Raw genomic sequence first — 72,089 nt, 5'->3', positions numbered from 1 at the left:
TAGAATGGAAATAGGCACAAACTTTAATAAAGACTTTTCATATCTATCTGCGTAAGTATAGTTTGATAATTATGTTTCAGTTTGAAGAAATATGATATAATAAAATTATGGGGTGTTCATTCACGCCTGACCTCCATAGAATGGAAATATGTCACAAAGTTTAACAAGATTTTTTAATATAGATCCACAGAATATTGTGATAATTGTTTCAATGTGAACAAGTATGGTATAATAAATTATGAGGTTTATCTATTTTATTTTTACTTTCATCATATTTTGCTTAGGTTTTGATACGCCCAAATTTAACCCAAATTTACAACCCTTTCCTTTTAATAACCTATCATGCTTTCATGAATCAGAGTCCATTTTCTGTAGGCTGGTTTTGAACCCAGTCAACGACTGGTACTTTTGCTAGTGTATATATTAACCTGAAAACTGTATTTACTGATACAGGGCGTAACAATGAAATAGCTGCCATAGGAAACACGACATGATTTCATTTCTGTGATGAAAACTGGTTTTCTTTTTGGTTGCAGACCATCTCCTAGTTGGCCAGTTATGTACAATAAGAGACTTCTATCATATCTGAAAGTGATACAATGTTGATCAAGTGAGATCGGAGATGCGCCGGTGTACAACTCATGCTCTATACCGATCCACGTTTTTACAATAGGACCATTGCCAGCACCTTCAAAATGCAAATTCGTGCGGTTCAACGCTTGAGAGCACAGCTCAACGAAGTTTGCGGCCACGGTTATGGTCGTTGGGGCGGTTTCTAGTTAGGGCAACATCATGTCACAACTTTCGCAACTGTATTTTTCGGTTGCCAAAACTGAGGACTGGCCCTTCAACCTTAAGGAGAATATCACTTTTTACAATTGATTTTTCTAAGTACTCTAACCACTGCGCCACGTGTCCTTGCGAACAATTCTAGTATGATTTTTGGACAATAAATAATAAACAATAGAAAATATATAAAAGTAATAGGTAAAAACATTAAAATATATATAGATATAAAGCTGAATGTTTGATCTGGCAGAACGGTGGTTCATTAAAATTGTGGGGTCTGCGTTCGCGCAAGTTTACAAGTTTTTTTTTTTATTTAGATGTACATAATAATACTTTGATAAGTATATTTTAACTTAAATAGGGATGGTATAGTAAAATTGTGGGTCTGCGTTCGCGCCTGGCCTCCATAGAATGGAAATAGGCACAAACATTAATAAAGACTTTTCGTATCTATCTGCGTAAGTATACTTTGATAATTATGTTTCAGTTTGAAGAAATATGGTTTAATAACATTATGGCGTGTTCGTTCGCACCTGACCTCCATACAATGGAAATATGTCACAAAGTTTAACAAGGTTTTTTAATATAGATCCACAGAATATTGTGATAAGTGTTTCAGTGTGAACAGGTATGGTATAATAAATTATGGGGTTTATCTATTTTAGTTTTACTTTCATCATATTTTGTATTGGTTTTGATAACCTCAAATTCAACCCAAATTTACAATCCTTCCTTTTCATAACATATCATACTTTCATAAATCAGAGTCCATTTTCTGTAGGCTGTTTTCGAACCCAGTCAACGATTGGTACTTTTGCTAATATATAGATATACGGTAATATATAGTAACAATAAATAATAAATCGTGATATTTACAACTAGAAATAAAAATAGGTTTAAGGTTCGGAAAATTCGTACTAGAATTGTCCGCAAGGAGCCGTGGCGCAGTTAGAGTACTTGGAAAAATCAAGTGTAAAAAGTGATATTCTCCTGAAAGTTGAAAGTTCAATCCTCAGTGTGGGTGACCGAAAAGTACAATCGCGAATTACTTAGGACCTCTATCCAGTCATGGCTGACAGAACAAGAGCATGCTACCCCCGTGAAGTAAATAAAGGGTTCCGCTCGAAATTCCGTCCAAATTCTCGAGTTTAATAGAATCCAAATAATACGAATAACCAATCCTCATCTCAAAAAAACAGAAAGGCCCCACGTATAAAATAAACAATAGGTTTTTTTGATAAGTCAGAGCAGCGTTCGAAATGAATGTTTCTGAATAGGGAACAATTAAAACATGATACTTGACCTTGGCATTTGGAATTATAATTCAAGCCATTATATAAAATTAATTTTATTAAATAAACAGGTAATCTACAGTGCAATGTAGACGAAAATGTAGTATGGATTGAGTTACTGCGAGAAAATACATAAAGATTTCTCTTGGTGCGCGGAATAGGCAGTCAATTGATTTGATTGAAAAAAATGGCGATTTCACCGATTTCAGTGACGACAAAGTACCGTACTCCGGGGTATTTGCGCCAACAAAAAAAAAAACTGCTCTTTTTATGCATGGTTCTACCGCTTTTTATGCGTGGTTCTACCGCTCCAGAAGATATCTCACTACTGATGCAATTCCCTATCTATATAGAAGCCAAGTACGTCCAAGGATGGAGTACTGCTGCCATATCTGGGCAGGAGCTGCTAAAAACAACCTATCCTGCCTTGACAGAATACAAAATAAACTTCATGGCTTAGTGGGGGATGCCCTTTTCTCTTCCCTGCAACCTCTCTCCCACAGAAGAGACGTTGCAAGCCTATCTTTGTTTTATCGTTATTTCCATGGCAGGTGCTCGTTTGAACTCCAATCTCTGCCCCCCCCCTCGCCAATCTTTTACAAAAAACACCCGTCTAGCTGAACCCACTGTCAAAAACTTTCCCCACTCTTTATCTATGCCTAAATCAAAACGTAGATTCCATGAACAAAGCTTCTTTCTTAGAACTGCACGCTTGTGGAACTCTGTTCCGTCTGCCTGCTTCCCTCCTGACTACAACTTGGATGTCTTCAAGTCCAACGTAAACAAATTCCTGATGAACCGCCCCCTTAAGTAGACACTTTAAATATCCATACTAACGTACTGTACTTACAATAACCCTTATCCCTGAGTGGCTTCCGGGACTTGATAAGTGGTGACCACCTTGTAAGAAAAAAAAATGGTTGCCAAAAGAGCAATTTTAGCTAGTTGGCGCAATTATCCCGGACTTACCTCAAAGTAAGGTATTGGAAGTGTGGAACACTCGTTGATCCTAATTCAATTCCGAACAACTCCGGGTCTCCGATAGTTTTTAATAAAGCAAGCCTAGTAGCAAAAGCTTTATACTGTTCAAAATTTAAAAAAATAAATAAATTTAATAAAAAGATAAGGGAAAAAATTTACATGGAATTTTACATATATTCATTAGATCCATAAGGAAGAAACTGAGAAGTAAGAACCATTTTAGACCACGGCATTTCGAAACAAATGCTTCTCATCGGAAATGTTTCAATTTTTTTTAAAAATGATAAAAAAAAACAATCGTTTTTGGCATCGAAAAATAGACACAAAGTTTTCCGATTCCGATACCCCCAAAAGTTCCGATTTTTTCGATTCCTGATTCCGATTCTGATTAATCATTCTATTTACTTCCGGTACAATTTATCTGGGAGAATTGTCGTTTTATTCGCCATACCACTTAAAAATCATCAATTGGACAGTCTATAAAGCTTGAACTTTATCTCTCTATTGCCTTTATTTAATACTAGCAGGTCAGTCTGGCTTTGCTCGGGTCTATGTACTGTTTATAACTTTATGTATATATATATATATATATATATATATATATATATATATATATATATATTCCCTCTGCTTAACTTTGTTTTCAAGTAAGATCTTTGACTTATTTGTTGTTTCATCAAATACTTCTGCATGCAAAATCCGATCCTGCATTTTGCTAATTCCTACCCTCTGATGAGAAGGAGAGTATTTCTTCGAAACTCCGCGGATTAAGGACGATCCATTTATCTAGTGTTTCCTTTTCAGATTAAATATGTTTTTAACTCATTTCAAAGTGTTTTATAACATATTTCATTAACTGTTTGCTCATATTATAAGCTCTATTTCCTATTTGGTATTATCGAGCTTTTATATCTGGCTGAGATAATTTTATAAATATTAATTCTTTAATATTTATAATTTACTTTAATTTTACCATCTTGGATCATTTTGGTAAATTCAATTGTAATTTTCATATATATATATATATATATATATATATATATATATATATATATATATATATATATGCGTTTTATTTTTTATTACCGTATCATGTGTCGATGTATGTGTTCACGAGTATTGGTATCTGTATGTGCACGCGCTTGCATGTATGCGTGGGGTGCAAGTATGCCTGAATCAATATGTGCATATGGGCCCGGATAATCGCCTCCTTGGGGGCAGGGGCGTCGATGCATGTATGTATCTGTGTATGAGCGCATCCATGACTACGCACGCGTACCCAATTTTAGCACCTTAAAGAAAATTTGACGTAAGCGAGAGCAACGCGGGTGTCTGCGCATGCAGGCGCACGTATGTGCATATATTTGCACGCCAGGGCGGGGATGTATGTGTACATGTGACTGAATTAGGATTAAGTTGGGACTTTAGTGAGGCACTAGCAGTAATTCAAGACAAACTAGGTGCAGACCTCTCCATAGAAGAGCGCACATGTGTACCATTGCCAAACTTAATGGAAATGCTGACATTCTGCATAGAAACAACCTACTTAAGAATGGGTACTGACCTATATCGACAAGAGGAGGGGCTTGCTATGGGCTCGCCATTATCACCAGTGATGGCGAACATATACATGGAATACTTCGAAGACATGGCCTTAGATTCAGCTCCCTTAAAGCCAACCATGTGGCTAAGATACGTTGATGACACCTTCATACTCTGGCCCCATCAGGAAGATATCCAGGCTCTCCTAGACCATGTGAACTCAATAAGACCATCGATGCAGTTCACAATGGAGAAAGAAAAAGATAACCAACTGGCTTTCCTTGATATACTCATATCACGCACAGAGCATGGGTTTAAGACATCCGTATATCGCAAGCCTACCTTCACCGAACAATACCTTAACTTCAACTCCCATCACCCATACAGTATCAAACATGGAATCGCACGCTGCTTACAACATCGAGCAGAGACAATAAGTAGCAATACCATTGCATACCACCAAGAAATGGTCAGGTTGAAGAATACCCTCCGTCGTAACAACTACCCCGATAGCATACTATCCACCAGACGTGTTAATAGTATAAGAGAGGAGAATGAAACCCAAAAACCTCCAACGGTCTGTCTACCATACATACGAGGCATCTCCGAAAAGATTCAGAGAATATGTGCCCCCTACAACATCAGGACGGTATTCAAAAGCGAGTCAACACTCAGACGACACCTGGTAAGAGTGAAGTCCCGCATGGAGGAGAACATGACCAAAAACTGCATATACTCCATCCCATGCAGTTGCAGAAAGGTTTACAAGGGTGAAACATGCCGCCTTAAAGTAAGGGTGGAAGAAAACCGAAAAGCGGTAAAGGGGAGACGAAAAAATCGGGTATAGCTAACCATGTCTGGATAGAGAGGGGGGACCATCGCCCCTATGGGATGAAGTAAAAATAATAAACAGAGAGACCCACTGGAAAGTGAGAAAACTTAAAGAAACAGCTCACATGCTCGGACATAACAACCTACTGAGCAAACCAAGCATAGAGCTGAATGCAATTTTGACACCTCTGATAGAAAGAGAAAACCTTGAATAACAACATAGGTTTAACATTAACAAAAACCAACTAAGAATTGTCCTAGTGACATACGGCCGAGTGGTCCTAGACGTTGTAGCAAAGTTTACAGTTACCCAAAGGTGCTGAGTTCAATCCTGAACGAAGGCAGTAAAAAAAGTAACATTCAAAACAGAGAATCAGCAACTATGCCCCAGAGCCTAGCTGGAGTCAGAACATGGTACCCGCGTAATAATAATACAGGATTGGGTTCGAGACTCCTAACAAACGGTTCCCCAGTTCGATACAAAACACCTGATGAAGGCCGGAGGGCAAAACGGCCGAAACGTTGTGACTATAACAACCAAGATGAGGCTGTGGCTAAATTTGGTGTAATGGAAAATTCTAATAAAAAGAGAAAATGTTTCTTATATTCTTAGTACAGCAATCCACTCTAAAAAAAAAAAAAAGAAAAAAATGAAAAAAATGGTACTCTTGCAGAATTGGATCATGATCCTCAGGATTAACGTCAATCATTGCTTGGGCTCGACCAACAATCAGTGGATAAAGCTAACGTTGAAACGCTAAATGTTTTTTTTTTTTCTGTATACAAAAATGTGAGATAGTAATTAATATTTGAGTGATGGGGGGGTTACTATACACAGATTTGAAAAAGTTGTCCAAAACAAATGAAAGCAAAGGTAAGGTAAGTTACATTTCTACCTAACTGGATAATTGTTTAGTGTTTTTATGTAAGGTAAAATGTTTAATCGGCTGGAAAAACAGAAATGGTTGCAGACTGTTGAATACGTTAAGTTTGGGAAATGAAGTTGAAAACTAAAAACTATACAATACAGTGTCAAAAACCCACTGAATATGTTACCATGACATAGGCTGTCATAATCGGTGGGTTTGTGACAGTATTTTGTATAGTTTTTTTAGTTTTAACTCACTTTCTCAAACTTAACATAATCAACAGTGTCCGCCCCATTTGTATCTTTCAAATACACCGATAAACACTGTTTTTCGAGCTGACTAAACGTTACATTAAATGAAAAGGGTTTGTATTAACAGATACAAAGAAGTTGTCAAAAAATGAATATATAACAAATAAATGTTATCAAAAGGCAAGAAATGTAAATGTTCTACCTAACTGGATAAGATTGTAGTGTTTTTATGTAATGTATAATGTTTAATCAGTTCAAAAACATGCAGTGTTTATCGGTATATTTGAAAAATACAAATGGCGGCAGACTGTATCGAACACGTTAAGTTTGGGGAAATTTTGGGAAAATGAGTTTAAACTAAAAAACTATACAAAATACTGTTAGGAACTCACTCAATATATGTTACTGTGATGTAGGCTGACATATAATCAGTGGTTTTAAATTTTGATCGATACAGGTAACGACTTTTAAGAGTCCCTTTTAGTGATTACCTGGTTTGAGGATATTATACAACTAAATGGCAAATCTGCCCCAAAAATCCGGTATTATTTTACTTTAAGGCCCATATCATGTTCATATACAACGAAATATTTTATTGTAGATTTCAGTGTACTAAAAACGAATCTGCAAACCGTTTCCGTCGCAAAAAGAAAGTTTTCATGATATGAAGAAATTACTTTTTCGAAAAGTGGGTGATCACTTTTCAATTTAAATTTTTCTTAGAATGAGCACCCACTTTCTGGCCACCTGAGAGAGGGGCATTTTTCTGTGTGAGTGTGGGGGGGGGTGGCGGCCGACCCCCCCCCACCTCTCCAACCAATTTAAGTAGGTAATTTTAAAGGATTTTCCAAGGGTAGAAAGAAAGCCCCCACCCCCAAAAATCATTTTACGTTAAATTATTATGGAAAAGTGATCCTTCACTTTTTTAAACTAACATTTCTTCATATCTTGGAAACTACTCGTTTGCCTTAATTATAAAGGTTATTTTCGTTTTCAGCGACCCCGAAAACCTACAGGAATGTTAATTTTAAAGGAATTTTCGAGGGTGGAGTAATTCCTCATATTTACCTTTTTTTTTTTTTTTTTTTTTTTAATAACATAAGAAATTAAGAATTAGACAAATTTATGGTGCTAATGCACTTACCGATCCGTACTATTTATTTAATCGTATTTCCAAGTTTAATTAAAGTTTTTTTATTATTATTCAATTGTATTCTAAATAATGTTAATGCTTCTGTACTGTTCCTTGTCTGCTTAAGTTTAATTTTTGTTTATTAAATTGTTAGGTGAAAGTCCAGAATAGTTACAAAACACCCTCTTCTCCCCATGTTAAGAATAGCTTTTTAAATAATAACGTTATTATTTCAGCACGGATCAATAAGTGCACGAGTACCCAATTTCTTTAATAAAGAAAAAGCATTCATATTTTAGAATAGATGCAAAACTCCCTCCCCACGTTAAGAATAGCTTTCTAGATAACGGTATTATTTCAGCACGGTACCTTCTCTGCATAAGTACTATCTTTTGTTTATTAAATTGTTAGGTGAAAATATAAAATAGTTACAGAACACTCTCCCTTTCCCATGTTAAGAATGGCTTTCTTAATAGCGTTATTTCAGCACGGTATCTTCTCTGCATAAGTACCATGTTTTGTTTATTAAATTGTTAGGTGAAAGTACAGTACTCATGCAGAGAGTGATCCGTGTTGTAATAATAACGTTAATATTTAAAAAGCCATTCTTAACATGGGGAGGGGAGGGTGTATTTTAACCTTACAAGTGAATAAAAAAAAAAACATTATAAAACTGTAATTAAACTTGGAAAAACGATTTAAAAAATAGCGCGGACAAAAATAAACTGTACTTTACCAACCAATCTTATATCGAAAAACAAAAAAAAAACTCAAAAAGCAAGCGACAAACTTTTTTTGGCCTTATATAATAAAGAGAAAAATGTGTAAATTAAAAAATTTGGAAGATAAACAAATGAATTATGTTTTTTTGTTGTTGTTTTTTTTTTTTACTTATCGAGTTAACAGAAAATGAAATCTTTCGTCAATTTGTGGCTGTGAAATGAATCGAACCGGAAGTTCAGTTTTATCAACAGAACAGATTCACAGTAACGGCTTACGAAAATATATTTATTTTATTTAATATTTTAATAATTCGCGAGGTAAATTTATTTTAATAACATAAAAACATCCCTCGACTCTAAAGATGGGTTGTCTGAAAATTTCAAATAAATTGGTAACGTAGAAATATGGTTTTATTCACTTTTAACGAACCAAATTTACATTTATATATATATATATATATATATATATATATATATATATATATATATATACGCTCGCAATTTTCCTTTTTTTTCTTTTTATTTTTTGCTCAGCCAACACCCTTACACTCACCTTCACTTTCTTTTCCGCCTTCGCGTGACGGGTTCGAGTTGCCTGCCTTCTACAACTTTTTTTTCTCAACACACACCTCCAAACATCCGGGCAACGCCGGGAACCCAGGCTAGTTTCTAATATAATGAACAACACTGTACATTCCTAAAATCTAAATAGCAATATGTATTCTTTGGAACTTTTGATCGCTGAGTTCGATTCTAGCATTCTTCTTTTCATAAATATTATTTTCTATCCTATTCACTTCGTTTCTCTAATTACTGGAACCTCTCCCCTTTCCATGGACAACACTAGCTCTATTCACATATTGGGCACTGTGGACGTAAATACTAAAAATCGATAGATTCGATAGTTAGTTTCTGAGGGCCCGTTAAAACTCCCGAGAGAGATGCACCGGAAGTCTTCGTTAAGACGTACATCTAAGAGAAGAAACCCCGAATGAAAAAACCTGAGGCCTTTTTTTTTTTCCAATTTTCTTTTTTTAAGCTGGGAATGGGACATTCTACCGGATGCCATGCATTCACACGCTATCGTGTATATTCCAACCGATAGATCTTTTTTCCGATTCTAACCGATTTTTAAGCGCAATTGTTTGAATCTCTTTTGCGCTTGGTTCACTGAGTAGAATTTGCTAGGTAGTTTTTGAAATTCTTGTTCATGAATCCAGTTGCCCCTATAATTGTTAGAATCATGAAATCTTTCTAAGATTTCATTTTCTTTTTATGCCGTAATTTTTGTATTCTGTTATATCACATGCGATTGAAAAGATATCTTTCTTTCTTTCATGCTTTTTCTTTCGTGTTCTCTCTTTCTTTCTTTCTTTCTTTCTTTCCACGTTCACTGTAAGGAATATCTAAGATGGAACATAACGCCGATTTTCTGGCACGGATTACTTTATCTCATCTACGAGTGAACTGGGGAAGCCATCGTATTGCTGACTAAGGCTTTTGCGTTTCTTTCTCAGACGCATTCTTTGCGACAATCTCAACCGAGTCTCCTCCGTCCAAAATCAGAACCCAGACTGAACTTATGCGAGAGAAAAGATATCTCTCTCTTTCTTTCATCCTTTCTTTCTTTCAATTTTTTCGTTCACGCGAACCGAATGACCTATTTCAGGTGCTATCGCTGACCCCGACTACAGAGTTTGACATACGTCAGCAATTTAACCTGTGAACTCTTCTAGCACTAGTCAACCTTCACAACAAAATCCTAATTTTCAACATGTCGGTGTAACCCGGGATAGATCACACATTATTTTGAACTAGTTTCAGTGTTGTTTTAGAACAATTACCAATAAAAATGAAAACAAGTGTATATCTTTTCTCAAATTACAGATTCATTAAAAAAATACACTAATGGTAAATGGAAGCGAATTAATATCACACTATTTTCTTTACTAAAACCTAATTGAATCAGAATATACAGTAGCGTCCAAAACTAAGGGACAAAATTGTTATAATTCTTTTATTATCCTTTGCAAATGATTCAAATTTAAGTATGTTAATATGGATGATAACGACTACCAGTTGCCAAAATTTCAGTTTTTCACAGTTTTTATTTCTAACAGATATTAGTTTTTTTTAATTTTGTCCCTTACTTTTGGACGCTACTGTGTGTTTCGAAAGGGTACCTTCTAGTGATAGGACAATTCTAATATTTTTCCTCGATTCCAATATACAATTCGTTATTCTTTACTAAATTCCCGATTCCGATAAAATTCGTTATTCTTTACTAAATTCCCGATTCCGATAAAATTACCGATTCCGACGCTTTAAAAACCCCTGCATATATAACTAGATTTGTTTGTTTTCTTTTTTTTCCCCCTGTAACTGTAAAAACACGTGTATTATGTGCGGATATTTTCGCAAACATAAAAATACACTTGTGGGGGATGATCTATCGATCTGAGTTTTATTGGTGATTTAAAATCAATAAATATTTATTTTTATCATTATAATCGATAGTGGACGTTTTTGTTTTAAACAAAATCAAATTTTAAAAAAAATGACAAAAAATAACTATAGTTTTTGGCATCGGAAAATAGACACAAAGTTTTCCGATTCCGATACCCAAAAAAATTCCGATATTTTTTTTTTATTATTATTCCCAATTCTGATTCTGATTAATCGTTCCAACACTAGTACCTTCGGTAGTTTCTGAGTTTTAACCAAACACACACAAATTGAAATGACAGCTTTCTTTTATGAAATAGATAAAATCCTGTCACTTGCATTCGTAAAAATTTTACGAATACAAGAAGTAACGGAAGAATGCTTTCTTACTCGTATGTTGGTGTTGGTTTCGGGTTTCGGCAATAAAGTTTCGCCTTATCTGGCCGAGCGGTGACAGTTTCATTTTGCTCAAAAGTCAAATGTCGTCGAGTTGATAGATTGTACATTTCATTGCATACGAAATGAATCCTCCTCGTGTTTTCAGTGTTGACATCAATTCGACCTTACAAAACATCGATTAATGAAGATTAATGACTGAAAAAAAAAATACATGAAAAGCTACAGGGACCATTTTTTTTTAATATCCTTTTGTGCATTTATTCTTTTTGCGGACTATAATCCTCATCTCCACAGTTGTTGATTTACCACGTTTCGGCAAACTCATCGTCTGGCCTTCTTCAGGTGATTAACCACGACGGGATAGGATGCTGGGTCCCGTAACTGTATCCCAAATAATTACTACCTTCCATAGTTGTTGTCTCGCCACGTTTTTAGCTAACTAATACTCTAGCCTGCTTTGGATAGGATTGAAACTGTAAAGACTCAACGCCTTTATCCACTGCGCCACGAGCCCCGAAGGGCCATCAAGGTTGGGTTTTATGGTCTTATAAATCCAATTTTTTGGTCTTATCTAGTTTTCCATTGTCGGGTCTGTACTGAATGATATTATTATTATTATTATTATTATTATTATTATTATTATTATTATTATTATTATTTTTGTTTTTTTTATTATTATTATTATTATTATTATTATTATTGTTGTTGTTTTTATTATTATTATTATTAATACTATTATTATTATTATTATTATTTTTATTATTACTATTATTATTAATATTATTATTATTTTGATTATTATTACTATTATTATTATCATTATTATTTTGATTATTATTATTATTATTATTATTAGTACCTATATTATTATTATTATTAGTAGTACCTATATTATTATTATTAGTATTAGTATTATTATTAGTAGTAGTAGTAGTAGTAGTAGTAGTACCTATATTATTATTATTAGTAGTAGTAGTAGTAGTAGTACCTATATTATTATTATTATTAGTAGTAGTACCTATATTATTATTATTATTATTATTATTATTATTTTATTATTATTAGTACCTATTATTATTATTAGTAGTAGTAGTACCTATATAATTATTATTATTAGTAGTAGTAGTACCTATTATTATTATTATTGTTATTATTATTATTATTGTTATTATTGTTATTATTATTATTATTATTATTATTATTATTATTATTATTATTATTATTATTATTATTATTATTGGTTCGCAGGGAGCTTTTACACAGGTCTTCAAAGATCTTTCTTTAAAAACAACCTGTGATGTTGTCTGGGAGTTGAGTGACAACAAGTCTCCTCAGATTTCCAGTAGTCGCCACCTCTTTTGATAAAATTTGCAAATGAATTTGCGTTATCGCAACAGCCACTTGCTATTGATTTCTCGCTGGCAGCGGTCATTGGTCTTCACTGGAATTTGAGTGGCAATAAGGCTACTCAAGATTCCAGTTCTCTTCGCACTCGTCCAGCGGAAGTCTGGTCAGCCCTCCCTCCTCGGTCTTTCCATCCTCCTTGACATTTCTCGACTATTTGGTCTCAATCTTTGGGGGGGGCGTGATGGGCAATGGAAGGAGAAGGGGAAGGTAATGAGAGGGGATGGGGGGCAACGGTAGAAGATGGGGACAATTATTATTATTATTATTATTATTATTATTATTATTATTATTATTATTATTATTATTATTTTAATCTTTTTGAGATGAGGCCTCATAAATTGTGCGTTCATTCTTTTTGCGAACGGTTATCCTCATCTCCATAGTCGTTGTTGTTTCCACACGTTTCGGCCAACTCATCCTCTGGCCTACAGGAACTTGTCAGCAATAAGTTTTCTTGTTTTCAAATGAAACGCTCACTGTATTTCGAGGATGAGAAGTGGTCCGGATGCAGTAGATCTTTTCGAAAATATAAAAGTAAACAGAATAATAAACTGACGAGGATATGGAAGATGGAGAAAGTCAAGATAACAATCATAACTGTAGGAGCACTAAGAATAATTCCGAAGAACCTCGAAGAAAAGAACGGGAGAAATTGAAATCAGGACGATCGCTGAGAAGATGCAATAGATAAGAATAATGAAAATAGATCAAGCACTAAGAAAAACGCTTGCATGCGAGGACTAATACACATGAGCTACAAACACCAACTGATCATATAGAAATTGCTTCAGAAGGAGAAGATGAAGATAGAAGAACAGCACAGCAAATCAAGAAAACTGAAACTGTATAATTGTAATTAACTCTCCCCAGCCCACCCAGCCCAAAATTATAGTCATTGCACCACCCAAACAAGGGTCGAGGAAGATGGAAAGATTGAGGAGAGAAAACACAATCTAGACCTCCACTCGACAAATACGAAGAGAACTGGCACGTTAAAGAGGCAAATTTCAATGATGACCAATAGTCATTGTCAGCAATGGTAGGTGGCTGTTGCGATAATGAATATTCATTTGTCAAGATTATCGAAAGAAGTAGAAAGTACTAGAAATCTTTAGAGATTTGTTGTCACCCAGACTCCAGTGAACGCCATCGGATTTTGTCAGTGAGCAATCTCTGGTGATAATTTTTGTGAGAACTCCTAATGAATACAAACAATAAAAAGAAGAAGAAGAAGAAGAAGAAGAAGAAGAAGAATCTCTGCAGACAGCTACGCAGAACAATGCGATTAGAACTAACCATATTAAAGCTAAAAAATAGGAAAAAAGTAAATATTGACACTGGACAAAGAGACGAAACGTAAAACCGCCTAAAAAATGAATGTAGCAAACAAGTCCAAAAAGAACATAAGAATAAGTGTTTTATTCCGGTGGGGATTTGTCTTTTGCTTGTTATCATTATTATTATTATTATTATTATTATTATTATTATTATTATTATTAATAATAATAATAATAATAATATACGTGCCTCTATTCTGTATGTATGTGCACGGCCCTTATCGTCTGTCTATGTATGCATGTCTATAGATGTGGTGTACGTTACCTCTAGTGTACATATATATATATATATATATATATATATATATATATATATATATATATATATATATATATTGCAATAAAGTCACCATACCTTTTTCTGTTTCTTATCTTAGTCTTCTCTTTGGAGATGCGGTTCTTCCCGTCAGTGGTCGCTACTACAAAGGAACATCTGACGAACACATATTTTGATTTTCTAGCATGGAGTCTTTATTCGCCTAACGAGTGAATAGGGGAAGAATCGGACTGTAAACCTAAAATTTCTTTTTGTGTTTTCTTCGACGCATTTTTCGTGTCTTCCTCAACACGTCTGCTTCGCCCAAAATCTGAGGGCAGCCTCTCACTTCTGTCTCGTCCAAAATCGGAAGGCAAACTGCACTTGCATGTATGTGAACGAAAAGATATCTTTCTCTCTTTCTTTTTCATGCATCGTTTCCTTTCACACAAGAACTGAAACAAGAACTGAAAATCAGGGTCGGTTCAGCAACGTGCAGCCGGGCATTGTTGGTGAGGAGAATTTGGCCTTTTCTGTTGACTAATGCTGGGTGCTGTTGTCGAAGTTTCTGATGTATTTCATCCATTTGTTGACAGTAATTCTCCGCCGAAATAGTTTTGCCTGCATTAAAAAAAAAAACTGTAGTAGATGAAACAGATTGTAGACCACCAAAAAGTCAGCATTATTTGGTGCGACTCTGGCCTCGGATAGTGTCGTGGAGCTTTGTTGGCATTTAACCAGTTAGCTGAGCATCGCCAGTTGTTGCAAAGACCATATTTTTCATCGCAAGTCACAACCTGGTCGAGAAATAGGTCGTCCTTGTTGCTTAAACGAAGAAAAAAAAATGACACTTCATAACGGCATTTCTTTGGTTGTCGTCTAATTCGTGAGGCGTCAATTTATTAAGTTTTTTTTTTATCTTTCCAATTTCTCTCAAGTTGTTGGAAATCGTCGTATACGTTACGTCTAATTCAGAAGCAAGTTCCCAGTTGTGCATGGATTGGCTTCAACTAAGGCTCTTAATTGATTGTTTTCGACATCCGATGGCCAAACACTATGCTCATCATCTTCAAAACTCTCGTCGCTGCCACGAATTTCTCAAACCACCATTGCGCTGTATGTTCAGTAGTGTTTCATGGGCCAAAGGATTCATTGATATCACGAGCTGTTTCAGCAGCTTTTTGGCCTAGCTTGAATTGAAATAAGAAAATTGCGCGCATTTGCTTTCTTTTCATCTTGTATCCAACGTTCTGAAAAGAAGACATTATTGCTTTAAAACGATTGTAATTTAAACGATTAGATAGAACGAAAAACGCTTTTTTTAAATGATATATAAAGTAATGGTGTTATAACGAAAAGTTATTTGAGAATACATCATCGTACCTATTTACTATGCCTCCCCACGGGACAGAGTTAGACACCAGGGTCGTTTTTTAATGTGGAGAAAAGGGTACAAAAATAAAAAAATTGTCTCAGTCGTGAAGGACTGCTCCTCCACCGAAAGAGAACAGGAAATGGAAGCGCAGCATCTGAAGAACAGATGGTATTTATTTGCTCCCCCACTGAGCAAATTAGGCACAAGGCCCTTTTTAATGTGAGGTAAAAACCAGCTCCCCTAAAAGTAGGCAAAAAGGGGGCACTCTGGTTACCAAAAATAATAATTGTCCCAGTATAGAGGGTTTCCCCTCCATTGACTGGTACAAATTATCTTAAGTGCAGTATCTGTCGGAACAGATGGTATTTATTTGCTCCCCCACCGAGCAAATTAGGCACAAGGCCAATTTTTAATGTGAGGAGTGAAGGGAGGGGGAAGGGAAAAAGGGGACCAGCTCCCGAGAGGTGGGAAATGGGAGCTGGTTAAAGGTCAGGCATGTGGGGTTGCCCCCACATCTGGTCTTTGCTAGTCATAGCTTGCAGTATCTGTCGGAACAGATGGTATTTATTTGCTCCCCCACAGAGCAAATTAGGCACAAGGCCGTTTTTAATGTGAGGTAAAAACCAGCTCCCCTAAAAGTAGGCAAAAAGGGGGCACTCTGGTTACCAAAAATAATAATTGTCCCAGTATAGAGGGTTTCCCCTCCATTGACTGGTACAAATTATCTTAAGTGCAGTATCCGTCGGAACAGATACTACACTTTGATCTTGACTAAAGGCCAGCATGATTAAAATCCTGCAAGAACTTTCTTGTCAACCTAATAGCTTACAAGAAGGGAAAATTTTGCCGGATCGAAGATTTCGTCGTCCCAGCAGGCCCTAGGGTGAAGATTAACGAGACAGAAAAGCAAAGCAAATACGAGGAATTGACTAAAGAACCGACAGGTATATAAAATATAGAGGATGTCAAGGTAGCATCGATAAGTGTAGGAGCACTAGGAACAAGCTAAAAAGGAAAACTAAAAAAATGAATGGCAGAAATTTTCAGCAATTAGTTTTGTTTGCTTTCAAGTGAAATGCTCACTGTATTTCGGTGATGAGATGTGGTTCGGATGTAACAGATCCTATTGAAAATATAAAGCAAACCCAATAATAATAATCTGAAAATGATATGGAAGATAAAAAATGACAAGATAATAATAATAATCGTAGAACAATCCTGAAGAACCTTGAAAAAAAAAAAGAATGGGAGAAATTGGAATCAGGAAGATGGCTGAGAAGATACAACGGGCGGCAATAATTAAAACAGCTGCAATCTTTAAGAAAAATCCTCGAATGCGGAAACCATCTTGCATAAATTGCGAAAACCAGTCAATCACATGAAAACTGTAACAGAAATCAAATAAAATAAAACAGAACACCGCCACATGAAATGAAGAGAACGAAAACCACGAAAATGTTAACTGCGAATCCCCTCCTCCGCAAAAAATAGTGATGTCTGCATCGTCTGGTGCCACTATAAATATTCGTGAAGGTTTTTGTTACCCTAACCTCAAATGGAAAACTAATTGCTGTTGAGAAACCAATAGTAAGCGGCTGAAGTGATAATGCAAAGTTATCTGCAATGGTTAACGATTTTAGAGAAAAGCACTGGAAATCTGGAAAGATTTGTCGTCCCTCGGACTTCAGGGAATAACTATACCGAGGCAAAAACCAATCGTAAACGGCTGTTGTTATAACGCAAACTAATTTGCTTAGGTTATTGAAATAGATGGTGAGTATTGGAAATTTGGGGAGACTTGTTGTCACTTAGACTCTAGTGAACGCCACAGATTGTTCTCAAAGAGAATTCCTTGACGATAGCCTGTGTGAAAACTCCTAGTGAGTAAAAATAATAGTGGTGAGATGGAAAAGCGACACAAATACTCAGAACTGGCCAGAGAGCTGGAAGAACACGACAAAATACACCAATAATTGAAAAGGCTCGATAACAAAAAAAACGAAAAAAAAATACCGAGAAATTAGAATCAGAGAGAAGACTGAGAATATACAATGGCCGTTGTCAGCGAGAAGTCAATGGCAAGCGGCTGTTGCGATAATGCAAATTGTTTGCAAAGGCTACTGAAAGAGGTGTCGAATACTGAAAATCTGGGAAGACTTGTTGTCATCCAGACTCCAGGGAACGGCGCCGGTCGTTCTCAGTGAGTGTTGTATGATGATAACTTGCGCGAGTAATAATCATAAGACTGTTAAGTTCTTATATAGAAAGGAATTATCTATTTAACTCTTGTTGTTGTTGTTGTTGATGATGATGGCAATGATGATGATGATGATGATGACGACAGCGCCAATGTCGCCGCCACCGCCGATGATGATGATGATGCTGATGATGGCGACGACAATCATAATGCTGATGATGATGATGATGGCGACGACGACGACGACGTTGATGATGATGCTCGTGATGATGATGATGATGATGATGATGATGATGATGATGATGGCGACGACGACGTTGATGATGATGATGATGATGATGATGAAGATGATGATGATGATGATGATGATGACGGCGACGACGGAGACGATGATGATGATTGTGATGATGATGATGATAATGATGATGATGACGGCGACGACGATGATGGCGGCGACGACGATAATGATGATGATGATGATGATGATGATTATGGCGACGACGACGACGACGACGTTGATGATGATGATGATGATGATGATGATGACGGCAACGACGGCGACGATGATGATGATTGTGATGATGATGATGATGATGATGATGATGATGATTATGGCGACGACGACGACGACGACGATGATGATGATGATGATGATGATGATGATGATGGCGACGACAGCGACGATGATGATGATGATGACGGCGACGACGTCGACGATGATGATGATTGTGATGATGATGATGACGATGATGATGATGATGATGATGATGATGATGATGATGATGATGATGATGATGATTATGGCGACGACGATGATGACGATGATGATGATCACGACGACGACGATGACGACGATGATGATGATGATGATTGCGACGACGACGACGACGACGATGATGATGATGATGATGATGATGATGATGATGATGATGATGATGATGGCGACGACGAGGACGATGATAATGATTATGATGGCGGCGGTGGTGTTGGTGGTGATGGTAGTGGAGGTGGTCATGATGGTGTTGGTGGTTGTGGTGGTGGTCGTCGTGGTGTAACCTATCTCGCTTGAAATGCAAATTCAGCTTGAAAAGCAAATTTCTTCAGTTGCCGCGGATTAAAAAAAAAATCAACGTAACTCTGTTTGACTTAATTCTAGTCATCGCCACAGCAGGATAGAAAGAAAAACACAAAAGCTTGGATGTTGGTGATTTGAAATGCTGTTAAAGACAGAATTTTCCACGTAAATTAGATTAAGTGAGAAAATGAAAATTTCCCTTCGAAGTTAAATTAGCGATTAAGTCGACGTCAACAAATTCAGTTTATTTTTACTCGTTTTAAGCCGGCGTTGCCAGTTGATTTTCCGCCAATGAAAGCTTAACTTTGTCGATGACGTCATTCCTTACGTGATCCATACTTCTGTCCTCTCTGTTCCACTAGCAGTATCAGAATTTGGGGGGAATTTTTGACACACCTAACACAAAACTGCTCATAAAATATAGAAAACTCGTAATTTCTCTTTCTAAAGTGGGTTATTTATTTTCTTTATAGAATATGCTTCCAAAATAAACTATTTAAGTTGTTTAGAAAATAATAGAAATATTATTTTTCATTGTTTAAAAAACAGTGTTTACAAAGTGCGTGCGTGCGCTCTTGGAGCCATTTTGTTACGTAGTGAAATCAATTGATTTTTATGAGATGAATATTTTTCAATTTTTAAACTTTAAAAATCTATCAAAATTTTCCTATTCGTTCAATTGTTACGTTTTTTTTTTCAGGGTGAATGTAAAATTTTATGCTCTTTCCGATAAACTAAATATAATATTTTAGACAAACGTTGTTTTATAAATTCACCCCCCCCATTTTGGAATGTCTATGAGAATTTTTATAATTAATTTTGGTCGGCACGTTTTATATATCACAAATTGAAGATAAAACATGAATAAATAAAATACTCAAATTTAAAACAACAAAAAATATCACTTATCTGTAAATTAACCGGTAAAGTCCAACATGTAAATCCTTCTTTTTTCGATAACCAAGTGTTTTTTTTTGTTTTGTTTTGTTTTTACGTGGAAGCTTAATTTTTGTTTAGAATTTTCCAGTTATTAATGGTCGATCAGTTTATATTTTTATATTTAATTCCTGGTTTCCTTTTTTTCGATATAAAAAAAAGACGAAACCCGATAATGCAGATTTATAGTATAATAAATAAAAAAATTCAGGTATTTCTTTAAGATATTAAAAAAAAAAAAATAACATTGCATATCTTCGTCATTTCGTAATCCGTGTAAATGCAAAAATGAAAAATCTCAGTTTTTATGTACGATAGCGTAAAGGCGCAAAAATAAAAAAAAGACAAGTTATCTCCCTTTATTCATATAGGGTCAATATGAAGCCACCCTCGAAAATTCCTTTAAAATTACGGCCAAATCTGTTCATTGCAATGTGGCCATAAAGTGGGTGCCCATTTGACGTCACATCATTATAGAAAAGTGACCCCCCACTTTGTGACCATTTGTAAATTTTTTTATCTTGGAAACTACTAGTTTCGTTTGCCGTATATATAAATGGTTATTTCCGTTTGCAGCGCCTCCGAAAACCTTTAAAAGTGGAAAATTTGAAGGAATATAATCCAATATCGAGATTATTAAGGTTTCTGAATTAGTGTTTTTTTTACACTTATAGGCTTCCGTACATAAGTAAGTTATAATTTGCACTTCCGGTGTCTTCACAACTTTCTTGAAAGACACGCGTTGTCGCGATGTGTGTTTGAAAAATCCTTCCATTTAAAAAATACATGGATTATAATACATAAATATGAATAAATTCTCATACAGGAAGATTAAAAGAAAGCATATCTTACTCATTAACCAGGTAAGTTCTTTATTTTGCCGTTAAAATATATATCGTAAGATTCAACTGTGTTATTTGTTCGACATTCCGTGAAATGTTAAGTGAAGAAATCGAAGGAAAAATAAATAAATATTGTTTATTTCTCTATTAAAGCTTTTATGATATTAAAATTTGGTCTTTGCTCGTTTTATTGAAATAAAATTTACGGGTTTAAATTACGTTTTCATATTATTAAAATCTGATAGAAATATAGGTGTCTATTCAAAATGGCGACTCGGCTGAAAATTCCCCCAAAATTCTGATACTGCTACTGTTCCACTGATCCACAGACAGCTAATTGCTACTGTTGTCTTTGAACTATTCAAAGGCTATCCACACTTAATATACAATATATATTAAGTGTTGCTTTTTTTTGTTGTTGTTGTTGTTTTTTTTTGTTTGTTGTTTTTTCAACAAACATCCTAGTGATACTAAATCAGTCTTCCTAAGAAATACTTTTTAAAGGAAAATAATTCTTATCCCCCTTTACAAAGTACTGGTGTTACCAGATCAGGCGGTCTGAAGATACCAGCTTTATGACCTAAAATGCACCAAACATTAATATTGTTGCTTTATTTCCATTTGCAAAACTCAATCTCTCTCTCCCTCTCTCTCTCTCTCTCTCTCTCTCTCTCTCTCTCATTTTCTTTTCCTCTCATCTTACCATTATTTCCTCCAGGGGGGGGGATTAACAGTTTGCAGTGGTTAGCAATTTGTAATGCCAAGGACAGGATCCTAGTGGCCGAGTAGTAGTCCCTAACCTGGAAAAGTTAATATCACCAATATAACACTTGGACCTTACCTGGGCTATGCAGGCGAGTGGAGAGACTCAATTCAATAAATTGGCTGGTCACGTCAAGTCCTATAGGCGGGCAGCTACATAAAAGACAAGACCACTCCTGATCTGAAATGGAACACCATACATCAAGTCTGTTGCCAAGGTCGCTGGAAAGATGGTGGGATCCTTCTACCGCTCCAGAAGATATCTCACTACTGATGCAATTCTCTATCTATATAAAAGCCAAGTACGTCCACGGATGGAATACTGCTGCCTTATCTGGGCAGGAGCTGCTAAAAACAACCTATCCTGCCTTGACAGAGTACAAAATAGACTTCGTGGCTTAGTGGGGAGACCCTTTTCTCTTCCCTGCAACCTCTCTCCCACAGAAGAGATGTTGCAGGCCTATCTTTGTTTTATCGTTGTTTCCATGGCGGGTGCTCGTCTGAACTCCAATCTATGGTCCCCCCTCGCCAATCTTTTATGAAAAACACCCGTCTAGCTGAATCCACTGTCAAAAACTTTCCCCACTCTTTATCTGTGCCAAAACCAAAACGTAGATTCCATGGGCTAGGCTTCTTTCTTAGAACTGCACCGCTGTGGAACTCTGTTCCGTCTGCCTGCTTCCCTCCTGACTACAACTTGGATGTCTTCAAGTCCAACGTAAACAAATTCCTGATGAACCGCCCCCTTAAGTAGACACTTTAAATATCCACACTAACGTACTGTACTTACAATAACCCTTATCCCTGAGTGACTTCCGGGCCTTGATAAGTGGTGACCACCTTGTAAAAAAAAAAAAAACATCGAGCCAGACATTGTAATATGGAACAAGCCCGAAAGTACTGCACTCATTGTCGACGTCACAGTCCCAAATGATTTTGGCTTTAATAGAGCTGAACGGCAAAAGATAACAAAATATCACGACCTAAAAAAAATGATCTAAAAAGAACATGGTCTCTGAAAGAAATAAACATTATACCGGCTGTGATAGTAGTAACTGGCTTAATAAACAAAAAGAACCTTCAGAAATACTTAGAAGCAATCTCTGGAAGACCAAGCTGTAACGAAATACAAATAGCAGCCATAAAGAAAACAGCGTCTATTCTTAAAAGAGCCCTTGAATATAAATACAAATCTTAATGAAATCAAGTGTTAGCTCCAGGAAGTAAAATAAAAAAAAAAAAGTAAGACTCACAGCCAATCATATTCTTAGTTCAACATCTTATAATAAGTATTAACAGTTACTCATCTCTCACTATATATCGGCCTATATAATTCATTGGTTGCATTTTAACAAATGCGTAACTAAGTATATACACATATATATATATTATTCCTTATTGGAATTTTTTTTTTTTTTTTTTTTTTAGATGAGCATTGTATGTTAATTTTATTTTATTTCGGACTACTAGTCTCATCTTATCTTTTTTTTTTTTTTTTTTTTTTTTTAAATTAAGTATATACACGTTGTTCTTGGCCTTCTGGCCCTTCTTACTTGCAATTTTTGTTTTAACCCCTTCCTCGAGATTTTACCCATCTTGGAGAGAAAGAAATGCAACTAACCCCCATCCCTTACCCACAAAATTTTCTTTTCTCCATTCACCCCCATCTAGAGGGCATCCCCACCTAGAGACTGACCCGCAGAAGCGAGGTTCCTTTTACAAACCTAGTGGAACGGGCAGTCTATCAAGTAGATGGGGTTGGGAGGGTCCTACTAATCACCTTTTGTTTTTTCTTCCCCCCCGCCCTCGACACAAATGAATTATTGTACCATTTTATTGTTATCTTTTTTGTTTTTACATGTCAATAAAAAATGTTTTAAAAGTTGGGAGTTAAGTAGGACGTCCCCCAATATGAAAGGATGAATGCGGTATTATGGTGAAAGAAGATACTAGCTGGGAGAAACTTTTGATTTTGTTTAGTTCTGGAGTGACAAGGATGACCAACGACCCCCAAAATCACCCCTTTTTAGTTAGCCATGTGCCTACGTTTTTTGTTCATAGTTGATTTTGACTGTATTTTTAACATGAATAAAAGATTTAATATCTCAAAGTGTAGTATCTGCCGGAACAGATACTGCAATCAAAGACCATATGTGGGGGCAACCCCACATATAAGACCTTGGTCAATGTAGGGGCAACCCTTCATACCGATTGTCACTATCCAGCTCCCCTACTCCCTGGGGAGTTGGTCCCCATTTCCCCTTCACTCCTCACATTAAAAATCGGCCTTGTGCCTAATTTGCTCGGTGGGGGAGCAAATAAATGCCTTATTGGCCTTCGGGCCGGGATCAAAGTGTAGTATCTGTTCTGCAGATGCTGCACTTAAGATGATTTGTACCAGTCAATGGAGGGGAAACCCTCTATACTGGGACAATTATTATTTTTGGTAACCAGAGTGCCCCCTTTTTGCGTACTTTTAGGGGAGCTGGTTTTTACGCCACATTAAAAAACGGCCTTTTGTCACTATCCAGCTCCCCTACTCATCGGGGAGTTGGTCTCCATTTCCCCTTCACTCCTCGCTTTAAAAATCTGCCACATTAAAAACGGCCTTGTGCCTAATTTGCTTTGGTGGGGAAGCAAATAAATACAATATACACGTTGCTATTCTTTTAGCCGTGTTTTTTTTTTTTTTTTTTTAATCAAACAGACAACTTGTTAAATCAACAAAGTTTTTATTATTTTTTTTTTACATTTAACTGATAGCATATGATAAAAGAGAGTTCAGTCTGTATGTGGGTTTGTTGGTGTCGGACGTTAATTAGGTTGGTTGGTTGTTTTTGTTTTACGCCATATTAACCTTTTTCAGGTTATTTAATGCCGAATCTAGTTATTTGGAGGAACGATTTTTATGGAGTATATATTTTTTTTAGGTCAGATTCTATTTAACCCATAGTTGGGACCCTAACAGGTACTATCACTCCGGGTCAGAGTGGACCTGGGAGCAATGGTAATTAAAGGGTGGCTCCACACTCCCCAAGGCCCGCAAGGTGGGGCTTCACCATCGGATATAGTTTTAGGTCATATCCAGCACCGGCGAACGTTAATAATAATAATATAATAATATCGATTTAGTTATAATATAATAATATCGATTTAGTTAGATGACATTTTTTACATCCTTCTGATACCTTGAGAATCGAATCAGTATAAAACAGTTTTGTTTTCTTTTAAATGAGCATTAGAGATGATGGTGATGAACTTTACATGAGCATTAGAGATGATGGTGATGAATTTATTCTTTGTGAATTTTATTCTGACATATTCAGTTATCCCTATCAGCATCAATTATTATTACTTTTTACATTTCATCCATAGCCTTGAGCCCCTGGAAGGGACATAGGCCATCCACAACTTTGTAGATGCATTTGTGGGAATGGAAATTCCCAGGCTAACTCGATTGTCGCCCTTTAATTCTGATAACCGGAGAACGACCTAGCCATGGGACTTCCTGTTTCTGATATTTCTGTCTCTTTTCCGCCGAACTCTTTCCCAGTCACCATGTTACGAAGAGTCGCTCCTGATGGGGGGCATCGGCCACCCAGACAGCTTACCTGACTAATTCGTCAGACTATCATCAACCGTAAGTAACGAACTCTTATTCTCAAAGAACTTTTATTCTTTCTATCTATATTCTTAATATTTCTCAGGTAAATAAATCTGCATTCTTTTGCTGATATATACCGGTATATATATATATATATATATATATATATATATATATATATATATATATATATATACATATATACATATATATATATATATATATATATATATATGCGGTTGATGCGCAAACACTGTTACGTAAGCTAGAAAAGTTCGCAAATGACATTGGTTTCCGCATTAATGTGGATAAGACAAAGTTTATGACTTTCAATGTGAAGGGAGAGATCAGGGCTTTGGTTGGATCAACACTGAAAGAAGTCGCTGAGTTTACGTATCTGGGCAGCAACATAGTTTCCACAGAGAGAGTTATCGGAATTCGCATCTCAAAAGCATGGACCACTTTGGATGGACTTACATTCAGTATGGACTTCGAGACTGGCTGACAAACTGAAAAGGCAGTTCTTCAGGGCAGTGGTAGAGTCTGTCCTTGTCTACGGTGCTACAACCTGGACACTCACCAAAAGATTGGAAAGAAAACTAGACGGCACATACACCCGTATGCTAAGAACAATATTAAATATATCTTGGCAAAATCATCCCACGAAGCAGCAACTTTATGGCAATCTACCTGCCATATCTAATACCATCAGAGAAACATGCCTACGATTTGCCAGTAATTGTCTGAGGAGCAAGCATGAATTGGTGAGTGATGTATTGCTATGGACTCCACGACATGGACGCGTAAGCAGAGGACGACCTAGATCCACGTACATCCAACAAATAGCACATGACGCCTACTGTGAACCTGAAGATCTGAGGCAACTGATGGAAGACAGGAAACTCTGGAGATGAAGAGTCACATTCGTCTGGGCAAGGAGCCCGTCATGATGATGATAATGATGATACCGGTATGTTTTCATCGTCATTATGCGACCTTTTGTTTTTCAATCCTTCTACCATTCAATACATTCACCGTACACATGTAGATGGGATCGTCTATCACACAAGCAAACCATCCTGTCCCCTCTAACACATTCATCTAACGCGGCCGCAGCCGAGATTGAACTCACTACACGAGTTTGTAGTGTAATTCAAATCTTGTCGATAGCTGAATGCTGGATCCTTGCCAAGGCTATCAAGGGTATTTTTTTATCGTGACGCCATCACTAGATGGGGTGCTTACCATGGCTTAAGAGAGTTCAATCTATCCTCGAGAGAAGGATAGACTGCGCCAGTTTCTCAACCTGGTATTTTACCTCGCGGTACATGCAGCGCTCGTCTTCCCAAATGGTCATCCATCTGGTATTGGCCAGGCTCAACATTGCTTAACTTCAGTAATCTAGACAGACATTGTTAAAAACAGCAGAAAGCTTCTTTTTTGTATATACATCCAAGGTATGCATGTATAGTCCAAGCATTTTTGCTTCTCGAAGTGTCCACGTTTTTTTTTTTTTGTATTTTTCGTGTAATCGTCTACGCATCATCAGGAATGTGTGTCTGAGGCTCTGCAGGGAATTATGGGAAGATTTATTTAAATATTAGTTAAGGTGCGAGTGAAGGTCAATGAAAGGGCTGTATATATATATATATATATATATATATATAATTATTTTTTTACTATAATAATTAAATACCTACAGACACTAGTGTTTCATCCTTTCGGGATTCTTCAGTGCAGGGTGTCACGATTACTACCAGTCGAACGATTCGAACCCCGCGACACGAGACATCTCTGGCTCGATTAGCGGAGGCCGTATCCATTCGGCTACCATTAATCATGTGAAATAGCGTTGAATTTTTTAAACATTTTAATTTAAATGTTCATTACGTCGGACAGACAGTGATCAAAATCGTTATACGATGATCTACGCATAAGAGCTAAATTGACCGACTTTTTAATTCAACAGAAAGTGCTCAACTATAAGAAACGTATTTCTTAAAGGGGCTGTCATAATATATATATATATGTATATATATATATATATATATATATATATATATATATACATATATTGTGGAAATTATCTTCCGCCATCTTTCTTTCCCTTTTTCTTTCCTTCTTTCTGCTGCTCTGTTCTTCCTTCCTTTCTTCTTAACCCCTTTCCTACCCCCTTCCCTAGCTTCCCCCTTTTTTTATGTCACCTTACTCCCTTATGCCCGTTGATTGGATGAGACGTTTTCGTGCTAAATTGACGCATGTGTGTGATATTTTATTCCAAAAAAATCACTTGCCTATAAAATATATTATTCAGTGGGTACTTCCATCCTTCATTGTTAAGAATTTATCCAAATTTATATTTTAAATTCCATGTATTTTTTAAATAAAAGAATTTCTTTAAACAACTATTTGAAAATACCGCCATTACGTAAGTAGTGTTTGTTCTTGTTTTAAAATACGGATGGACAGAATGCCGTAAAAAACACACGTTTGCTTTAGCCGTCTAGCTTTGTGCGTGAAGAAATATGTGTCTCCATATGTGAAAACTAGTCACATTTTACTTTTGTCTTAAAAAAAACAGTCGAAGAATTTTTTTTTTTATTCTCTTAAAGAAATACATGAGTTTTTGATTTAATATATTTTATTTCTTCTTTATGGGGTGAAATTTTTTTAATATCTAAAAAAAAACATTGAATGGAATAGAAATAATTGTCGTAATTAAACGAAACTTTCTGTACAGTATAAGAATATTATAAGGTTTCACGAAAAAAAAATCAACGTGTGTTTTTTTGGGGGGGACTTTACAGGTAAATTTGCAAATAACTGTATTTTTTTTAATTAGCTTATTTTATTTATTGATCTTTTATCTCCAATTTGTGATATATAAATTTGAGGTGAGAAAATTAATTTTTTTCATTTAAATAGACATTTCAAAATGTGGGGGGGGGGTAAAAAACAACCTTGTCTAAAATATTATATTCGGTTTATTTGAAAGAGCATAAAATTTCACATTGAATCTGACAATATCGTAAAAATTGAACCAATATAGAAAAATTTTTATAGATTTTTAAAGTGGAAAAATTGAAAAAAATTAACTCATAAAATTCTATTGATTTCATTACGTAAAAAACATGGCTGCATGAAGGCTCGCAAGCACTTTGTAAAAACACTGGGTTTTTTTTTTAAAGTAATATTTCTGTTATTTTTCAAACGACTTAAATAGTATTTTTGGAAGTATATTCCATAAAGAAAATAAACAACCCATTTTTAAAAGAGAAATTAGGAGGGTTTTTTTTAATATTTTATTCGCAGTTTTTTGTTAGGGGTGTCAAAATTTCCCCCAAAATTCTGACACACCTAGCGGTGCTTGTTTACAGATAGATTAAAGTGAATTTTTTTATGTCTTTTAAAACAAAAACAATAGTACTTATTTAACTGTCATATCGAAACTAGCAATCTATCCAAAAATTACAAAATTTTGTTTTTAATACATAGATATTGTGTTAATAATCGAAAGCTTACATGAACGTCACAGGAACTCCGAAAGCAAGGGAGATAATTCAATTTCTTTTTTCGGACAGACTTCTGACTATGGTTCGTTGGTTGGTTGGTTGTTTTGGTTTTACGGCATATCAACCTTTTTCAGGTTATTTAATGCCGAATCTAGTTATTTCGAGGAACGATTTTTAATGGAGTATATATATATATATATATATATATATATATATATATATATATATATATATATATATATATATTTACGTCAGATTCTATTTAACCCATAGTTGGGACCCTAACAGGTACTACCACTCCGGGTCAGAGTGGACCTGGGAGCAATGGCAATTAAAGGGTGGCTCCACACTCCCCAGAGCCTGCAAGGTGGGGTCTCACCATCGGATATAGTTTTAGGTCATATCCAGGACCTTTCTGACGATGAGTATAAACACAAAAACGAAATACGAAACTGTCCATAAAAATTACGTATAAAAAATTATTTGCTTGAGCAAATTTCGAAATTTGTGAATATGTTGTTATTTGCAAGATGAAAATTGCATAGGTAATTTTTTTTTTGTTGTTGTTGCTTATTTATAAAAAAAATCAGTTTTAGTTGTACTGTAAGCAAGTTCGAATTAGCAATCAGAAACTCATCAATCCAGCAGAACAGACGATAAGTTTTATCTCTCAATCTCTCTGGCTTACTGGCGCCACCATCCTCATCGTAATATCAACACAGAAGAATTTAGACGGGTATATTACAAGTACAATAGAACCCCGGGATACGGTGGCCCTAGAATACGTTTTTTTCAGGTGGAATACGATGTTTTTTCCGGCACCTGGTTACGGTATTTGCCCCGCCTTACGGTGTTATTCATAATGTTATTTGATTATATATATACATGTGTATTATATACTGTACTGTATTTTGTTACTAATTTTTAATGCCGTATCCCGGGGTACTTTTGTATTATGAAAATAAATTACTGTACGAAGGTCAATGCAATGTTAAAGCCTTCTATTGTTTTTACTCAGAAAGTTGTAAGACTACGAAGACGGGAGTGGTACTACTAGAACGAATGACTTTTTTATTCTCCAGGATTTATCTTTCTACAATGTAACTACGGCTGTTATTACACTTTTACCAGAGATAAACAATGGCTGAGTATGAGTGTCTGGAGCGCGGTTTGTCATAGGAGGGTAATCCCAAAAGTAAAGCCTCCTATTTTTCAACTCAAAACTCGAAAAGCTACGATGACGTAAGTATTACCGCTAAAACGAACGACCTTTTGTGCTTCAGAATTTATTTATCTGCATAATCACCACAATTCTTACGAGGGGCGTGCAATAAGTAATGCCCCTGACCCACTTCCCATAGCGGTAGAGCAACGAAACTTGGCACAGTTATTAGTCTTTCTCTACATAGAAACCCTCCAGAGTTATGCATTTCTCTCACAGTTTGATGCGGCTCTGGAGACCGTTTTTGTAGAACACCTCAGGTTGGTTCTCCAACCACGACATGACTTCAGAAATCAAGGCTGCATCATCTGGGAAACGCATTCCTTTCAAAAACAACTTCATGGTTGGGAAGAGGTGAAAGTCAGAGGGTGCAAGGCCAGGAGAGTAAGGAGGATGGAGGGGGATTTCATAACCATACGCCTGTGCTTCTGATCTGGCGACATGCGAGTTGTGGACCGGAGCGTTGGCCTGCAGGAGAAGGGTACCTTCCCTGATCTTGCCCGGCATCTTGATTTTGATAGCTTCCCTTAATTTCCTCAAAAGTGAAGCATAATAGGCTCCTGTAATTGTGGGACACTTTGCCAGGAAATCTGTCATCACTACTCCGTCCTGGTCACCAGAAGACTGTGAGCATGACCTTGCCAGCAGATGGCTGCACTCTTGCCTTCTTTGGAGGTGGTGAGTCCCAGTGCTTCCACTGCATTGACTGGGATTTAGTCTCTGAATCATAGTGATGGACCGGACCCAGGTTTCATCCTGTGTAATCAGTCTTTTGAAAACTGTTACTAATCTTCTTGACACATGTGCAAATTCATCCTCGAGCACTCAACACGTTCTCGCTTCAGGAATAGTGTGAGCAACCTAGGAATCCATCTGGCAGACACCTTATGCATATGCAAATGGTCATGAATGATAGTTTCCACAGACCCTGTACTAATCTTGACATCTTGGGCTATTTGGCGAATAGTAATGCGCCGATCTTCCAAAATGGCAGCCTCAACTTGACGGACAGATGCCTCATCAATGGCAGAGGGGGGGGGCGACCAGGTCTGGGAGCTCTTGCCACAGACTTCCAGGCATGTTTGAATTCACGATGCCAGCGTATTACAAGGTCATATGATGGGTCATTATCACCATAGGTTTCTTTCATTTCATCAAAAGTCTCCTGTGGTGTGCGTCCTTTCAAATACAAAAACCGGATCACTGCTCGACATTCAACAGACTCCATTTCACACCTGACTCAGTTCAAACGCCTGTAAAACAGAAACCACAATTAGTTCAGAGCTGTAATTTACCACATAACCCATAGAGATATAAATCATTGCACATGCAAAATTTCAGCTAGATCAGACAACTGGAAGTGGGTCAGGGGCATTACTTATTGCACGCCCCTCGTAATTAACTTTAGCCAAGAATTCAATGGCACGTTTCTGCTTTTGACGCACGTCCATGACAGTGGTTGTGTTCTTAGAGTCTCACACTGTCAATATCTGCAACAAAGAGATGAAATGTTAAGGTTGCGAATTCACAAGTTCAGTTATCATAACAGTGCAATTTTAAATCCCTTCTTACCCATTCGGACGGAATAAAATATATGAAGCATTACTTTTTGAAAGCCCTTCTCGGTTATTTTGATTTCAGCTTGGTTTGGCAATTCATCATTACTGACATCTGAGCTGTGTTTGCAAATTACAAATCATACGATCAATTTGCTGAGATACATCATCAACGCTTTGTCCCCATCTGGCATCAATTGAAATGAATGGCTCTCATCTTGGAGAGCCTCCATGTTTTGACAAGCTCCTGGGCTTGACCATTACTCCTGATATGAAATGGAACACGTACATCAAGTTTGTTGCCAAGGTCGCTGGGAAAATGGGGGGATCGACCCAGTAGATATCTCACTACTGATGCAATTTTCTATCTATATAAAAGCTAGGTACGTCCAAGGATGGAAAACTGGTGCCACATCTGGGCAGGAGCTGCTAGGAAGATCTTATCCTGCCTTGACAGAATTCAGAATAGACTGCGTAGCTAGTGGGAGATGCCCTTTTCTCTTCCCTGCAACCTCTTTCTCACAGAAGAGACGTTGCGGGCCTGTCTCTGCTTTATAATTATTTTTATGGTAAGTGCTCGTCTGAGCTCCAATCTATGGTCCACCCTCGCCAAACTTTCACGAGAAACACTCATCTAGCGGAAAACACTAACAATAATTTCCCCCACTCTTTATCCGTGCCTAAACCTAAACGTAGATTCTATGAACAAAGTTTATTTCTTAGAACTGCACACCTGTGGAACTCTCTTCCCGTTCCCCTTTAGTAATCGAATTTACCAAATTTCCACTACTAACGATTACTACGCCATTGTCCCATTGACCACTGTATACTTGTTAACCCTTATTCTCAAGTGGCTTCTGGGCCTTGATAAGTGGTGACTCCTTGTAAAAAAAAATAAAAATAAAAAAACAAACATTTGATGAACGAATAATTTCACAAAATTGACCAGTCAACTGACCACCTAGTTCGTGCGATTTAACCCCATCAAGCTATTTGTTTTTTGTGAATATGTAAAGTTTGATATCTACGCTGATAAACCAGACACAATAGATCACATGTAATGCATAGAGTTTGTGAAGATTAAACCCTCGGATTATGCCGCGGGGGTCATATGCTCGATATTGTATTGTATTGTATGCTTTATCGTTATTTTCATGGCAAGTGCTCGACTGAGCTCCAATCTATGGTCCCCCCCCCTCGCCAAACTTTCACAAGAAACACTCGTCTAGCTGAAAACACTATCAATAATTCTCCCCACTCTTTATCTGTGCCTACACCTAACGGTAAATTCCATGAACAAAGCTTCTTTCTTAGAACTGCACACCCGTGGAACTCTCTTCCATTTGCCTGCTTTCCGGCTGACTAATATAGGGTCGTCTTCAAGTCCAATGTAAACAAGTTCTTGATGAACCGTTCCACTTAAGTGAACAAATTTACCGAATTTACACTACTACTGATTACTATATTGTCCAATTGACTACTGTACACTCTTAACCCTTATCCTCGATTGGTCTCTGGGCCTTGATAAGTGGTTATGCCTATGTAAAAAAATGAAGTTATAAATGACAACAATTAATTTTTGGAATAAATCAAATGTTTGTATAATATTTTTTTGTGATTTATTTATATATAAAGTTCGCCAGTTCTAAAATAAATAAATAAATAAATAAATAAAACTCTTATATACTAGATTCCAGAACAAGAAGTTATCTTGTCTGGTGGAGTATCCCGCTTCATACTGTTACTTGAAGTAACATCACTCCGATAGGATGCACCATTCGTCGTATATTCCACTGTGTGTTAGGTATAACGAGGACCTTATTTAGACCGTGAATACTATATGATTGTCAGTAGTCATGGCATAATTGCAAGTAAAAGTATCCTGAAGCCTGGTTGTCCTGACAAACTATTGTATAGTGAGACTTTAGACACTCGAGGACAGTGTCTAGTAGGCATTCAAATTCTCTTCAAATCAGGGTTTACTTGTAGGGAAAAGTGCCATCAAGCCAGGTTGTCCCGACAAATCCCTGTACAGAGAGACCTTATATATATATATATATATATATATATATATATATATATATATATATATATATATACTCGGGTTTTTTTATTCAAAAGTAATGGACTAATGAATTCAACGAGGTTTTTAGATAGTGCTCAATAAAAAGAGCTGATAATACTTGTTTATTGTTATATAAACATGGTTACATCCTGCTGCTACAAATAGCCACTTGTTTCAATCAAACAACAGATATCATCAGGCAGCGACTTGACTATTACAAAAGTTCAATGAATAATGGATTTTTATTTTAGGTAGGAACTCTTTAAAAGTTGGAGTTAAAAAACTTAAAACACAGAACTTTAATTATAAGATGTAAAGAGGGAGGGGGCAATTTAAATAAAGTTAAAAGATTATAATGGAGAGAGAGTGATTAATAAGAGAAAAAAAGAGAAATAGAGAAAGAAAATAGAGAGAAAAAAATATAGAGAGAAAAAAATATAGAGAAAAAAATACATATAATATGGAGAAGAAAAATATATATTATTACATTTTCACCCCAAACAAGGCACATTGCCACTTTGTTGTAGGGGGCTACTATCAGGGGCAACAACTACTGGGGTACTATGTAGGAATTTGGGCAGCAAGATGTCGGTTCACGTTACACTTGAATTTCTGCACGTCAGTACTGTTGGGGAAGCAGGGACCTGGAATGGAATTCCAGAGTCTAGCGGTTCTGGGGAAGAAACTATTGGAGTAAAAAGATCTTTTACATCTAGGGATCTCTAAAATGTGGGGGTGGGATTTAGCAGCCTGTCGGGTCTGTCAAGGGTGCTCACGTCGTGGGGGCACAAGTGATTGGAGTTCGTCAGAGCATTCACCACTAAAATGCTTGTAGAAAAGGCAGAGGGATGCAACATTTCGTCGATGGGACAGAGGCTGATGCTTAGATGCCAGTTCAGGGCCTATCAGGTTTGCGACTCTCTTTTGAACCTTGTCAAGGAGCGAGAGACTAATAGCAGATGCACCAGCCCAGATGTGACAGCAATACTCCATACATGGGCGAATGGTGGCCTTATAGAGGTACAGGATACTTTCGGGTGTTAGTAGTTGTCTAGCATGGTAGAGAGAGCCCACCTTTCTTGCAGCGGCCCTGGCAATGCCTTCAATGTAATTGTTCCAACTCATGTTTCCTGTGAACGTTAGGCCAAGGAGTTTGAAAGATGTACTCTCAGATAAAGAGTCATTGGCCATTGCTATAGGTGGTAGAGAGGGTTTCTTGTAATTATTGAATGAAACTAGTTTAGTCTTGGCGGCATTGAACGCGACCAACCACTTTTGTCCCCATTCCACCACAGATTGGAGGTCTTCCTCTAGTGTTTCTGCCATTTCTTTAGAAATGTGTTCATTCGTCTTCCTGTCGTGCCTGCCATAGAGTGTAGTGTCATCAGCATATATACCCATCTCAGAGGCAATTTTGTGTGTGTATTGTAAAAAAAATGCATAAAATGTAGTAAAATACACGACACTGTCCTGCACATCGGTTGTATTTAACAGCTGATTTCAGACAAGAAAATATAGATAAGAAATATCTTACTTTTGCTATATAGAGCACTGCCGGGCAATGCCAAGTAACATGACGACTATTATTATGATCGTTGCTTATGTTTGCAAAATGTGGTTTCCTTCAGTCTTGACAGACTATGGATACCCACTGTAAGGGTGCCTGCGCGTGAAATTTGTGTGGCAAGAGTTGCGTAGTCTCCAACCACACCTCTCCTGAGTTAACATTGTTGAATACAAGTGGCAAGTTGAGGTACAGGACGACTGGAAACAATGCTGAGATGAGCGGAGAGCATATACAGCTCCTTGAATTCCCAAATGGTCACCCATTTGGTACTTGCCGGCGTTGCTTAACTTAAACGTTGCTTACCGTTGCTTAACTCCGGTGATCTGGCGAGAACCGATGTGTCAACGTGATTGTGCCGTATATTTCTTCTTTTTTTTTTTTTAATAGAATGTTAGAAAATATGCATCGAGACGAATTAGGTATTTTACAGATAAAAATATTTATGGTAGAAATGTATCGGGAATGTTAACGTGGGATGTTTAAAACAAACAGGATAGTAACGTGGGATGTTTAAAACAAACAGGAATGTTAACGTGGGATGTTTAAAACAAACAGGATAGTAACGTGGGATATTTAAAACTAACAGCAATGTTAACGTGGGATGTTTAAAACAAACAGGATAGTAACGTGGGATGTTTAAAACAAACAGGAATGTCAACGTGGGATGTTTAAAACAAACAGGAATGTTAACGTGGGATGTTTAAAACAAACAGGAATGTTAACGTGGGATGTTTAAAACAAACAGGATAGTAACGTGGGATGTTTAAAACAAACAGGAATGTTAACGTGGGATCTTTAAAACAAACAGGAATGTTAACGTGGGATGTTTAAAACAAACAGGAATGTTAACGTGGGATGTTTAAAACAAACAGGATAGTAACGTGGGATGTTTAAAACAAACAGGAATGTTAACGTGGGATGTTTAAAACAAACAGGAATGTTAACGTGGGATGTTTAAAACAAACAGGAATGTTAACGTGGGATGTTTAAAACAAACAGGGTAGTAACGTGGGATGTTTAAAACAAACAGGATAGTAACGTGGGATGTTTAAAACAAACAGGATAGTAACGTGGGATGTTTAAAACAAACAGGAATGTTAACGTGGGATGTTTAAAACAAACAGGAATGTTAACGTGGGATCTTTAAAACAAACAGGAATGTTAACGTGGGATGTTTAAAACAAACAGGAATGTTAACGTGGGATCTTTAAAACAAACAGGAATGTTAACGTGGGATGTTTAAAACAAACAGGAATGTTAACGTGGGATGTTTAAAACAAACAGGAATGTTAACGTGGGATGTTTAAAACAAACAGGAATGTTAACGTGGGATGTTTAAAACAACCAGGATAGTAACGTGGGATGTTTAAAACAAACAGGATAGTAACGTGGGATGTTTAAAACAAACAGCAATGTATACGTGGGATGTTTAAAACAAACAGGAATGTAAACGTGGGATGTTTAAAACAAACAGGAATGTTAACGTGGGATGTTTAAAACAAACAGGATAGTAACGTGGGATGTTTAAAACAAACAGGAATGTTAACGTGGGATCTTTAAAACAAACAGGAATGTTAACGTGGGATGTTTAAAACAAACAGGATAGTAACGTGGTATATTTAAAACAAACAGGATATTAACGTGGGATGTTTAAAACAATCAGGAATGTTAATGTGGGATGTTTAAAACAAACGGGAATTTTAAGCTAAATAAACAGAATGAACTGGAACGAATACATAGAGGGCATTGCAAAGGCTGCTGCAAATAAGGTGGGTTCCCTCTATCGAGCTAGAAGACTACTTAGGCCTGAGAGTATCCTGTACCTTTACAAGGCCAGCATTCACCCATGCATGGAGTATTGTTTCCACATCTGGCTTGTGCATCTACCACTAGTCTCTCCCTCTTAAAGCCCCAAAAAAGTTGTCAATCTAATCAGTCCCACTTTATTAACTAAGTTTCAGCCCCTGTCTCATCGCCGCAATGTTGCATCACTGTGCCTGTTTTACAAATATTTTAATGGAATGTGTTCTGATGAACTCGTTTCACTTGTATCAGCTAGACTTTGGAATTCCCTTCCTGCTGCCTGCTTCTTTGGCTGTGCTGATATGCGGAAGTTTAAATGTAACATAAACAAATATATTGTTAATCTTTCCTAGACATGACCCCAAATAGTAGCCCCTTACGTTCAAGTGGCGATATGCTTTGTAAGGAGTGAACATGGGTAAAAAAAAAAAAAAAAAAAAACAATATACAAAAATGGACCAGATGATTTGTTTCTTTGGTTGCATGAGTTGATGACGTAATGAGATGGATTAGAAATGCAGGAGAGTTTTTTATTGGAGTTAGTCAAAGTGAGAAAATTGAGCAAGTTAGCATGGAAGATATTGTCTCCGCGTTTGGAAGCTGGAAGAAACGCGACATCACGTAGAACTTGCAACGCCTTGCAGCTCCGATGGGAAGTCGAGAATGAAGTTTATATCAAATATACTCTCGGTTTTAATGGCACCAATATAATAACGTCGAACCCAAAATCGGGTGAAGGATTATACAGAGTGTCGTCATTCATTTCCGGGCAGCGCCGGATACCCTTGTTAGTCTTATTACAGAAGAAAAGACGTGTAATAACGGAACCGTCTTTATCTAATTTCAGCGCGGCTGTTTTCGGTCGCGATGATTCGCGTACGGTCAGCCGTTGATCGAATCATCCGTGTCGACTGGTTTCTAATTGAACTCTTGCTAATTTCTCCGCATCTAACCAAGCTGCTGCTGAACTATCCGGAGAGAGAGAGAGAGAGAGAGAGAGAGAGAAGAGAGAGAGATAGACAGGCTGACAGACAGAGACAGAGGCGAGAGAAAGGGGTTAATAAAAGAAATAAGCTCCGAGTGCGGCTGTAGGATATTGGATATTGATAGAAACGCGTAGGACGTGTGATAAACGGATCAAAACATTGAAGAGAAAAGATGTTGGTCTATTTTTCTCTTTGTCTGTCTGTATACTCTGTATAACCGTGTATTCGTTCAAGTTATTTTTGGAAAATACTGAACGATCTAGCTGAAATTCCGTATGTACCTTTGTATTATAGTATTCGTTTAATGTGCTATTAGAGCTTAATAGGCATTAGTCACCACAATACCACATTTACTCTCCACAGTTCTAGGAAGCTACTGAGCCGATGTGGTTTAAATTTTGTATGGACCTTTTTTTTATAATAAGATGCAACGAACTAACTATTATGGTATCCGTTGGATGCAAAATTAGGGATTAATAGGAATTAGTCACAGCAATACCGCATTTACTCTCCGCATTTCTATGAAACTACTGGGTCGATCTCACTGAAATTTTGTATGGACCTTTGTTATAATAAGGTGACGCGAATTACGTATTATAGTATCCATTCGATGTAGAGTTAGGGATTAATAAGGATTAGTCAGCACGAAACCTTTGTAATAATGGGGTGCAGCGAACTAAGTATTACGATATCTGTTCGATGAAAAATTGGGGAATTATAGGGATTAAGGACCACAATATCTCATTTACTCTCCTCATTTCTAAGAAAATTACTGTGCTGATCTGGCTTAAATTTTTATGGAACTTTGTTAGAACAGCATGCAGCAAACTATGTATTACGTTATCCGTTCAATGTACAGTAAGGAATTAATATGAATTAGTTACCACAATACCACATTCACTCTCAATACTTTTAGGAGACTACTCAGACGATCCGGCTGAAATTTTGTACGGGCTTTTATTATAATGAAGTGCGGCGAATAAGCAGCTAATAGAAATTAACAACTTTATTAGAAATATTAATCCGTGTTTATTTAATGAGGTGTGAAATATATTACACCATTCCTTGAAATAAATTACTCGTATTAATATCAATATACATACTTTAATTGAAATTATTTAAAACCAACTGTATTGGTATAGTTATGTGCAATTATGTTTAATATAATTTTAATTTTATTCTATTATTATTATTATTATTATTATTATTATTAGCATTATTTCAGTTATTTCAGTTATTAATATTATTATTATTATTATTTCAATTATTTCAGTTATTATTATTATTATTATTATTATTATTATTATTAGCATTATTTCAGTTATTTCAGTTATTAATATTATTATTATTATTATTTCAATTATTTCAATTATTATTATTATTATCATCATCATTATGTCAATTATTAATATTATTATTAGTAGTAGCAGTATTTCAGTTATTAATATTATTATTATTATTATTATTATTATTATTATTATTTCAATTATTTCAATTATTATTATTATTATTATTATTATTATTATTATTATTATTATTATTATTATGTCTATCCTGGAAGCTGAGTGACATTAGGTCTTCCCTGGAAGCTGAGTGACAACAAGTCTCTCCAGATTTTCTAGTACTCTCCACCTCTTTCGATCTCATTTGCAAATAAATTTGCATTATCGCAATAGCTGCTTGCCATTGATTTCTCATTTGCAGTGACCATTGGTCTTGACATGAATTTGAGTGGCAATAAGCCTCCCTAAGGTCCAAGTTCTCTTCGCACTTATACAGTGGACGTCTGGTCAGTGCTCACATCTCGGTCTTTCCTTTCTCCTTGACTACTTCGCTATTCGGTCTCACTCTTTTTTTTGGTGGTGGGGAGGAGGACAGTGAAGTGGTAATGGGGGATGGGGGTGGGGTTAGAGAACTTATAGGTATGCAGCTTCAATGTTCTTGGTTCCATGTAGCACTTCGTATTTTGTCTCTGTAGTAGCTTATCTGGTCTGCGTTTGTGGTTCGTGTGTGTTAGTCTCCGCATTCAAGGGGTTTCCTTAATATTTCAGCTGTTTTCTATTATTGTTATTCGTTGTATTTTTGCAGTCATTCCTCTGGTTCCAATTTCTCCCATTCTTTTTGTAAAGTTTTTCGGGATTGTTCCTAGTGCTCCTACGATTATGGGTATTATTTTGATTTTGTTCATCATTCATATCACTTTCAGCTCTCTGACTAGCTCTGTGTATTTGCTCCGTTTCTCCTTTTCTTTGATATTCAAACTGTGGTCAGCTGGAACAGCAAAGTCTTAGATTTGGCAGGATTTTTCTTTCTTGTTAATTATCACATCCGGTCTTCTTGCTTGGATGGGTTTATCAGTTTGCATGTCCATGTATATATATATATATATATATATATATATATATATATATATATATATATATATATATATATATATATATGAACAAATGATTAATAAAATATGTTAAAAGACATCTTGAAAAAGAGTTAAAAACATATTTAATTTTAATTTTTACCGTTCACCGGACTATCCATTCATGTGAAATCTTTTTATTATTTTTCTTTTGCCTCCTGTTCCCCTTACCTCACCCTTTTTTAACCAAGTAAGATCTTTGACTTACTTGTAGTTTCATTAAATACTTTTATATGCAAAATCCGATCCTGCATTTTGCTAATTCCTGCCCTCTGATGAGAAGGAAAGTATTTCTTCGAAACTCCGCGGATTAAGGGCTATCCACTTATCTAGTGTTCCCTTTTTTAAAATTAAATATGTTTTTAACTCTTTTTCAAGATGTCTTTTAACATATTTTATTAATCATTTGTTCATATTATAAGCTCTATTTCCTTTTCGGTTTTATTGAGCTTTTTATATCTGGCTGAGTTTATTTTACTTGTAAATATTAACTCTTTAATATTTATAATATATTTTAATTTTACCATTTTGATTACCTTAGTAAACTTATTGTAACTTTTATTATATATATATATATATGTATGTATATATATATATATATGTATGTATGTATATATATATGTAAGTATATATATATATGTATATATATATATATATGTATATGTATATATGTATATATATGTATATGTATATATGTATATATATGTATATGTATATATATATGTATGTATATATATATGTATGTATATATATTTATATATATATATATATATATATGTAACTACCTTAATAGCATCATTTTAAGTATTTTCCATGTGTAGATAAATATTTTATATAAATACAATTAGCTAATGAAAATAAGCAAATTTAATAAAACTTTATAAACTTGTTATAATGAATTTAAATAATGATAGCATATAGGATAGGCTGGGTATCAAGAACGAATCCTTGATGAGTTCTCTATCCTGTCTCCCTGCAGCTGAAGCCGCTAGGTGACACATCCCATCATACAGAGTATAATGGGGTAGTTATTTAATTGCCGCCCACATCGGCAATATTTGGCACAAGGCCTGGAAAGTGGGAACCCCGCAGGCTCTCCTAAAGGAGGGACACTCCTAAAGGAGGGGCACTCCTAAAGGAGGGACACTCCTACAATTTTAAAAATTGCCTGAGTAACCCCATCAGCATTCCCCGGTTGGGGCGCCTATGGCAGCAAGCAATAAACTTGCCCCACCGGAAAGCCCGGTGGCAAGGCCTGGGAGGGTGGACCTCCTAGGTATTACCCAGGCGGTGTACCTCAGTCCAACAGGTGCTGGGCCGGTTCCCGGCCCCTCACCTGTTGGGCTGAGTGTCAAGTGACGAATCCTTGACGTATACTACCCTGTCTCCCTGCAGCCGAAGCCGCTAGGAGACACATCCCATCACACTGGAAGTATAATGGGGTATGATCCCGCACAGTCGGGAGATTCTATTTATAAACGATGCTGCTAGGAACTGACGAATCGAATTAATTCACGTTCTGCTACCTACCAATCAGAAACCAGAATTGATCCATAAATATTAAACCTTTCTGTAGCAATTTCGCATGTTTTCATCGTGTCAACACGGGAAAGAATCTTTTGCTCTGTGGATTCCAGCTCAAGAACTGTCTGCTGCGAACCAGTCACCTCCCAGGACTTGTGTAGAACAACGAACCAACGAAAACTGTTCTATCTGCTGCGAACCAGCCACCTCCCAGGTCTTGTGTAGAACAACGAACCAACGAAAACTGTTCTGTCTACTGTGAACCAGTCACCTCCCAGGACTTGTGTAGAACAACGAACCAACGAAAACTGTTCTGTCTATTGCGAACCAGTCACCTCCCAGGACTTGTGTAGAACAACGAACCAACGAAAACTGTTCTGTCTGTTGCGAACCAGTCACCTCCCAGGACTTGTGTAGAACAACGAACCAACGAAAACTGTTCCGTCTGCTGCGAACCAGTCACCTCCCAGGACTTGTGTAGAACAACGAACCAACGAAAACTGTTCCGTCTGCTGCGAACCAGTCACCTCCCAGGACTTGTGTAGAACAACGAACCAACGAAAACTGTTCTGTCTACTGCGAACCAGTCACCTCCCAGGACTTGTGTAGAACAACGAACCAACGAAAACTGTTATGTCTACTGCGAACCAGTCACCTCCCAGGACTTGTGTAGAACAATGAACCAACGAAAACTGTTCTGTCTACTGCGAACCAGTCACCTCCCAGGACTTGTGTAGAACAACGAACCAACGAAAACTGTTCTGTCTACTGCAAACCAGTCACCTCCCAGGACTTGTGTAGAACAACGAACCAACGAAAACTGTTCTGTCTACTGCGAACCAGTCACCTCCCAGGACTTGTGTAGAACAACGAACCAACGAAAACTGTTCTGTCTACTGCAAACCAGTCACCTCCCAGGACTTTTGTAGAACAACGAACCAATGAAAACTGTTCCGTCTACTGCGAACCAGTCACCTCCCAGGACTTGTGTAGAACAACGAACCAACGAAAATTGTTCTGTCTACTGCAAACCAGTCACCTCCCAGGACTTGTGTAGAACAACGAACCAACGAAAACTGTTCTGTCTACTGCGAACCAGTCACCTCCCAGGACTTGTGTAGAACAACGAACCAACGAAAACTGTTCCGTCTACTGCGAACCAGTCACCTCCCAGGACTTGTGTAGAACAACGAACCAACGAAAACTGTTCTGTCTACTGTGAACCAGTCACCTCCCAGGACTTGTGTAGAACAACGAACCAACGAAAACTGTTCTGTCTATTGCGAACCAGTCACCTCCCAGGTCTTGTGTAGAACAACGAACCAACGAAAACTGTTCTGTCTGTTGCGAACCAGTCACCTCCCAGGTCTTGTGTAGAACAACGAACCAACGAAAACTGTTCTGTCTGTTGCGAACCAGTCACCTCCCAGGACTTGTGTAGAACAACGAACCAACGAAAACTGTTCCTTCTGCTGCGAACCAGTCACCTCCCAGGACTTGTGTAGAACAACGAACCAACGAAAACTGTTCCGTCTGCTGCTAACCAGTCACCTCCCAGGACTTGTGTAGAACAACGAACCAACGAAAACTGTTCTGTCTACTGCGAACCAGTCACCTCCCAGGACTTGTGTAGAACAACGAACCAACGAAAACTGTTCTCTCTACTGCAAACCAGTCACCTCCCAGGACTTGTGTAGAACAACGAACCAACGAAAACTGTTCTGTCCGCTGCGAACCAGTCCCCTCCCAGGACTTGTGTAGAACAACGAACCAACGAAAACTGTTCTGTCTACTGCGAACCAGTCACCTCCCAGGACTTGTGTAGAACAACGAACCAACAAAAACTGTTCTGTCTGCTGCGAACCAGTCACCTCCCAGGTCTTGTGTAGAACAACGAACCAACGAAAACTGTTCTGTCTACTGTGAACCAGTCATCTCCCAGGACTTGTGTAGAACAACGAACCAACGAAAACTGTTCTGTCTACTGTGAATCAGTCACCTCCCAGGACTTGTGTAGAACAACGAACCAACGAAAACTGTTCTCTCTACTGCAAACCAGTCACCTCCCAGGACTTGTGTAGAACAACGAACCAACGAAAGCTGTTCTGTCCGCTGCGAACCAGTCACCTCCCAGGTCTTGTGTAGAACAACGAACCAACGAAAACTGTTCTGTCTACTGCGAACCAGTCACCTCCCAGGACTTGTGTAGAACAACGAACCAACAAAAACTGTTCTCTCTACTGCAAACCAGTCACCTCCCAGGACTTGTGTAGAACAACGAACCAACGAAAACTGTTCTGTCCGCTGCGAACCAGTCACCTCCCAGGTCTTGTGTAGAACAACGAACCAACGAAAACTGTTCTGTCTACTGCGAACCAGTCACCTCCCAGGACTTGTGTAGAACAACGAACCAACAAAAACTGTTCTGTCTGCTGCGAACCAGTCACCTCCCAGGACTTGTGTAGAACAACGAACCAACGAAAACCGTTCTGTCTACTGCGAACCAGTCACCTCCCAGGACTTGTGTAGAACAACGAACCAACGAAAACTGTTCTGTCTGCTGCGAACCAGTCACCTCCCAGGACTTGTGTAGAACAACGAACCAACGAAAACTGTTCTGTCTACTGCGAACCAGTCACCTCCCAGGACTTGTGTAGAACAACGAACCAACAAAAACTGTTCTGTCTGCTGCGAACCAGTCACCTCCCAGGACTTGTGTAGAACAACGAACCAACGAAAACTGTTCTGTCTACTGCTAACCAGTCACCTCCCAGGACTTGTGTAGAACAACGAACCAACGAAAACTGTTCTGTCTACTGTGAACCAGTCACCTCCCAGGACTTGTGTAGAACAACGAACCAACGAAAACTGTTCTGTCTACTGTGAATCAGTCACCTCCCAGGACTTGTGTAGAACAACGAACCAACGAAAACTGTTCTGTCTGCTGCGAACCAGTCACCTCCCAGGACTTGTGTAGAACAACGAACCAACGAAAACTGTTCTGTCTGCTGTGAACCAGTCACCTCCCAGGACTTGTGTAGAACAACGAACCAACGAAAACTGTCTTAACATGGTTTACACTTTTAGAAAAGCAAGAATAAATGATAAAAAATAAATTGTTCTCACCGCCTAGGCGAGTGTTAGCATACGAGATGAACGCAAAGATGAGGGAGAGGAGCAAGGCTACCAAGTACACCTGGACGCACGGCATCGTAACTGAAAAATGGGCAAGATTATACACAATTAAAAACGTTGGATGAACTTACTAGATGCTTAATACATAAGTCTTAATGTAACAGAAATAAAAAAAAAACATATTAAGAATAAAATTACAACCAACTTAGACAGGGATAAGCGGCTAACGAAAGTCAGCTAGGGGGCAGAGAGAGAGAAAGAGGGCGAGAGGACTAAGACAATATGACCAAGACTTTCAGTCTTGACAGACTATGTAAGGGTGCCTGCACGTGGAATATTGGTGCAAGAGTTGTGCAAACCCCAACCACGCCTCACCTAAGTCGGCGTTTATAAAGACCAGTAGCAACTGAAGGTTCAAACTAATCAATTTGTTTTCATCAATATTAGATTTGCTAAAGCTGAAGTTAATTATCTAACAGTGCTAGTCAAGATACACTTAATATCCTAACTTGTTACGAACAGTGATCACATGTTGGCTTTTAGGAAGCATAAAACACACCCTTCTTTGTCTATGAAAATCAAACTCGAGTAACTTTTTAATGTGAAATAACTCTCAGAAATAAACAAAGCTTACTTTCGGTTTTAAAACAAGCAACTGTTGTGAGCAATTAATGATTTAAAATAAAATTAATAAATGAGCTATGATATTTCTAAATAGATAGAAACGATTCTATCACAACAAATAATTTATAAAGTCCAGCTAATTATTAAAATAGATTTCCTTCAATGTAATATTCAAATGAGGATACTCATTGAATGTACATTTCTTTTGAATAGTATATATATATATATATATATATATATATATATATATATATATAGTAAGTTATAAAATATATATGGCGATTAAAACAGTAATCTACGTACACGCGTGTTTCAAGGTCATCACCTCTCGTCAGCGTAGTTTTAACTGTTTAAAAATAATAAATAAATAAAAATGTTATATACGTCCAAATTAAAAAGGGCGACTTTCTAAGTAAATAAAAAAATGAGCTCCGAGGCGGAGCCAATATTAACCGTATGTATCGCTTGAAAAATCAACAATAACAAAATCTAAATTTATAAGCGATAAAAATAAACAGTATAATTAATCTAGGGATTATGGCCTGACGGTTAAGACACCGGACTGTAGTAAACATGGTCTGAGGTTCGATCCCTAGAAACAGTTAAAACTACGCTGACGAGAGGTGATGACCTTGAAACACGCGTGTACGTAGATTACTGTTTTAAAAATAATAAATAAATAAAAATGTTATATACGTCCAAATTAAAAAGGGCGACTTTCTAAGTAAATAAAAAAAATGAGCTCCAAGATGGAGCCAATATTAACCGTATGTATCGCTTGAAAAATCAACAATAACAAAATCTCTCTCTCTCTCTCTCTCTCTATATATATATATATATATATATATATATATATATATATATAGTAAGTTATAAAATATATATGGCGATTAAGCTACACTGAATATTCCGCGTTTAATCCACTCAAGGACTCTTCATAAGCCTGAAAAATCCTAGAGTGGATGAAACGCGGAATATTCAGTCTAGCTTAATCGCCATATATATTTTATAACTTACTAACTAGCTCTACCTACGTATTGAGCACTTTTGAAGTAAATACTTAAAGTTTACGCATAAATTTATACTTTCGTATATTAATTTTATGTGAGTAAATGAAGTAGTTATATATATATATATATATATATATATATATATATATATATATATATATATATGCATTTGATTTGTTTTACAATTTAAATGTTACCAAAGGCAAGACAAGTTACTTTTCTACCTAGCTGGGTAGGTTTTTAGTGTTCTTACTTTATGTAAAATGTTAATTAGGTTAAAAAATCAAGCAATGTCAACCGTTACGCGACCACAAAAAAATGGCCTGGTAACAAATGCATTGTGGCTATTTTTTGATGTTGCGTAACGGTTGACATTGCTTGATTTTTTTTGAGTTCAATAAACATTTCATATTAAGTAAAAAAAAAAAAAAAACCTTACCCAGTTAGGTAGAAAAGTAAGTTGTTTCCCTTTGATTACATTTATTTGTTATATATTTGATGTTTTTAACACCTTTTTCGAATCTCTGTGGATTGTAAAACAAACACTAGACATTATGCTAGAATAAAACTGCATATAAGTCCGTTTCAATTATGAAAATTAATTTGTGAAACAGTGTACAATTTGTGCATATTAATTAAATTCTGAACAAATAAACAAATAAATATACGTATTTATTATAATAGATGTATCCTCATTTTTTTTAAAATCGTATCTGTATTTCTGTATTGCATAAGAGACCCCCGGCTAAACAATAAATTTGGCCAGAAAACGTGACCAAGGGTCACGTGCAGAGTCTTCGTGTAGTCAATGGCGGCAAACAAATAAAAGGAGGTCAGAAATCTGGGAGAGTTCGGGAGATGACGTCAAAGCGAGTGATCACATTCTTACATAGCAATGCGATTGGAATGTCAGTTGATTGGAAATCGTCATTCTAGGCTTCATAAAAAGGGACATACAGTGGGAAGAGAGGAGACAACAACATGAATGGGGAGCAATACAGTCTTCTATATATAACACGATCAGCCGATCACTGGTGTGTGATCGACCCATGTGTTACACTAAGTGTTTTAGAAACGCCCTCATGATGATGTGACGATGGGCTAGATAATAGGGTCCGAGTATCAAAAGGAAGGCATACCTGAGAAGTTTGATGTAAATGTGTGGCTCCTTCATTTTCTCAAGATCACTCTGGTGACATTCTGGTTGGAACCTTTCTCATCTTCAGGCCCGCTTCGTTCTTTAATGCAGACATTTATGACAGACACAAAAACGACGCACGACAAAAGAAAACGCACGTATTATATGAGAAATATAATTAACTATTTATTTTATAAAATGTATACAATGTATATATGCATATTCCAATATTAACATACAATTTACAGATCATACAATTGATTTTCACGATTACTTCTTTAAAACTAACTAACTAACCTTAACTAGTGTTGAGGGAGAGGGGATGCTCCCCTCATTTACGGAGAGACAAAAATATGCGTCTTACCCCATGCTGTCTGGACAAAAAGAGAGTGATAAAAAGAAGGGGATTATGGGATGCATTTTCTGTGTATTCCTCCGCTTACGGCCAAATCACTGCCATGCTAACAAAAAAAAGGGCACTAAGATATAGTGTAACACTAATAGAGTGTCACACTAATATAGTGTCACACTAATCCCGTCACGTGGAAATCGAATTTGTCAATCAGTCATTAGAACTTAAACGTACAGAAATAAACGACGAATATTTTTATAATCAGCTGCGTGTGTTCTCTATTCAACTGACGAGTGTTTAAGTATTTTGAAATTAAATTGTTATTTTGAAATTAAATAGACTTAAACGAAATTGATGACTCTGCCATCATCATCATCATCATCATCAGAGTAAAATGTAACATCTTACTGCATTCGTATCGCAAGATATTACTGTATTTTATTTTTTTCTTCAATAAACTTGTTCTAAAAACACGGCAAGACATATGGGCCCTGTATTTGTATATTATGTTCAATGTCTGAAATTAAATCCCCTACACGAAATTAACTTGAAAAGAAAAAGCTGCTGCAAAGAAAGTGGGCTCCCTCTATCATACTAGAAAATCATGCAGAAGAGAGAACCCTATATTTTACAAAGCCAAAATTCGCCCATGCATAGAAATCTTGGTTGGATCATCTACCACTAGTCTCTAACTCTTCCACAGAGTTCTCAAAAGAGTCTCAAATCTTATAAGCCCCGCACTGTCAGGCAAGCTCTAACCTCTGTCCCATCGCCGCAATATTGCATCCCTGCGCTTGTTTTCTAAGTACTTGGTGTGAACATGCTTTCATGAATTCGCAGCACTTGTGTCTCATCGATGCACATACTCCCAACTAACCCAATAAGCAGCAAAATCTCACCCGTTTAGATTGTTGAGATCCATAGATGCCGGGCCAGCTTTCTACTTTAATAGTTTCGGACGGCTAGACTTTGGAATTCCGTCCCCGTTTCTAGCTTCCCTGACTGCATTAATATGCAAAAGTATAAATGTGATGTGAACAGATATCTCGCTGCTCAATTAACCCTAGTGTCCTGTGTTAGACACGTCGGAAATAGTAGTATCTTACGTTCCAAGATGAAACGTGCCTTGTTTGGGATAAAAATGGGTAAAAATAAAGATGATTTAATAAAAATAAAAACGTAAAGTCGTAATACAAGTCTTCAATCAGGTTTAAAGTGATTATCGAATATCGGCAAGGCAATAAATGGATTGAGCTATCAAAAATAAAAATAAAAGTCTAACATATAAAAAGCTATATGCCTGTCTGTCCGCCTATCGCCATAATTTCAAACTTTATCTCCTCCGAAACTAAAAGTCGCAGAAGCGGCGCTAAGGGCCTCAAAGGAATGGATCTTTTACGAATAGTTCTTTTATGGGTCTTAATTGAAAAGATTATTATACATTTTGTACCTTCAGTTTAGTTTATTTTTAATTCTTAATTTTTAATCAGTTCATATACATTGGTTCAGTGGTAACATCGCCAGCTTTGAATGCTACAGTTTTGGTTTCGATTCTAACTGATGGCACCCAAATTTCTTTTTTTTTTTTTTTACTTTTGAAATCACGACTCTATAATAATATATACGATATCTGGACAAATTAAAATATCATATTTAAGCGTATTTTACGACCAGCCAAAGCTGGCCGACCTCACGCTAGTAAAAAAATAAACAAAAAGTAACTGCGTCCGAATGGGTCACGGAGAGTTTAAAATTAAAAGCCCTAATGTAACGCCACGAACCTTGGGCATCCTTTGTTCTATAATAAAGGTTGATAAACCCGGCTTTAACAGCCGCCCCGGCTAGTTGTTAATACATCTATTAATAATAGAGATTTCATATCTGTCTGTCTGTCTGTCTGTGTGATAAGGAAGTGGTTAGGGTCACGTGATACCTGAAAGCAAGCCATGGTGCTACCTCCACCTTTTCCAGTTTCTAGCAGGTTTCAAAACCGTCATCTTTGTTCCCCCAGCTGCTAAAGATATTTTGTTTTATTTTAAATCAAGTAGGAATAAGATGCGTCTAGTTTTGTGATGAGGTGATAAGCGATGACCCTGTAATTCGTTTCTTGCGTTGCCATGTCAACAAAGACAGCTCGTGTCATTAAGAGAGAAGAATAGCCGGCAGATGAGGAAGGCATTTATTAAAAGAAAGGTGTAATGGTTGAGTATAGTAAGATTAATAAAAGTTAACTACCAACAGTGTTACACAGACCACACGTTGTTTGAAGACTCTGGATTGCCTTATGTCTGTGCTCGAATTAAGAGTTATTAATTTCTTTCGTTCTTATTGCAATTGTTTAGTGGTGCGGAGGTAACGACTTATTAAATGGAATTAAAGGTGGTTGCGTGGCTGGTTCGAATATTTTGACCGATAGGAATTGTAATCCTACTCTGATGATTGCGAAAACATGAAACATTAGTGTCTGAAGCTATAAAAGAATAATGATAATTCATGCACACACACACACAATATATATATATATATATATATATATATATATATTACATGAGGATCACCACTTATCAAGGCCCGGAGGCCACTCGGGAATAAGGGTTATCTTGTGTACAATAATCAATGGGATAATATATATATATATATATATATATATATATAAAACATTTCTGTTTTCTTTAACAATGTTTGCTTAAATGAAAAATGCTGTCTAAATACACACACACACACACACACACACACATATATATATATATATATATATATATATATATATATATATATATAAATATATATATATATATATATATATATATATATATGGAGTGACCAAAAAAAAAACAAAAGAGGCCATCTAGAACATATGCTGTAGAACGGAGAAAAAAGGCCAAAGACCCTTGTGTTTTGATGTAATGTTTTGAATATAATAAACTAGTTATGACCAAAGTTTCAAATTAGTAATTTAAATTCTATGACGTGAAATGTTTCAAATCTGGAGTTTTTATTATATGCAAGACAAAGAATACATTTCAATAAGTATATTTCCTTCCGATGTTTACCCATTTCCTCAGAGGAGAAAATATTAGCAAATTATAGGTCAATTTGAATTGTATTCTTTGTCTTGCATTCAATAAAAATTCTAGATTTGAAACATTTCACGTCATAAAATTTAAATTACGAATTTACGATTTATTTGCTGTATCTGGTATATTGAGCAATTCTTTTTATTTAGCTGGGATTGTCTTTATTAAATATTACAGCCAATAGTATTTTGATTTTGTAAGACCAATAATCATTGGATTTCCATAGCAGGAGGTCTACTGCATTAATTTATTCTGAAGTATTTAAATATTTTTTGCGGGATACAAAATTTTATTATGGCTATGTAAAGACTAAATTTAAACTTGTTCGAAAACATTATTTTAGATTGTGAAATTAAAAAATAAAATTGATGTGTCAGCTGACCGGTTTCGAAGCTCGCTCAACAGAGCTAAAATCGAGCTTAATTACGTTTTAAAAAGAAAAGGGGGGGACAATGAATCGGAGATGAAAAAGTAGGGGGGGAATATATGTATAAAAAGGGGGGGTTAATTATTAAATAGAAACTAGATTAATCCCTAAGAGATTCTCTTTTTGTTTGCAAAGAGAAGGTCTCAGAATCTTAATATATATAGTTTCTAGAATTTTGAGATGGTAAAGAGAGTGCGACTTGCTAAGGATGGGAAAAAAAGTCCGCACTAAAATTCGAAGCGCAAATACGATTATTTATAAGGTGCTCTCCTATAGATGAGCCATGGGTATTGTTCAAAACATCCAAAGGTAGGTAGTTTCCATTTCAAATTTTGGATGGAACATGTTTTTCCCCTATTATCTAATCTTTGAGACGTTCGCCCGACGTAACGCACACCGCAGCTACATTTAAATAAATAAATAATAGAATTGTTATGGGGGGGAACGTCTTTACAAATTGAAGACAAAATGAGTTTACAAGAAAAAACAACACGGGTATTTGATGCAAAGTAACATTATTGTACGACAGAAGAAATTTGCTTGGCAAATCTTTCACTAATATTACCTAGCCAAGGTAGGCGTAGGTAGATAGGACATTTGTCGACAAATGCCTGTTATATTTCATTGAAATTAGAAATTTTATTTCTAATTGTAGATTCCACGATTTGCAATGGAAAACCATTATTGCAAAGAGTCTTGGTAATAAATTTGACTTCATCATTTAATTTGGTCTCTGAACATATCATACAAGCTCTATGGATACGGGTGTTGATAAGATTATATTTTTGTTTAGTGGGACAAAAAGAGTCCCAACGTGTGTAAAGACCAGTGAATGTAGGTTACACACGTTGACGGTGACTGGTTAGCAAGGACCCGAACCATTCGGCTATCGTCAACCGCAAGAGATACAGTTGAAATTAAACATTTATTCTTTTTAAATACTTTTAACGTCAGTCAGAGTGTCATTATATGACAATTTGCGCGTATGAGCTGAGTTGACCGACTTTTATTTCAACTGAAAGTGTTCAACGATAAGAAACGAGTTTTTTTAAAAGGGGCTGGCATTATTATTTTCTATAATAATTATTAAATACCTACAGACACCAGTGTTTCAGTCTTTCGGGAATTATTAATGCAGGGTGTCACGATAAACGCCAGTCGAGAGATTCGAACCCCGGAAACAGAAGTCATGCCTGGCTTCATTCGCAAGGACCCTAACCATATATATATATATATATATATATATATATATATATATATATATATATATATATATATATATATAGTGCAAAATTTTGTTGAAAATTCAAAGACTCGCGATTTCTTTTTTATAACCTTCGTTTATTTCCATGAGTCTTTGAATTTTCAACAAAATTTTGCACTATATATGCTCTGCACCTATAAAATAGATACATTGAGCTTAACTCAAAATTAACGGTGACTGGTTTTTAAAATAACAATCTAGACCCGTTAAACGAAAACGGTTTACATTGAAATTAACGATATTTCAAAAACAAACTTAGAAAAAGGATTTTACTGCTCCTCGAATTGAGCTGATACATTATACCATCTATGTTGTTGACTAGCTTTCATCCCCCAAAAACATATTCCAAGACACAAAACGTACATAATGGCCATGGTACAAGCCGTGAATTCCTTTCTTAAAATAATTCGATGAGGATCTTTCACCACAAAAGTACAGAAAAAAAACACAGGGATACACACAAACCAACCCAAATTACACAATCACAACTGTAAATGAAAACACAGAAATCCCGCATGATAGAAAATATAAAATTAAATCCAGGAAATTCCCACCAGTAATTTCTGCCTTAGAAGCGTTTGAATTAGACATGTTAAAATGGATTAAAAAAACTAAAAATCAAGAAGAAACACAGGTACATGAACCCAACAATGGAAAAAATCAATAATACCTTTAAAAATATTAAAGACAATCCGAACTTTATGATTCCAGCAGACAAAACCATGAATATATACAGCATGGATTTTGAAACCTACAACAACCTAATAATGAAGGAACTCAATAAAAACTATAGAGTAGCAAGCAATGAAGAACTGAATAATATAAACTCTTAAACTTTAAAAATAAGTGAAAAAATGAGCATACAGGATAAGATAGAGGGATATACACCACTGTGCCCACGTTTTACCCTAAAAGATCATAAATCAGAATTCACCAATAATCCTAGCATTAGATTTCTCCATGTATTTCAGATTTGGGCAAACATTAGCAGCAAACAATACTAGACGAAATCCTACCTAAATTAACAACCAAAATTTACCATAACCTGTGGAAATCATCGGAAGAGGTAATTGAATGGTTCGGCACACTACCCCAAGACAAAAATAGAAAATTCCTTATTTTTTATATAGATTCATACTACCCCTCTATTTCACCAAATCTCTTCGAGGAAGCACTAGAACTAGCTAGAAAAATAACAATGATAACACAATTAGAATTAGACATTATAAGACTAGCAAGAATAACTCTAATTAAATATGATAATAAACTATGGACCAGAAAGAACAGAAACCTCAACTTTGACGTTACAATGGGATCCCCGGATAGTGCATAAGTAACAGACCTTGTAGGCCTTTATATACTAAATTAACTATATAAAAAGATTCCAGGACTAAGAGGAGGACTATACCGGGATGATGTATTATTCTACTTGAACTCAACAAATAGGTTATTTGAAAAAAAAAATATTAAACAATTCTTCAGTAAACTGAACGTAGATATAACAATTGATCCAAACCATAAATGTGTAAACTTCTTAGACATAACCCTAAATCTAGACAACAACTCCTATGAACCCTACCATAAACCCAACCAAACGCTATTCTACATAGATCACAAGTCCAACCATCCGAATAATATGAAAAAAGCACTTATACCTAGCATCCCAAAGAGAATATCCAAAATATCAGAAAAGGAAGAATTATTCAATAAAAGCAAGGAATATTATAACCAAGCCTTAGCTAGATCAGGATATAAAAAACAAATCAAATTTGTTAAGGAAACTCAAAACAATAACATAGGTACAGAAAGAACAATAAACAATGCAAATGTAATATCTTACAACATATCGATGAGGAAATATAAAAAGGGAGAAAAAGAGCAAAAACAAAGGAAAAAATAAAACATACAATAAACAGAAAAAAGAAAAATGAAAAGATAGACCATAATAAAATTGAAAGAGAAGTTAAAAAGAAAAATAGAAGGAAAAGCCAGACGTGGTTTAATCCACCATTCAGCCACCATATAAAAAAATAACATCCCAAGGGAGTTTTACCAAATTATAGACAAAAGTTTCCCGCAAGACAGTAAGCTATCCTTCTCAGCGCCTGCTAACTTAACAAATACCATAATGGCTCAAATAACACAAAATTAAACAAATTTTTGAAAAACAGAGAGAGGACAGAAAATGAATCTAATAATGTAAAAAATGTAACTGCCGGGATCCTAATGAATGTCCAATGGGGGGGATTGTTTAACTTCAAACGTAGTATACAAATGTGAAGTTATAATAAATAATGAAACTAAAGTATACCTGGGGAGCACCGGAACTTGCTTTAAGGACAGATATCGTAATCACCTTGCATCGTTTAAAAATGAAACTGAGAAAGAAATAAAAACCACAAATAACGAAAACAACAATGTGGATAAAAATGAAAACAAAAGTAGAAAAGATCATAACAATAGTGACAACCACAACTACTATAACGAAAATAGAAAAAGAACCAATAACGAAAAAAAAACGGGAAAAAAAACAAAGAAAAACTCAACCACTTTAGCAGTATGGATTAAGGAATTAAAGAAAAATAAAACTGAATATAAATTAAGATGGTCAATAATTGATAAAGGGGGAAAAATATAAACCTAGCAAATCGAAAAGATGCAACACATGTATATTAGAATATTTCCATATATTAATAGCAAAAGAAATATTATTAAACAAACGACTCGATGTAATCCACGGGTGTTTGCACAGAAACAGATATTTGATATATATATATATATATATATATATATATATATATATTATGATAATATGCACATAATAAGTGATTGATATAATAATCAAGTGATTGATCTTGCGCTACGAAACAGATACTGTCAAGAATTGTAAATGTCAACTGAATTAAAGGAATAAATTATAAGATGGTCAACATCATGCATTTTGGAATATAGTTTTTTGTCATCTATTCACTATATTGCTCTGTAATTACATTTAGCTTCTTAAATAATATATATATATATCATGATTATCTCAAGGGTACTAAATTTAATTATTGCAATCATGCAGGGAGGACTTATTATTTATGATTAAATATAAAATACGTAAAACATGTTGCTTTTTTTAGTGGGAGAAGAGGAAAGAAAAAGAAAGAGGAAAAGTCAGCTGATCAGTTTCGCCCTCGCTTCTTCGAAGCTGTATCGAGGGATTTAAATAGGAAAAATCGAAAAGTGTATGTAAATTATTGAAATAAATTATGTTCTGTTCATGGATGAAAAACAGAACAGGGAAGCAATTAAAATAAAGAAACATTGTGATATTTTTCGAAGATCTTGGAGGTGTATCACGCTCATGCCTGAGAAACATTTCCTCTGTTTATAGCTAGAAGGTCTCCTCAATCAAACGTGGATAGTCTCCAAGATTTTTAGATGAAATGTGGAGTGAGCACGATTCAGAATTGAAAACGAGTTCGTGCTGAAGTTCGCTGCACATGACGAGTTTTTAATGAGATGGTCAGATATTGAACACCCGTATGTGTGTGCAGTCTATACATCTAGAAAAGTGAACCTGTCTGTCTGTCTGTGTGTCTGTATACATTTCCCTACGCAATAACTCTCTCAATTTTCAGTCTACAGACTCGAAATTTGATATACAGCGTACTGAGATTTTGGAAAATATTTGTAATCCCTTTTTGGCCAGAAGTTTGGCTGTTAAGGGGTCAAAGTTTTCAAGATATCAAAAAAGTCTTTATTAAAGCTTGTGCCTATTTCCATTCTATGGAGGCCAGACGCGAACGCAGACCCCACAATTTTATTATACCATCCATATTTAAGTTAAAACATACTTATCAAAGTATTCTTATATACATCCATATCAAAAACACTTGTAAACGTTTTTTTTTTAATTTTTAATTTTTTTTTATTTCCATACTTTGTAATTTTAATGGATAATCATTATGCCAGATCAAACATATCCATTCCTGTGTCTCGATACATCTTCTATCATTATATGTGATCAGTTTTCTATAATAGTCAACTATATAGGAACCTATTCGTAACCAGACACACACAAACGTAGTTTGCTTGGAGCATTGTTGGTAAAGAAATATATAGAATTTTTTTAAGCCAAAGACAATGCGAGGAAAGACCGGAATTATGAAAGTAAAGAAAGAAAAACAAAAAAAATGTAGACGGGTGTGCTTGAGTAGAGGAGTGTCTAGCCTTTATTCGTCTATCTTTCTTCACCTCAGTGTATAATCATTTATAACCAAGTTGCTGGTATGTCCGGTGTATGTAAAGTCCGTGGGTGGTATGGAACTTTGATTAATTTCGAAAGAAAGGGACCTCTCTTTTTCAAAGGACAAAAGTGGATTCAAGATGGCGGAAAAGAACGCGACTGGACTTCAGAAACAGGGCAGGGTCAGTTGGGGTAATTCTACTTTACTTATTTATTTTTTTAATTATTTCTGTTGTAAGCTTTGGTAGTATACATATATATATATATATATATATATATATATATATATATATATATATATATATATATATATTATTCAGGGAAGGTTTGTGTTTCGAGATAAGGAGTGCTTCTGCAATTCTAAGGTTGCCAACGTTTCTGACTGATATAAACGCGAATATTACGTGTTGTGCTGTTGCATGAAATTATATGTTTGTGGAATGAGATTCTGGTGTTTATATGTTCTTTAATGCGTCTACATGTGTTTGTTTTTCTTTCTTTACTTTCATAATTCCGGTCTTTCCCTGCATTGTCTTTGGCTTAAAAATATATATATATGTGTGTATGTGTGTGTATGTGTGTGTGTGTGTAAACTATCCTGCACCCACCTTTATAACCAGTAAAAAAGTTTTTAACCTATAAATACGCCAAGCCTACAAAGGAAAAGAAAAAGAAAACGACAACAACAGCATTCGCTCTTGATAATGATCGGACGCACCGCTAGAAAGCACTAGAGAAAAACATGACTGAGCAACAACTTTTGGGCGCCATTTTATACAACATGTCAGCTGATATAAAGAAAGACTGCTCGGCGAATGGAAAAGATATCCAGAAAAATTGGAGAAAAGAACAACTCTTTCGTATTACAAAGATGACTGAGAGACAAGCGACTATTTCTGTCGACAAGAAAATAACGGACAAACTCTTGACATTGGACGACCCTAATAAGCTATAAAATCGAGCCCTATTCTTAAATCCAGACCATCAAATTAGATAGAGAGTCACCAGTCCAAATATGACAACTATACTCCATACATGGTCTGATTGTAGAGATAAGGATTAGCCTCAGGCCTGAGAAAGTGTTTCCAGCGACGGAGAGAGCCTCTTTTACAAGAAGCTGAAAATGCAATGGATCTGATGCATGTTCTCCAAGAAAGAGGTGATGAGAAAGAAAGACCAAGAAGCGATAGAGAGAACCGGTGCATTTCTGCTATCTGTTTTCTTACCTGCAGCCCGTGGCTTTATCGCAATGAAAGTACCGGCGGCGACGACACCTGTCAAGATAGTGTCAAGCATCATCTCTGTAAACTGACGAAAGATTACGCGCACGTGTCGTATTATAAAAAGCGACTTTTTGGTTTGGTTACGTGTGCACACGTACAGTTTTCATCCGTATATGAATATTGTATCGGAAAAAGGGCAAATTATTAACAACGTAATAAAAGGATATATACAACATAATCACGTTGACACGAGTTTTCATTAGATCAGCGAAGTTAAGCAACGATGAGCCTGGCTAGTACCAGATGGGTGACTATTTTAGAATACTAGTTGCTGTATATATTCAGGTAAGCAAGTTTGTATAGTACTCAAAGAAGAGGAATGCTCTCCTTCCTGCCTGGTACACTTTCAGTTTACCCTTGGGCAAGGTATGGTACCTGTTAATCCCAATATGATATTATGGTGGGTTACCTTACAACAGTTAACTTGAGTTCTATATTCATGGTGAAAGCAATACATCTAAAAACGAGGGGTTTGCTCTGTTTTAAACTAAACGGGATAAATGTAGTCCATTAATTTTATACGAGAGCGGTTGGCAATCTTTTGGAACGTGAGGGTCAAAAAGCCGTGCTCATTATATGAGGGAGAGCCAGCTAGCTCAATATCAATATAAAAATGGAGACTCGACAAATATACGAAAAAGACACAACTCTATGAATTAGACAATAATGAAAAATGTTATGAGCATAAACCAAAAGTGGTACATAAAAAAAGACAATGTCAAACTTCTTTCGAACATGCGTATAGAAACTTATAAGGTCCTTGAACACTCCAAATCTGACATATTTTTTCTAAACAAAAAAACTAGATAACTTACTCAATCATTGACATAGCTTGCCCTTTCGATACCCCCGTGTAAGGGAACATTAAAAAAATATACCTATCTATGTATATATCTATCAAGGTGAAAATGTCTCTGTCTGTGTACATTTCCCTATCAAATAATTCTGTCAATTTTTTGTCTACAGACTCAAAATTTGACATACAGCGTATTGATATTTATGAAAATCTTTTTAATTGGGTTTCGGCCATAAAGTTTACTGTTGAGGTGTCAAAATTCAACGATTTGACCTTTAAGAACTCTACCAAACTCCTCCGCCAATTTTGGGTCTAAACACTTGAAATTGAAGATATAGGTTCCTTGGACATGGCTCTAACTTTATAATGAACATGAATATATATATATATATATATATATATATATATATATATATATATATATGTATATATATATATATATATACTCACTACTCGTTCAAGCAGCCGCCAATAGCGTAATGGTTAGGAGCCTTGACTGCCGTACAAACGGTCGGGTTTCAATCCTGGCTTGAGGTAGTTGCCTGTCTAGCCGCACTGATGAGCTGTGAAACAGCGAAACAGTACTGTATGTGGATGACTATATATATATATATATATATATATATATATATATATATATATATAGATAGATAGATAGATAGATAGATAGATAGATAGATAGATTGATTGATAGATAGATATACATCTGAAATTTGAATTAGTTAGAATATGGAACTGTAAAAAAGGTGAGGTTAATTACTATTATAATTGTAACGTTTAGAACCATATCGAAAAGCAACCATAAACGGTTCACTCAGATTAACGAGACAATTTATTTTCTAATTTTGCAAAAGTCTAGCCTGATAGGAACGTTGAAAGTGCCAAAGGACAGCTTGAATGGCTAAGTGAAATAATAATAATAATAAGAAGAAGAAGAAGAAGAAGAAGAAGAAGAAGAAGAAAATCATAAAATCCTATGGGGCGGTGACATACAAACAGATAAACCAATCCAAGACGGATGTCGAAATAATTAACAAGAAAGAAAAGTCCTGTCAAATCATAGATTTTGCTGACCACAGAAGATATCTCACTACTGATGCAATTCTCTATCTATATAAAAGCCAAGTACGTCCAAGGATGGAATACTGTTGCCATATCTGGGCAGGAGCTGCCAAAAACAGCCTATCCTGCCTTGACAGAGTACAAAATAGACTTCGTGGCTTAGTGGGGGATGCCCTTTTCTCTACCCTGCAACCCCTCTCTCACAGAAGAGACGTTGCGAGCCTATCCTTGTTTTATCGTTATTTTCATGGCAGGTGCTCGTCTGAACTCCAATCCCTGGTCCCCCCTCGCCAATCTTTCACGAAAAACACCCGTCTAGCTGAATCCACTGTGAAAAATTTCCCCCACTCTATATCTGTGCCTAAATCAAAACGCGGATTCCATGAACAAAGCTTCTTTCTTAGAACTGCACGCCTGTGGAACTCTGTTCCGTCTGCCTGCTTCCCTCCGGACTACAACTTGGATGTCTTCAAGTCCAATGTTAACAAATTCCTAATGAACCGCCCCCTTAAGTAAACACTCCATCAAATCTCCACACTAACGTAATGTACTTGCAATAACCCTTATCCCTGAGTGGCTTCCGGGCCTTGATAAGTGGTGATCACTGTGTAAAAAAAAAAAAAAAAAAAAAACACAGGATAAATATTAAAGAAAAGAAGAAACGGAGCAAATACACAGAGCTAGCCGGAGAGCTGAAAGGGATATGAAAGATGAAGAAAATCAAAATAATACCTATGATAGTAGGAGCACTAGGAACAATTCCGAAAAACTTTTTAAAAAGAATGTGAGAAATTGGAATCAAAGGAATGACTGGAAAATACAACGAATGAAAAAAAACTGAAATATTGAGGAAAACCCTTGAATGCTAAAACTAACACACAGGAGCAACAAGTGCGGGCCAGATAAACTGCTGCAAAGGCAAAACATGAAACACTATATGGAACCAAGAACACTGAAGCCGCATATCTATAAGTTCTCTAACCCTCTCCCCATACTCCCATTACTATCACTGCGCCCCCGCTCCAAAAAAGTGAGCCCACAAAGCCAAGTAGAGCAAAGGAGGAAAGAAAGACCGATGGACTGACCAGGCTTCTACCGGATAAGTGCAAAGAGAACTGGGACCTTGAGGAGGCTTATTGCCACTCAAATTCCAGCGAAGACCAATAGCCGCTGCCAACGAGAAATCAATGGTAAGCAGCTGTTGCGATAATGCAAATTTATTTGCAAATGTTATCAAAAGAGGTGGAGATTACTGGTAATCCTGGAAGACTTGTTGTCACTCCGCTTCCAGGGAACACCACAGACTATTTTCAAGGAGAGATCTTTGATGACCTATGTGAAAGCTCCTTGTGAGCCAATAATAATAATAATAATAATAATATCACAGGTTGTTTTGAAAGAGAATTCCGAGTGAAAACTCCTAATGAGTAATAAAAAGCATACTGATTATAACACTACTATAACCAGGTGTGACGACCCGTCCTCCCTCAGCCAAGATTGAACACGAAGAAGACCGCTCTGACCACCGAGTTACAAGTGTAGTTCTAGGTGTTTAGAACCCCCACCAAAGTTCTGCGATACAGTTCCGGTTGCTTTCATGAAACCAGGATTTATATGGCAAAAACTATCTGCAAAACTCGGCAAAACTCTGATTTTTCCTGCCCTGAACTGATTTAAGTATACGTGGCTGGGGTGGGTCGGAACACGCCAAGGTGTCCCAGCTGATCAATCATCGTCCAATCCGTCACACCTTGGTTCGTCCTGATTGGATAGTCAACTACCTCTCCACCATATCCAGATCAGGTAATTTTTCACAGAACAATGGATTTTTATCGATAATCGTCACATGCACCGGGAAGCCCGTCGTTGACCCCCCCCCCCACTAATATCTCCAAATAATTATGTTTCATAGAAATATTCTTCCACATTTTCGACTTTGTTTTTCCCTGTAAAAAAGGAGTACAAGAGGCGTCATGACCATATTTTGAGATAAAATCCATTAGGATATATGTAAGAAAAGATGGTTGGAACGCAATGAAAAACAATATAGCAATGCCAGCTAACGTGAATATGGAGAGAGAAAAAAAAAAAAGAAAAGAAGGAGATGGCAAAATACCTTGAAAAGGAAGATAAAAAGATTGTGGAAGTTGAAGAAAGTAGAAGTTGCACCTTTTATGATGGACGCCCTGGGGAGTGTAACAAAAGAATTGCACAAGTGGATTGAGAAAATTGAGATCCATTGCAATGTTGGTGTGTTTCACAAGACCGCCTTATTGGGAACCGCGAGAATCTTGCGGAAAAGTACTATGATAGTTTTTTTATGATCCGCCTATCAGCATAAAATCGGCAAAAAAAAAACAAGCAAACACAAAATGTGACAATAATAATAATAATAATAATAATAATAATAATAATAATAATAATAATAATAATAATAATAATAATAAACACTAGCGGAACCTGTGGAAATTCCACAGCGGCATCTTTCATGTGTAATATATTGCTGCTGGGCATTCTCTGGACGTTCAGCATGAATTAAGACACCATCATATTATTGTAGCCCTTTTTGTTAAAATTGTAAAAATATTTATCTAAGCAAGTCTTTATATTAATACAGTAGCGTGTAGAACAATGAAATAGGATAGAATAATAAAAAAAAAGGTGAGTTATTTATTTTTCCCTATTTAATAATGTAAACGTGACCGTTAAAAACAATATAAAGTAGTGATTTCATAAAAAAAATAAATAAACGGCCTAGAAATTTGTATTATCGTTTTTGTTTTTACTATGGAATAACTTAAAATTAATTATTTCTTAACTTTTGCGTTTACCAGAAAGATGAAACCCTAAATTTTATGGAATTAAAAACAAATATAGAGGCGAGAACACGCTAATCGAATACTGTCTGGAGCGTTCATAAATGCGTATTCCAGAATCAATGTGTATTCCGGAATTAAATCTCAACCAACGAAATTTGCCGGAAAGCGTGACACACAAAAAAACACACACGCAATCGTATTTATATATAGATAATAATAATAAGAAGAAAAAGAGGAAGAAGAAGAAGAAGAAGATGATGATGATGATGATGATGATGATGATGATGATGATGATGATGAAGAAGCTGATGATGTTGAAGAAGAAGAAGACAAAGATCATGATGATGATGATGATGATGAAGAATAAGATGATGATGATGAAGAAGATGATGATGATGAAGAAGATGATGATGATGAAGATGATGATGATGATGATGAAGATGATGATGATGAAGATGATGATGATGATGATGATGATGATGATGATGATGATGAAGAATAAGGTGGTGGTGGTGGTGGTGGTGGTGGTGGTGGTGGTGGTGGTGGTGGTGGTGGTGATGATGATGATGATGATGATGACGATGAGCACTCATATATGATGATAAAGCCAAGGAGAATGAAAAGACTGGGGAGGCAGAGCACCAATAGACGTCCACTGAAAGGGTACTGGAAATTTCGGGTGGCTATTACTATTCAAATTCCAAAAAGATGCTCAGTGGTCATTGTCGATGGGAACTCATGGTTAAACGCCTGTTGCGATAACACATTTTTTTTTACAACGATTATTGAAAAGAAAGCTGAATGACGGAAATTTGGGGGAGATTTATAGTCTCTCAGTATCCAGGGAACACTGTTTGTTATTGCCAGAGAACAATGATTAATGATCACTCGTGTGAAAACTCTAACTGGATAAAAACATCATGCAATATTGTTACATGGGAAATAGTAAAATGAGCCGCATTTTATTTTTTTTTTTTAGCGAATCTTTAGGTGATCGGTGTAAATTATGTTTTAATGAAAAGCTGCCTATAATAAAATTTCCGTCGAAAACAGCATAGTAAACGACAGAAATGAGCAATCTATAATTGGTAGGCATAAAACTGAATTTGCTTTGGAGTAAAATAGTTTAACATGTCCGTTGTTGGCTGACAGGTAATTATAGTTTAACTATTTATGAGCATCGTTTTGTGCATTTCGCCTCCTCTCTCTCTCTCTCTCTCTCTCTCTCTCTCTCTCTCTCTCTCTCTCTCTCTCTCTCTCTCTCTCTACATATATATATATACACAGGCGGCAAAAAAAAGTCCGCACTTGTTATTTTTTCAAAAACTACAAATTTAAACTAAATTTAATGTAACTGTTTAAACATCCTATGCCTCATTTGATTGGACTTTTATTCTTCTATAATTTTACCTGTTCATATTTGACTTTTAATTGAAATATTCTAGTGTTCAGGTCAATTTAACTAAATAACTTCAAATTGAGGAGGCAAAAAGAAAGTCCGCACAAGTGAAAATTATTATTTAAATGTAACTTTAAGACATTAATGCAACACAAATACAACAGGAACACAATGAAGTAGTTAATATTTAGTAGCATAGCTCTTCTGCAATTTGACAGTCTGCAATCTTTTGAGAATTCCTTGAATTAGACTGCAACAATAATCCAAGGAAAGGGCATCACATTTTTCTTTAATTTTTGTCCAAAGTTCTTCCAAATTTGAAATTTTATCATTGCGTAGCTGTTGCTTGATGTAATGCCATACGTTTTCAATAGGATTGAGGTCTGGAGATTGTGCAGACGATTCCAAACACGGAATATCATGCTCTTCCAGGAACTTCTTGACATTGCCAGCTGTGTGAATGGGAGTATTATCCTGCATGCAGATGGGATTATCATCCAAATCCCGACCAAAGTGGGGTAGAAAATTCTCAGTCAACATATTAATGCACTTTGTCGAATTAATCCGACCTTGCAAGCAAACTATATGTCCTGGACCATTGGTACTAGTAATACCCTATACCAAAACTGAATCTCCACCACCTTGCAGCGTTGAATCTGGGCACCTAGGAATAAATTCTTCGTCTTTCCTCCGACGGACGTATTGCCTACCATCACGGTCGAGCCTATTGAACTTGCTTTCGTCGCTAAAAAGCATTTGTGACCAATATGAAGAGCCATGATCTTCATTGCATCTGACGAAGTCCAGACGGCGCTTTCTGTTTTTTATAGAAATAATTGAATTGCGTCTTGCAACATATCCTTGCAAATTAAATTCATTTAATCTGTTCTTGTCAGTAGAAAGAGAGAACTTTTTTAACAGATTGCCCTGTTGTTTGATCTGGGGAGCGGTTTCAAGTCTGGTTCTTAGGCTGTGGATCTTGATAGCATTGTCTTCCCGATTAGATTTAGGGGCATCACGAACACTGTCGGTGTTTTGGTGCTTTTGCACAGTTTTTCGTACCGTTTTCTCATCATATTTCAATCTGCGGCCGATTTCTCGATCGGATAAACCAGAAAGGTGGGGATTACTGAGCTCCTGGCGATCACTAAGAGAAAGTCGTGGCATATTGACTAAATGTTACGTTGTATAACCTGGAACAACAATTAAGATTAGAGATGCTTTGTTGCCTGTTGGTGGATATTTTAAACTGATTTAGGGGCGATAATTTAAGCTGGTTTTAAGCGAATTTGTTGTTGTAAATATTCTTTTTGCCTCCTCAATTTGAAGTTATATTTTTTAAATTGACGTGAACACTAGAATATTTCAATTAAAGTCAAATATGAACAGGTAAAATTATAGAGGAATAAAAGGCCAATCAAATGAGGCATAGGTTGTTTAAACAGTTACATTAAATTTAGCTTAAATTTGCAGTTTTCGAAAAAATAAAAAAGTGCGGACTTTCTTTTTGCTGACACTTTATACATATTACGAGGAATAATTTGCACGCTGGACTAATTCGTAAAAAAATGATAAAAATAATAATGATAATAATAATAATAAAAATAATAATGATAATAATAATAATAAAAATAATAATGATAACGTCGTCCATCAAATTCTGTTTGTGTTTGTTTACAATATCATGTCAGCTGATATTTGGATTTAAAATAGTCTTTTTTTTTCTCTTACAGATAAAAAAAAAAGAAGAATTTTTATAGGGGAATATTTTACGTTACATCGGTGTAACCTTGGCTGGTGTAACGTAAAATATTCCTCTGTAAAAAATTATCTGTCTTTCTCTGTCTCTTTCTCTCACTCTCTCTCTCTCTCTCTCTCTCTCTCTCTCTTTCTCGCTCTCTCTCTTTCTCGCTCTCTCTCTCTTTCTCGCTCTCTCTCTCTTTCTCGCTCTTTCTCGCTCTCTCTCTCTTTCTCGCTCTCTCTTTCTCGCTCTCTCTCTCTCTTTCTCGCTCTCTCTCTCTCTCTTTCTCGCTCTTTCTCGCTCTCTCTCTCTCTCTTTCTCGCTCTCTCTCTTTCTCGCTCTCTCTCTCTCTCTTTCTCGCTCTCTCTCTCTCGCTCTCTCTCTCTTTCTCGCTCTCTCTCTTTTTCTCGCTCTCTCTTTTTCTCTCTCTCTCAATCTATCGTTTAAATTAATTACTCTGATAAACCGCAATATATACGCTTACACACACACTAACGCACACGCATATAAATATATATAGAGAGAGAGAAAGAGAAAGAGAGAGTAATTAACATATATGCCCATATATACAGATATATATACATTTGTACATACACGTATAGGATATGCATATATATATATATATATATATATATATATATATATATATATATATATATATATATATATGTACATGTACATATTTATAAAATTATGTAACAATCAAACTGGTACGGAAATAAGTTTTACAAGATATTACTGGCAGTTATATTCTATAAGTATATCCCATTTAAATAAAAATTGCTCGATATACAAGATAGAGCAAATAAATCAAAATTTACTCATTCAATAAATTAAAAAAAAATTACGACGTGAAATGATTAAATTTCAAATCAAAAGATTTTTATTATTCTATGTAAGACAAAGAATATATTTGAAACGTTATAACTCCTTATCCTATAGGATTTCGATGTCTACCATCTCTTCAGAGGAGAAAATATTAGCAAACAGTTATAATGGTTTACGTCTTATTTGCTAAAGTCAGTGAGACATGGAAAATCACAATTAAAAGTTTTTTTAAGTATTTAAATGTCATAGAGTAAGGGAAGTTAATGAAAAGGATATAGAAATTCACATCCAAATTGCGTGGTAAAATCCGAAGTCCGAAGTGATGTACATTCGTATATATATATATATATATATATATATATATATATATATATATATATATATATATATATATATATATGCATAATAAAAATATATGGAGAGATTAAAAAAAAAACGGTTTGCATTTCAAAATATTTCATATATATTTTGAAATACCAACAGCGTTCTCGTTCTGAAGTAAAAAAAAAATTTTAAAAACATCCATTTTCACAAGTATATTATCAAATATTGTACCCGTATTTCATTTTCTCCAATTTAATCATCCTGTGGAAGTCTTGAAATAAAAACGAAATATTAATGAACATGTAACTTGGTTTATTCCCTTTTCATCTCTCCATCTCCTTGAAAATTATTTCCTCCACTGACACGTGTTTCGTCGTCTACGACTCATCAGAGTGGCTGAACCTAGCGAGATTCGAAATCGGGACCTCATGGTAAGAAGCCTAAACTAAATTCGTTTGTATCGCGATTTACGTAGATGTTATTTCATTTGTTTTTTGTTTTTGCGATACGTTTTGAATGAACTCAATTGTTTATACGAAAGGGCATTTTTACCTAAATGCGAGTTGGGAATAATTTTCCCTTTTATCAATTTGGTACCCCCCAAAATGGGGAGCGGTATATATATATATTGTTTTTGTCAGTAGATAATTATATTCAAACAACGATACGTATGTCGCTCCCCATTTGGGGATACCAAATTAGTCAAAGGGAAAATAATTACCAACTCGCATTTAGGTAAAAATGCACTTTCGTATAAATAATTGAATTCATTCAAAACGTATCGCAAAAGCAAAAATAAATAAAATAACATTTACGTAAAGCGTGATGTTATTTATAAATCCAATTGCCAGTGCGTTGCTGGCTATGTGGGTCGAATCCCTTTAAAATTGTAGACACGCATACCTTAGAACTGCCATTAGCGAACACCTAATCGAAAATCCAGCTTGTGCATATAAAATGGACTGTTTTAGAATCTTATCAAAATCATTTAAAGATTTTGAAGTCAGTCTCATGCAGGCCCTCTCTCTGTCGACAGAAGGAATTTATTAAATCATTGGACTTGCTCGGAGATATATTTTAATCCTTTCCATACCCCCTCTATCTTATTAGTAAATACATTTTATATAACTGTATATATATATTATTTTACACGAATTCTCGTTCGTTTTTTTTACTCGTATATTCCCGTGTATTTAATTGTCAAATTTAATTTTTTTTTTAATTTCTTTTCATCAACAATTAACTCCTGATGAGTTTGTGAGCGAAAAGGGCTCCTAAAGTTTGTCCGTGTATTATTTTCAAAGCGCTATATAGTTTTGCACTGTTAAACAGTCCCCACCCCCAGTGGACATTCAGTAGGGTTCCGGCAGTTACATTCTTTTACGTTGTTAGATTAATTTCCGGTCTTATCTCTATTTTTTAAATTTGTTTAATTTTGTGTTGTTAGAGTCAATTATGGTATTTGTTAAGTTGGCAGATGTTGAGAAGGATAACTTAACAGTTTTTTTTTAAATTAATTCTCTTACTTAGTTTACTACCTTGCGGGAAATTTTTGTCTATAATTTGGTAAAATTCCTTCGGAATGTTACTTTTTTATGTAGTGACCGAACGGTGGGTTAAACTAAGTTTGGCTCTTCCTTCTATTTTTCTTTTTTACATCACTTTAGATTATATTATAGTCTAGCGTTTCAGTTTTCGTTTTAGTGTTTATTGTATGTTCTATTTTTTTCGTTGGTTTTTGCTCTTTTTTTATGTTTTTATATTTCTTCATAGACATGATATTACATTTGTGTTGTCTATGTTCTTTCTATACTTGTATTCACTCGGAATTAACGGTGATTCAGTTTTTATCACAACAGTCTCAACCAGTTAAACGAAAACGGTATACATTGAAATTAACAATGTTTCAAAATAAACATTTATATATATATATATATATATATATATATATATATATATATATATATATATATATGTCCGACGCTGGACTGAAATACATGAGACCGGGGTTCGAATCTTAACAACAGTCAAGCTACGCTGAAGAGGGGTAGGACTCCGAAACACGACGGTACGTAGATTACTGTTTTAAAAAAATAATAAAAAATAAATATATAAAAAATACGTCCAAATAAAAAATGTGCAAATTTCTAAGAAAACACCGGAACTCCAAGGTGGAGACTTTAACCTTAATATCGTTTTAAAAAGTCAACAACAAAAACTACGTATATATATATATATATATATATATATATATATATATATATATATATATATATATATATACGTAGTTTTTTGTTGTTGACTTTTTAAATATATATATTTATATATATATATATATATCTGTGTGTGTGTGTGTGTGTGTGTGTGTGTGTGTGTGTGTGTGTGTGTGTGTGTGTGTGTGTGTGTGTGTGATGAGAATATTCGAAACAGTATTTCGTCGGGTTAGAGAGATAAAAAAAGAACAAACCAAATTATTTGTTCATCAACGTTTCGTCTTTATTGTAAAACCTCTTCTGGATGAATGAAATTAAGAAATAAAATACCAGTACAATATTTGAAAATATATTTTTATTGTATTGAAATGTATGACTTTCAGAACGGAAAAATATCGGGAATTCAAAAAAGGCATAGCGTTGTGGAAGAGAGTAAGATATTTTTTAACGTCATGTAGCCGTGTTTGAATTATAACGGACATATTTGTCCATAAAAGAATATGAATTGCATCATATATGTTTAAATATATAAACGGCTATACGACGTTAAAAAAAATCTTATTCTATTTTACAACGCTATACATTTTTTTAAACTTCCAACGACTTTTTTCGTTCTAATATAGGACAAGATCATACACTTCTGCTTTCAGGAACGCCAGCAACCACTGTAAAAGAGTAATAAAAAATGCAAGAGAGCTATATGCCCAGTCTGTTAAATCCAAAGTAGCTGATCAGCGGCTTGGTTCCCACCAGTTTTGGCAAATAACAAATAGGATCCTGAACAGAAGTGTGCCTTCTATCCCAACCATTATCAATGGACGAGAGGTCATCTCGTCAGCATCAGACAAGGCCAAACTATTTGCAAAGAACTTTGCAGCTAATTCTACCTTATGCGACGAAGGCCATCAACTCCCCATATTTCCTCCTATAACACAGAACACGCTAGGTAACATACAAATATTCGTGCATGAGGTCGGCAAGTTAATCAAGAACCTTGATTCCAGTAAAGCAACTGGCCCTGACGGCATCCCAATTATAGTGTTAAAAAATCTTCAACCAGAACTTACTCCAATATTTACGAAACTGTTTAAGCGTTGCCTTAAGGAGAAGTGCTTTCCGACTCCCTGGAAAACCTTATCAGTATGCCCTGTATTTACGAATTCAGGTGATAAGTCATCTCCCTCTCAGTACAGACCAATAAGTCTCCTGTGTGTTATGAGTAAGTTGCTGGAATCCATATTAAATAGAGAAATAGTAAACCACCTCAGCAGAAACAATCTTCTTAGTGACACACAATATGGTTTCCGTTCTGCAAGATCTACCGCAGATGTGCTAACGGTTATATCTCACAGGATTAGTGAATCTCTTGACAAAGGCTTCCTTTCTAGGGCAATTGCTCTTGACATATCAAAGGCCTTCGATAAGGTATGGCATAAGGACCTACTTCACAAGATTTCCAGCTACGGTATAACTGGAAATGTTTTCTCAATCATTAAATCATTTCTCTCCGATAGGCTCATAAGAGTAGTGGTCGATGGACAAAAATCGGAGGTCTGCAGTATTAATGCTGGAATTCCTCAAGGGTCAATCCTGGGCCCAACTCTTTTCTTGATCTACATCAATGACCTTCCTAAACACATACTTAAATCATTTGTTGACATCTATGCTGATGACACGACCATCTACGGCAACACATTAAACGCTGTAAATGACAAAGTTCTCTCTGATTCTCTCTCCTCTGATCTTGAGCACGTGGTTCAGTGGGGGAAGACGTGGCTGGTTACCTTTAATGCATCTAAAACCAAACTCCTATCCTTACATCATCAACGCTCTGATCCCCATCTGGAATCAATTGAAATTGATGGCTCTCATCTAGGAGAAGCCCGTGTTTTGACAAGCTTCTGGGTTTGTCCTTTACTCCTGATCTGAAATGAAACACGTACATCAAGTCTGTTGCCAAGGTCGCTGGAAAGATGGTGGGATCCTTCTACCGCTATCTATATAAAAGACAAGTACGTCCAAGGATGGAGTACTGCTGCAACATCTGGACAGGAGCTGCTAAAAACAGCCTATCCTGCCTTGACAGAGTACAAAATAGACTTTGTGGCTTAGTGGGGGTGCCCTTTTCTCTACCCTGCAACCTCTCTCCCATAGAAGAGATGATGCGAGCCTATCCTTGTTTTATCGTTATTTCCATGGCAGGTGCTCGTCTGAACTCCAATCTCTGGTCCCCCTCGCCAATCTTTCACGAAAAACACTCGTCTAGCTGAAAATACTGTCAATAATTTTCCCCACTCTTTATCTATGCCTAAATCAAAACGTGGATTCCATGAACAAAGCTTCTTTCTTAGAACTGCACGCCTGTGGAACTCTGTTCCGTCTGCCTGCTTCCCACCTGACTACAACTTGGATGTCTTCAAGTCCAACGTTAACAAATTCCTTATGAACCGCCCTCTTAAATAAACACTTCATTAAATCTCCACACTAACGTACTGTACTTGCAATAACCCTTATCCCTGAGTTGCTTCCGGGCCTTGATAAGTGGTGACCACCGTGTAAAAAAAAAACATCTAAAACATATATTGAAATATTGTACTGGTATTTTATTTTCTTAATTTCATTCGTCTAGAAGAAATATTATAATAACGAACAATAAAGGCGAATTTTTTTG

Source organism: Euprymna scolopes, chromosome 45, assembly GCF_053919585.1.
Source record: "Euprymna scolopes isolate OS-2025 chromosome 45, ASM5391958v1, whole genome shotgun sequence".
In the NCBI taxonomy this organism is placed as follows: Eukaryota; Metazoa; Mollusca; class Cephalopoda; order Sepiida; family Sepiolidae; genus Euprymna; species Euprymna scolopes.
This window is presented reverse-complemented; position numbering follows the sequence as displayed.